Below are 70,656 nucleotides of genomic sequence, written 5' to 3'. Positions count from 1 at the left end.
TTGAATCGATTGTTGTCATTCAAAGAAGTGAATGAAAGCGTTGTACACGTTAGGTGTATGTAATGCGTAAACCATCATCAGTTTCCTTGCAAGAAAAGGCAAGCAGATTCTTCATACTCCTTGTTTTCCCACCTTTTGTTCTCTGAAGGTTCAAAGAAGCTTATTTTTACAAAAGTAGTAGACTACTTTGTTATTTTATTTTTAACAACACACGCTCTTTGAGAAGGAGAATACATGTTGATGATGACATGGCAGTTTATTATTGGTTGAAATACGTGGAAACGTAGAGGTGACACCCGGTCAATTCTATCAAAAAGATAAATTATAACTTAACCTATACGTAATACTTGTACAATTGGTTCTTCTAGTTTCTTCTGAACCCAACGACTCAGTATTTCCCTTAATTGCCCCTGTGTTTAAAAATTAAATTAAATTACTACTCTCTTCCAAATTTCATTTTTCTTTCGTCAATATTAGCCATATAATTTTGTTTAGTTTGTGGAATGCTAAATATTGGATCGCTTTTAATCAATTTATGCTTGTTTTATTTTATTATAGACGATAGCATCCACTTATAATTTTATAGTATAAATATTTTTTAAAATCAATAGCAAATGACAAAAGACAATGTGGCTAGCCGATAAATTTTTTACTATCAAACGTAGACAATTAATTCACTTCTTACTAAAAAATCACTTTTTAAGATGCAATTTATCGGATTTATTTTTTAGTGTTTACAAAAGTAATATTACTTTTAATTCAATATATCCTATAGGTAATAAAAGAAAAGAAAATAGTAAACAGTGAGGGTATAAATGTAAAGTTACAAGAACTGACGCTGGAATTTTCATATTATTTCCTGTAAATTCGAGAAGCGATCAATTATCCGAATATCAACACTATATAAACGCATCTTCAACGCCTTACAGGCAGAAGACTTTCGCATATCGGTATACCAAACATAACATTGTCTACGTTCAGATAAATATCCTTTGCTCGTTTCAGTTCCAAAAACTCGAAGAAGAAGAAGAAGAGAACAATGGAAGGTTTCACATCGTTCTTCGACTCGCAATCTGCCTCTCGCAACCGCTGGAGTTATGATTCTCTCAAAAACTTCCGCCAGATCTCACCTCTCGTTCAAACTCATCTCAAGCAGGTATTTTTATTTCTTCTTTTCTGTTAATTTTTGATACAGATTTGTGATTCCTTACGGTATTATCAAATTTTTAGGTAGATATTGTGGTTTGTTTTTAGGTTATTGATATTTGAGAGTTCTTATGGTTAGATTGTTGTTTTGTTATTTGCACGGTTGAATTTGGAATGCTTTCGGTGATTTGAATCAAATTGTTTTATCCTGCGGCTACGTAACTTCTCGGATTATTTGTTGTTTGTTGAAAATTGCTCTAATTTTTAGTTTTGCTTTGGAATTTGTGGAAGCCCTAATTATCACCTTCTCCATTTTGACATTGAAAGGAGGGAAAATTGAATTGAGGTTTTGTTGTATAGTTCTTCTTTTCCACATGGTTTGAAGTTCATTCTATATTATGAGGTGCTAATTAAATAAAATTTGATAACATATTGTCGTTTTTATGGTGAAACTAAGAGATTTTGTAAATTAGAACAGATATTAACCACTGAGGTTAGCGAAAATAATAGATTTTTATAGTTTAAAATTAACTGCAACACTGTTGTGTGTATCAACAAAAACTCGTGTTTTTTAAATAACTAATTTCAGAAGATTGGTCTTTTGAAGCAGCGTTTTGATTGATTAGTTTTGTGAGTTCATGACAAATTGAAAACTTTTGCGTTGAATTGTATCAATGTGGAAGAATATGTTACACGTACGTATCCTTTTATCTTTTTCGGTATATGTTGTTTTACCATGGCTTGTGAATGTCATCTTGATCTTGATAAATTTTATGGTTACAGGTCTACCTTACGCTATGCTGTGCTTTAGTGGCATCGGCTGCAGGGGCTTACCTTCACATTCTATGGAATATCGGTGGCCTCCTCACAACAATGGCTTGCATGGGAAGCATGATGTGGCTTCTGTCAACTCCTCCTTATCAAGAGGTACACACCAACTGTACCGCCTTATAAACCTTAGCAGTTGCTTGCCATGGGCATCCTTTAGTTGTGCAATTTTGTGGTCATGTGGTTATTGGATTTGAACTTATTTTTTTGTTATTTTGGTGAAGCAGCAAAAAAGGGTTGCCCTGCTGATGGCAGCTGCACTTTTTGAAGGCGCCTCTATTGGTCCTCTGATTGAGCTGGGTATTAACTTCGATCCAAGGTGTGTCTCCTTCTTTCTTATTGTTGTTTTTTCTGTTTGAAAATATTGTTCCTGTTCTCTAGTGTGTTAGTTTTGATTGTCGTGATCTATCTATGTTAAACTGCCTGTGTGAGATCCTTTGTTGTGGGATTTTCAGCTTTTGAGTTGGAAGTGGGATAACTTTGTTGTGTGATCTCAAGGTATTATGTCGGGTCTCTAGATTTCCAGTACTCGATTTGGATTGCAGTGTCTGCTGCATTTGAATGTATCATTTCTTGTTTGCTCTTTTATTTGTTTATTTGTGTTTTCCTTTCTCTTAAATGCTAAATCATCACAAGAAAATCTCCTAGTTTACTTGGGGGAGTTGAGCCCTACTAGCAAAGGGCGTAGAATGAATGCTGTCTTTTTCAGGATCAATTCAACCTAATTCAATTGGTGACAGTCTGTTCCTTGATTTTAACTGAGTCGTTGTATGTGGTGTCTTATTAAGTGTATAAGTCAGCTGTTTAGTGCAATTCTTATATATTAGGACTGACTATATAGCAGCTTCAAGGTTATAACATCCTTGAGATCGGCTTTTCTGATACATAGTTTTCTTCCATTGCAGCATTGTGTTTGGCGCTTTTGTAGGTTGTGCTGTGGTTTTTGGTTGCTTCTCAGCTGCTGCCATGTTGGCAAGGCGCAGGGAGTACTTGTACCTCGGGGGCCTTCTTTCATCTGGCGTCTCCCTTCTCTTCTGGTTGCACTTTGCATCCTCCATTTTTGGTGGTTCCATGGCTGTTTTCAAGTTTGAGGTATATGCATTGTTTCCTGCGTGCTGCAGTTTCAACTTATAGCATCGTTTAATTTGCAAGTTGCTCTAATATTTTTCTTCCACTAACACCACACCTTTTATTTGGCAGTTGTATTTTGGACTCTTGGTGTTTGTGGGCTACATCGTCTTTGACACCCAAGAAATAATTGAGAAGGCTCACTTGGGTGATATGGACTACGTTAAGCATGCATTGACCCTCTTCACAGATTTTGTCGCTGTTTTTGTGCGGATTCTGATCATCATGGTAGGATATATTTTAATGGTTATGCTTATATTAATTTCTTGCTGAATGAAATGTCTGATATTTCAGTGTCTTGGCCATTAAAATGAACTCTTGTGTTCCTTTTTTTGCAGTTAAAGAATGCATCCGAGAAGGAAGAGAAGAAGAAGAAGAGGAGAAACTAGATTTGCTTCTCAACCTGTGGTTTTCATAACTCCTTGTATTCACCTGAAACAAGCATGTTAATAGTTTGATACTTTAGCATAGGCTGTGATGTAATGTCGTGTGACATGCCATTATGGCTGTGTGATTGAGCATCTAGCCTTTTTATCTTCTAAAGCTTTTTTCTTAACATTTGATAAGGAAAGTTCCTTGTGATAACATTTAAAGACCATTTTAAGTTATCCTTTTCTCATTCATTCTGCGTTTTCAGATATTTATTGAAGTTGTATACGACTTCAAAACAACTACAATAGGAGTTCCAAGATAAAGAAAATGGGATGGATTACGATTCCATTTTTTAACTCATAATGAAAGGGCGGGTACATAAAATTAAAGTCTAATTTAGATAGAGAAAATTGGTAACAAATAATTCAACTAGTACTGAGAAGAACTACAATTTGTAATACATCTTGCATTAATCTCTACTATATAAAAATAAAATAATTTTTTATTCATAGTACATCCGTCCGTCAAATAATTAGGCGGATTATATTTGTGGACAGCCGGGTCTGACCCGGTTAAACGATTCATATGTCGCAGTAAAACCCAGAGAGAGCGACTTGTCTTCTTCTTCTTCATCGGCTAGAGGAAAATTACTCCGACTCGAGCAATCCATTTCCTATTTTTGCTTAATTGGAGCTGTGAGGTTTGTTATAGGAAAAAAACAGTTTAAGTAAATGAAGAAGCTTATAGCGTTCGGACGAAAGGCGATGTTCTATATTAGGGTTCTGTCGGGATATGAAGAGCGTAAAATCCGATCGTATCGGTTACAGCTTCAACAGCGTCTTCAACAGGTCTTTTTCATTCTATTTATATTTACTTTGAAATGGAAGTTCAGTTGATTGGAAGATGGCACCAAAATACTATCAATTAATATGATTTTGCAGTTAAACTTTTCTTAGTTTCATGTTACTACTTGATGGTATACTAAAGCTTTGATCTTTACTTGCACTAAGCTTTATTTGAACTGGAAAAATCCAATTTTAGATTACCAGAGACAGCTTTTGGACCTTAATTTATCTGTTACCTGAGATTTGTGTCTGTTCCTTGGCAAGTTTGTATTGGGTAGATTGTAGAATCTTCAATCTTTGGGCTAAAGATTTCATTGAGGCATACTTGTATTTATCACAAGCTTCCTTTTCTCGTGAGCACCAAGGAATTTTTTTTTTATTCGTTTGGTGAGGGTGAGGATAGGAACATCTTCATGGTCGGCAGCTGAATCCCCTGTCTCCGGTTCCAATAATATTTATATTGAAAATTTCCGGAAGTATTTATGAAGTCTATACACATTCTGCACCCAAGATGTGGTTGTGCGGCCTAGTGGTCAATGAAGTGGTTGAGAACCTTAAGGTTCTCAGGGTCAAAACTTAGTGGAGACAAAAAACACCAGTTGATTCTTCTCATATGTTCTAGCCTAAGTGGATAGAGTTAGTTACTTGGTAACTGTTGTTGGTGGGAGGTGGCAAGGTATTCCGTGGAATTAGTTGAGGTGTGCGTAAGCTGGACCAGACCACGGTCATCATAAAAAATAAAAACATTGTAAACAGAAAGTAATGTGTGCACTTGTAATTTGCACAACGTCATTAAAATCCTGGATTGGCCCCCTGGTTGAAGGTCAGAGTTCTCTAGTTTGTGTAGGAAATGGGTGGCCCCTCATGATTTTAAGTTTGCTTCCAGTTCCCAGAACACTCGCCCGGAAAGTATAGAAAAAGCGCTATAGGTGCAGTGGCTGGAGACTAATTAATCCTTGATGATTATTGCAAAGAAATTTGACAAATTGCAGTCTTTGAAAAAAAGTTGATAGATTGTATATAATGCCATGCTTTTAGTTATAAACCCTTTTTCTGATTTCTGTCTCTGTATCAATGTGTTTGATCAGGCAGAAGAGAGAAAGGCAGCAGTAAGGAAGATTCCTGAGCAGATGATACTATCAGAAGTTAGACGCATGGTAGAAGAGATGCAAGCTTTAAATAAGAAGTTAGAAGATACTGTAAGCTCACAATCTTCTTGATTCTTATTTCTAGTGTTTTGTGATTGTGAAGCATGCTGTCAACTGCCTTAATCGTTACAGTGAAATTGTCAATGGCGCATTTTTTAGATTAAGATGTTTGAATAGCTTACTCTATTGAGTGTGGTCAAAAGGTGTAACTTAGCAGTAATTGCTCAATATATATAGGTGAATAACATAAGGTGATAAGATTGTCATGTCAAATTTGAAATGGTATAACATAGTGTTGGCTTATTAGTTTGAATTGCCAGTGGGAGAGAAAAAGATGTCAAGTGACAGGCTGCAGACTGAAGTAGGCTAATTCATTAGGATGGATCCCTTGCTTTCGTGTTGCTTCAATTTGCAGTAGAGAAGAGCCAAGTTCTCTGCTGATATCAATTTACTTCTCTTCAAGACTCATGTTTATTATAACTTCTTTACCATCTCTTTTAGTATTTGGTCATGGTTAATTCCAACAATGAATCCCTTGGAAAAAAAATTTACTTCCACCTACCCATAACAAAGAAGTGTGTTTGTTCTCTTTATATCTGTCTCTGCAAATCCTTCACTTATCTGGTTGTCTATTCACTCCTGGTGCCATTGTACCTTTACTATACATTCACTCCTCTCAGAAAATATGGATCCCTCGCCATCCCTTTTCTTTCTGCAGACTGGCAGTTCATGAATACTCAAGTCCAAGCTGTTATCCACCGGCAAAGTTGTCTGGAGCAGATGTTACTTATCTGCCTTGGAGTTATCCAGTTCAACTGGAAGGTTCAGAATGGGGTTAATAACATGTTCTCTAGGACTACATTCACTCTGTACACTGATACTCTGAATATTGAATGTATAGTTCCAAAGCTGGGAGAGAAAAGGAAAAGAAGGGAAAGGGGCCATGCTAGTAATAATAAGCTAAGTGGCTCATGATGTTGATCAATATTGCTCCCAATCCATACTCGTCTATCTGTTAAGTCAGAATCACTTATTGTCACCTGGTGTTAGGGGGTTTTGCTGAATGTAAAATAGGGTTTGGTTCAATCTTCTCCAACTCATGACTTTTCTGCTACTTATAGTACACCTCCTGTGTTATTGATGATTGAGTAATGGTTGAATATTTCCAGGAGACGGCCATAACTGATTATTTCAAGCCTTTAGACCAGCAGGCAGAGGAAGTAATGAAAATGCAACTTAAGGGAGATGAGAAGAGAAAAGATGAGATGATGGAGGCCATGCAGAAGCAAGCACTTCTTGAGATGGCTCAAGCAGAGAAACAGAAAAGCATGCGAATGCTAAACCCAAACAAACATGTCCAAGAGAAAACATCTACAGAGACACTCAATCAGAAGTAAGATATAATTTTGTAGAGTAGTAAGTTGTTCATGAAATTGGTACTGTGAGAGTCATACAGTTTTTCTTCTCCGAAGGGCATCATTATTTGGGAATGCAAGTAAGAGGATTCAGGTCCTGCTAAGCATAGGATGATTTGTAACAATAAGGAGTGACAAGCCCTTCCATAGGACGGAGATAGGATTTAGAGTTTATGAGTTCTGAATTCTAGAATATACAACTTATTCTTGATAAACTATTTATACATATTTGAGTGGGTGGATTTGTAACCACGAATACAAGGTTTAGGTCAAAGCTACTAGGTTCAAAACCCGTAGACAGCCTTGTAGCTCCGCCCTTTCAGGCCTCCTCCTTCAAATCAATAACACTTTCCAGTTTTGATTGTGAAATGTTTGACATTGTTCCTTGAGGAAGTTTTATGTCCCCTGCATTGAGGTCATGAAGTGTTTTATTCCTCACCAAGAATTTCAAATTATTTCAAACTTGTTGGTTAGAGTTCAAATTAATAATTTCAAAGTTGTCAAGATGTAATATTTTGAAGTTTGACTAGACTAAGGTTGCCCAAATCAAGAAGTTCCTATTTTTTGAATTGTTCCTTTGATGTTTTGACAAAGTCTAGATGGGTGGGGGGTGGGGGGGTGGGTTAAAAGATTATGATTCATGATTCCAAAAATTTAAATCTTCTACAGTTGCTTCATAATTATGACCCACATAGAGCTCCAAGAATAGTACCCTCTCTTCCCTAAACCAAAAAAAAATTGAAAAGAAGGTGCATAGAATATATCAAAAATATTAAACTAACAGCAATAACAATATATTCAATTTAATTGCATTCAGGATATGATTTACTGATTAATGAAATAGTTGAGAATCTTCAAAACTCAAATTCAAAATTCAGCAGAAATTTAAAAAAAAGCTAGGTAAATATATTTTCGATGTAATTCTAAGAATTTGGAAATCAATAATATTAAATTACTAGCAGCCAAATCACCCCCAAAAGACAGTTCAATTGTATTTGTCCACTTTTATTATTACTTATCAAACAAGGGATTTATTGGTTGTCTGCATGTCTATTATGTACCATCACTAAGATACACCCAAATGAAAGATTCTTTTTTTTTTTAAAAAAAAGGAGGAAAAAATGAAGTTCTCTGATTGGCTTTTCCTTAATCCATGTATTTTTAAAAAATAAATTTCTAACTTTGTCATTTTTTATTTTAAACAAAGCAAAATGTTATGAGTCAAACAATGTTGGATTAATTCACAAGAAAAGATAACAATTTATAATTGGTGCATCCTTATTCCCTTTATTTGTTTTTTCTTCTCTGAATTATTTCAAACTTATCTTTTAACCTTTTACGTGTCTTTATCGATCAGATAAAGAAGTTGATTTTTATTTCCTTACTATTTATTCAATATTTTAACTCTATCTTTTTTATATATATTTAGATTACATATAAATATTTTTAAGATTCTATTATTTTACTTATCAAACTTAAAAAATAAACAAAAAAATAAATCATTTATTTTTATGAAAAACAACAATATTTTTCCTCATATATATATATATACTAAACACACTCCTTAAGCATATACTTTTGGTCACATGAAAGACATACATATATATATATATATGTTGTATGTCTCATCAATATGCAATCTTTATCAGCACCCATCACATGTATATATCCTTTTGGATGTCTTTTCTTTATAAGTCTCTAATCTTATTTTGATCCTTTTCATTAACCAACTAATTAATCAAATCACTCTCTTTTACCTAATGTTGAAATATTCTCTTTTTCTTTTTCTTTTGCCTCAAAGGAAAATGATCTATATATTGTTCATTATACTTTGTTGAATGCAAATGGTCCAATAGCACTCATTTACTTTTGAATAAAAAGAAAAATAATATGATAAGCATCTGAGAGCGATATCTTTATGATGAAGAGCGTGTAAAATATACTAATTGTTACAAGTTTGATTCTTGTGCTTTATATTGTTTGCGGTTTACTATTTCTCTAAACGAAACTGGTGTAAAAATGAACGATTATCATATCTGTTGTTATGAGCCAAATAAGATGATTGTTGTTTTTTATAAATAATTTTTAAAAAAATAAATAAAAAGTGACATTTGATCAATACCCTCTCTTGTATTTGTTGTCAGATTTTTCTTTTACAAGCTTCTTTAAAATCATAAATAAAAATTCTTATTTTTACTATTTAACATTAATCTCTTTTCAATAAATTGTACTTTATATCATAGTGTGTATCATTATAAAACTTAACCCTCTCTTAGCTTTTTTTTTTAAAAAAAAAAATACAAATGTTCTTATAGTCAAGGAAAAGATTTTAATAATTGAAAAAAGACAAAGAAACACACTAGTATAGCATATCCTTCAAATGTTTGATGATAATGAAACATTAACATATAGAAAATTTTGAGAAAATAAATAATTGACTAACCCATAGGGCCATAACCTCATTTGATTAGACTAATTAAGTATAGTAAAGTTAATTAAAACATTCCAAAGTTGAAAAACAAACAAAATTGAGATGTCACTATGCCTTGATCCATGAATATCATGAGATTTTTATGTTAATTCATTAGTGGTTAATGAGTTGAATCGAAAATTATAATATTTCATATTTGAGTTTCAGAGAAGATAAAAAAATATTTAGTGATTTCTTCTTATCTGTTCAAATATTGATGAACGGAGTTATTAGATAGTTATTATATTAATGAGCGATAATATATATACATGTTAAAATTAGTTGAGATGAGCGTAAACTAGCTAATCGCCACGATCATAAAATTCCTTTTCTTAACAGACTTAAGTCGCATTGCTTATGAACAAGTTTTGAAATAATATATGCATAACATCAATGATGATTATCACAAATATTTAAATATTTTATTTTATAGCTAATATGCTCAGAAAAATATAACATGAAATATATGATTCTAAATAAAGTAATGTTATTATAGAGAAATGTTGTTATAACAAGTTTTGATCGTATAAATTAACAACTATTTATGCTTAGAAAAGAGTTGATTTTATAAAAATATTTGTTTAAGTTAGAAAAATAGTTTAACACTCCAAAATTATTTTAAGAGAAATAGAAAATATACTTTGGTCCTAAAAATTTTCTTTTGTAGATATCTCAATATGCTTATTCTTCTTTTTATTTTTCTTAATTTTAATGAACGAAAAAATAAAATCAAAGAGATTACTTTATGTAGAATGTAAATCCCTAAATTCATGTGCGTACTAATCATAATGAAACATATTTTATCAATTTAAGGGAATTTCAAGCCTTTCTCTCTCTTAATTTATTGATTAATTAAATAAAACACCGATTAGTATTCAATAATTTAGTTTATCTGTTGATATATTGGAGACAATGCCCATGATCCATTTATTCACCATCATAGACCACGTTAATTCATTAGGTTAAACTACTCGTTCCGTCCGTCTATTTTTATATGTTCAGTATAAAATTGTTATTTAAATAATTAATAAAATAATAATTATTTTAATATTTCAATTTTGAGGAAAGGATCAAAATAGTCCATCTTCTTTGGGCTAAGGATCAAAGTGATCGTTGAATTTTCACATAAAGCACTAATAGTCCCTCTTGTTTGCAATACTGGTACATTTTTTGTCCTCCTCTAAATTTTTACCTATTTTTTTGTATTGATTTTGTCCACAACCTATGTATGGGATGTTCAATAGTCATTTTATATATTTAGTAGAAATAATATCTCCATATCAAAGAATGAGAAGAAAAACACTTTATTTTGTTTAGTAGAAATCGTATTGCAGGTAAAGTCGAGAGGTTCATCACGATAATTTCACGTGCAATAGTACAATTTTTTCTTTTCTTGCCAATTCATATGTTAAAATATTCTTAGTTTAGCTGCAATAATATTTCTCATGAACAGAAAAAAAATGTTTTTCTTATCATTTCTCTCAGATAAGTTATTATTTCTGTTAAATATATTAAAAGACGATTGGACATTCCTTATATAAAATTTTGGACAAAATTAATGTTAAAAAATATGCAAAATTTTAGAAGAGGGCCAAAAGTGCATTAATATTGCAAACATGAGGGACTATTAGTGCTCCGTGTGAAAATTCTAAGATCACTTTAAATCTTAATCTAAAGATGAGGAACTACTTTGAATCTTTCCTCTATCAATTTTCGAATATAATAAATTTGATGATTTGAGAAATGCATTGAAAACAACTATAGTTATTATTTAATAAGGATAAATTATCACTTAACTTTTTTAATCAGAATAAGTAAAAGTAGATGGTCATTTTTAATATAATGAACAAATAAATATAAACAAAAAAAAATTACTTAATTTAATCTAATGACCTAATTTTCATGACTGGCTAGTTTGGATTTTATTATGAAAACAATGGTCAGACGTTATTAAATGTTGTGTTTTCTTTATTATTACGCAAAAATGTTTATTCAGTACAAAAATTAGGTATTTGACGAAGTCAGTATAATAAAGTGATGAGTTTAATTACTTAATCTAGTTGGGATGATCATTAAGGCAAAGTATAAGTGGTCCTTATCTTTGTCACAAACAAAAAATATCATTTTTATTAAGGATGCAATAATTGATTAATATCGAGAAATTTCTTATTTTAGTAATACTTTTCAAAGAAATAGCTTGATAATTTTAGATACGACTATTCTCTTTGACTATATAATCGTGCGATTTATGAAAATTTAAAACCTAATTTCCTCCAGATATTCTCTGATCTAATGGATTAGTAATCTCTTATGCTATGATGTTAAAATATTATTATTATACGGTGATAACACATTAATAAAAAGGACTAAGGGGGGTAAATACATACAAAAATGACATGAAATGATAAAGATGATTTTATTTTATTTTTTTGCTAAACCTTATGGTAATTTAAAATTTGAATTTTTTTTATTCGAGCAGCTTGATAATTTTGAATTACAAAAAACTATATTTGTATACGATTATTTTAGCCGATTGATCAAATATATTGCTGGTTAATTCATAATGTTTAAGAGACTATTATATTCTTTGTGATTTTCTAGTTTCACAAGATTGAAAAGAAAATTAGAAAATTATTTGTGAGTTTGTATTAATTGCATACTTCAATTATTTTCATCAAAATTGACATATTTGTACCAATGTTTTTAAAATTAAAGGTGAACGTAGATCAGGGCATTAAGCCTGTCATAGGTGAGCCTAAACTCTAGGATTTTTTAATTATTTTTTCCTCATAATCTTTTAAAAATTAAAAAAAAAATTAACATTAAAAATATAAATTAAGAAGTTTTTCATTACTTCAGTAAAAATCTATTTTTTACCACGTATTTTTTCAATGAACTAGTTCGATAGAAAATGAATTGAAAAAAGCATATTTTATAATATAAATTTCTCACCCTAATTCACGATGAAACTTGAGTAAGAAAATGACAAAAGTTTCTCACTAATTCACGATAAAAAATTGATTAAAAAGTAATTATTTTGATTACATACGTACTCCTGTTATTTTTTAAAGTATTCTGTAGAAACAAAAAATTAAACTCTAAACTTTACTTGTCAATGTTAATTATGTAAAGATTAATTAACTTAATATTTAAAAAGAAGCCCACCCAACTAATTGGTAGCTTTAGAAAAAGACACCCCTCAAAATTTTGCTTCCGAGCCCCTGTATTAACTTTTTTAAGTTAATAAAACCCCTCAATTTACTATCAATGTTAATATTTTACCTAATTTATAATACCTTGAATTTGTACACAATTAGGTGGCATTTGATGATTGCCTATCAAGTATCAACATTATTGAAAGATATAATTATTCTAAAAATTATTTACTTTTTTTTAAAAATATTTTTTTCATTTTATTTGAAAGTTCGTGTTTGATTATTAAAATCTTAAGCTTGTTTCAAATTTGAAAACAAGTTTTTAGTTTCTTTTTTTGAGTTGCATTCAAACATATTTAAAATATTATTTATAGAAAGTATAATTAAGAATAACTCAAATTTCAATTTTACTCCACAAACTTAAAATAAAATGGAAAATATTCGAAATCTAGAGCCAAACACACCTATTAAGATACATAGTATATAATATTTTTTAAAAAACAAAGTCATTTTTTTTTTCCAATTTTGACTTGTCTAATCTATAAAATAATTTTTTTTAAGAAAAAAAAATATATTTACAATTTAATTGAATTTATTTACAACTTCAATGTGAGAGTGACAAATCCAATGTTACCTTCCAAAATAGACCGAATTGAAAAGAAAGAAAAAGTAGATATGTTTTGATTCCTATATATATACATGTCCATAAATTCAATCTACAAGTAAATACTCATAGTAAATACTTTTTTTCGTTCACTTTTATTTATCCGTTATATCAAAAATAGATTTTTATATTTACTTATTTAAATTTTAAAAAATTAAAAGATTAACAATATATTATCATAATTCACCTTATACATAATTAGTACTATAATTATTTTCTATTCATTTGACAATTAGTTGTGATATAATAACATTATCATTTTATTTATTGTTTCTTAAGAAATTTTTTAAACTAAACATGAATAAATAAATATGTTTTGATTCCTACATATATACATGTCTATAAATTCAATCTACAAGTAAATACTCATAGTAAAAATATTCTTTCGTTCACGTCCGTTATACCAAAAATAAATATTTACATTTACTTATTTAAATTTAATAAAATTAAAAGATCAATAATATATTATCATAATTCACCTTATACATAATTAGTACTATAATTATTTTCTATTCATTTTCAACATATGACAATTAGTCGTGATATAATAAAATTATCATTTTATTTATTATTTTTTAAAAAAATTATTAAATTAAAAATGAATAAGTAAATATGAACGACGGGAATAGTGTTCTTTCACATTGGGTAGTACTAAAGGGGATCCGGCTCCTCTCTAATTTACCCAAGTTCTTATTTGGATTAGTGATACATGACATAGGTTAAAATAAATGGTTAAAATTTAATTTCCAAAGTAAATTTCTAACTGTGATTTAATTAATAAATACATTATATATTAATTATTAAAAATTATTAATAATATAGCTATCTTAGAAACATATTATCTTGTCCATAAATATAGGGGGGGAAATTCTCTTCCAACGTAAGATTTTTTTAAATTTTCTTTTAAATAATCTTTTCATCTAATCAACTAAATAGAAGTATAGAAACTATAATTAACTACCGTATATACTGGTATCACCGTATTTATAATCTTATTATGAAATTGAAATTAGTTTGTTAAAATGGTTTGATTATTGTTAGGTAATTTATTAATCACGGATCAATATGCTTTTAACAAAAGATTATAATAAAAATAATATATAAACGGAAAAAAAAAAAGATCCTATGATGAAAAAAAAGAAAGAAAACTTTTTTTCTATATTTATGGACAAGATAATATGTTGCTAGGATTGTGAGATTATAATAATTTTAATACTTGATATATAATGTATTTATTAACTAAATCATGGTTAGAGGCTAACTTTGAAAAATAAAATCTTAACCATTTATTTTAACCTATGACACGTGTCATTAATCCAAATAGGAACTTGGAGAAAATGAAGAGAAAGAAATGGAAAGAAACCGAATTCGTACTAAAGGGAGGTACATAGATTAATAGCTATATGGTGATATTTTCTTTTTTTAATAACTATAACATATATGTATGTTAAAAAAAATGAAAATATGTGAATAATCTTTTGGAAGCCTAATAAATAAATAATAATGGACAAAATAACAGACAAATATATGATAAGAAAAGGATGAAAAAGAATAACACTACATGCAAAGTAGAAAATGGTACTATAAGACATTAAGACCAAAACATTGTGTGGAATCAACTAATTAATTGTGACAGCAATATGTATTATCTTACTAATATAATATTTTTAATTAAATAATATATAAAACATATTACCTTTGAAAAAAAGAAAAAAAAAAGTGGCATGTAATGAACAAACTTAAGTGGACCAAGTTGGCTAGATTCTTCAATATTTTGCAATGTATCAAAACATGTGATGTATTAAAAAAAAAAATTAAAAAATGTAGTGCAAGTTATCTTACCTGCTAATTAGACTTTAATTAGTTATATTGATTAACTTATTAATTAAGTAAATAAATATAGTATATATATTTTTTTAACTTGCTAAAAATGGAGAAAAAGAATAAAATAATGAATAAGTGAAACCAACTCAAAGGTAAATGCCTTAGCCGACCAAGTTAGATACCTAATCTTTCATTTTCTTAAGTCCTTTTTCACTTTTTTTTTCTTTTTTCTTTTTTTAAAAAGTGGTGATTTTGTGAATTATAAAGTGTGAATAACAAGGGGAGATTTGCACATGTATTTGCTATCAACGAGAAATTCGTAGCTTATTTAAATTTTTTTTCTGTTAAAAAAAGGTTATTCAATATAAATAAGATTTTTGAAAAGAATTTTCATTTCAAGTGAATTTTTGAAAAAAAGGTTATTCAATATAATGAATGAATTTTCGATATAAATATATAGTTCAAATAAAAAATTATTTGATTTTCGAAAACTCCATCAGAGAACCTGAATCCACCCATCTTATCAACAACTCTATGAAGTTTGTATAGATGGAAATAAATATTTACCATATTTTGCTTATGGGGGCGGGTATTGAATTGAAAATTTCATAACTCACAACCACTTCGTTGATTATTGGGTCATATCTTTGGATGTTGCTCATGCTGGTGCAAAATAAAGAAATTGTTTTCGGTGAAGATAATTTTTCAAATAACAAATAAATATTTCAATTCAATTTTTTTTCAAAATTTAATAAATCTATAGCCCAATATTCATATATAATTTAGATAAACATTATCAATAAAAGTGAGTGATGGTGGTGGTCTGGCCAAGGCAGGACGAGTGAAGCAGCGAAGAACATAAATGACTAGTGAAATTTGTTTGAAGGTGGAAACAGACGATCAATATGAGACATCATTTATATCTTTATTTTAATTATTTAAAGCTAATTTTTATATTTAATAATTTTTTGTAAAGATTAAACATGTACACTTGTGGGGTGAACTCATGGCTAATAAGTTGTAATTTTAATATATTATCTTTCTACTTTTCCTCTTTTATTTATATATATATATATATATATATATATCATTTTATTTTATTTTATTTTTTGGAATAAATTACATAAAATTGCATTTGAACAACCCAACAGGGAGGGCAAAGCAAGTGTTTTATTCAAATAAATCGTTGAATAAATAAGTCCTATTTAGTGTGGTAAAGAGACTACTCACAAGTACAAATAGAGGGAGGTGAATGGTACTTTACATGTTTGACAATAATTTTTATTTTTTATCTAATATTCGATATGTTGAAATTTGTCTAAATTTAAATTTTTATTTTTTATCTAATATTCGATATATTGAAATTTGTCTAAACTTAAATTTATATTGAAAATTATACGATAAGTTACTCAATTCTCAAGATGATTTAATATCTAAAAAAACTTAAAAATGAAATCTCTAATTAAAAGTGAAAAATACTTATCACTCTATCATAAATTTAATCGTAATAATCAAACAATTATCTTCTTTTCCACCCTCTCACCAATATAATATATATGTTAAATTAAACATTTTTTGCAGTGTATACAGTATACCTAAATGAAGGGATGTAACAGCTCATAGTTTTTCTTAATTCTTAAGCATCATAGTGGATACGTCACAGTTTATTATTTTCTAATTTTCTCATGTTCGATAGTTAAAATTTTTGTAAAGTACTTTTTTTAATGAGTTTATGAAAAACAATAAAAATAACTTTCTCATGAAAGTAGAAAAAACAAGTTTCACAAGTGACATTCTACGTCTCGTATTCAAACTCACCATGTTGCCCATTTCCATCAACTGACACCTCAAAACTCTATCACTCATAATATTTATCTAAATAATATACAATTATTTTAAGATGATATTTTTCTATCACCGATCTTAACTGGGTTTCTCATGAGTTCTTCCCCCCTAATTAGGCCATTAAGTACGTACCAAACACTATAAAATAAATAAATAAATTCGCTTATTTTTCTAAAACATTTTCAAAAAATATATTTGATGAAACGTACGCACACCCTTATTGTACCCTAATTAATTGATACTATGAATTTTATGTTTAGGCACATTTAAGAAAGTTTAGTTTTCTAATACATACACTGTATTAGATTTTACTTAAACGGTTAATTACTTAATTATATTTATTTGAATATCACTTGAAAATATGTTAATTGAAGCATCAAGATGTTTTCGAAATTTATATATTTTAAAACCTCTTCTTAAATCAAAATGTCGATGTGAAAATTAATTTCATTTTTTTAGTACAACATCAGTCCATTTTAGTAAAATTAACCCCTTAAAAAAAGAAAAAAAATTATTAAGTTGGTTTCTATGAGTATATTACACGCATTTTAATTTTTGATGATTCAAAAATGTAAAAATATTATAATGATTCGAACTGATTATTGTTAGAAATTGAATTTGATTCTTTAAGAAAATTGTACATATTTTATTTTATGGTAGGCGCCGTGCAATAATGCTAATTACTAGCCCGATAATATATGTACTTTACTCCAGAAAAAAAAAATTATTCGATAGCTAGTAAAAAAGTAAGTTATTTTATAGTTATTTAGAAAATATATTATTTACATATAAAATTAATATGGTATTCGATTTGTAATGTATACATTATTTTATGTAGAATAGAAAATAAATAATTAATACCTCCATAATTAAATTTTCGCCTGCTACAAAACCATCCAGACTTTTTATTGCCAAATTTTATTCATTTTGCTCCATAATTAAGGTGATAATAATATGATTTTTAGTTCAATGAAATATTAAAATAATAATTGAAAATGTAGTTTCCTAGATGAAACATTTCACCAAATTACTATTAATTAAATAGTTAAATAAAGCCCTAACTTATCAATGAGCTTGGGATTTTCACAAATGGATAAACACAATTTTGATAATCGTATCAGATTAAGGCAAACCACGAACATCAAACATAGCCTCAAAATAACATATGCAAGGTCAGCTAGTGAGACGATAGAGGATAAGTTTCGTCATCGAGAGAAAAAGAATCTAAGACGTTTCATTATAATTGTCTATATAGATAATCAATACTAACTTTAACGGATTATGTATATAAAGTCCCTTAGAATGTTCAATCATACACGTATAATAAAAATATTCATTAAATCAATCAACTTTAAATCTTAAATTCACTTACGCTCTACATCAATTTTACAAAAACACTCCCTCTTGCAACCTAATTATAATCCAATATTACTCTTTCTGTCTCAATTTATACGACACGATAATCATTTCACCTATTTTGTACTGTAACTTTAATTCAGAAATCAGAAATAGTGATTAGTGACAAGCCATTTTTGGTAGAAAAAGTTAAAAGAGTTAAAAAATGAGAACCCTAGTCAGTGCATACCATGTCATAGTGGGACCCACCAGCCCCAAAATAAGATCATGGAATAGATCAATGGTCAGAATTCAGTTTTATTTTCCAATAAGAGTGACACACATTGCACCAAATCAAACTCCTTCAAAGAAAAAGACCTACTAATTTATATTAATATTAAACTATATATAAATAATACACTTATCCTATACCTTGAAAAATATAAATTTAAATAAATATACTAGGAAAAAAAAAGATTGTGAAAAAGGTTGAAACAAACTCTCTTTTGTTTCTTTCTCTCTTTTGTTGTTTTCTTGCCTTGCTTTTCAATTCCATTTAATTTATGATAATATTATGTCATTTAAAGCAAAAAAAAAAAAATTAAATTCTTTCTAAACTCAACCTCTTTTCTTTTCGAATTTAAATTATATATTGTAATTTTTTTTATATAACTAAATTATCCAAAAAAATATTTTTGCTTTGTAATCTAAAGTTTATGAATTTTTATAATAATTTTTAAGTTACTATAGGACAATAATAAAATATAGGATTATTTAATACGTATATAAAATTTGAACAAAATTAAATTCATGATGTACTGAAACCGATCATTTCTAAAGGTAAATCATTTAATAAATAAAAATAACTTAGACAATATTTTTTACACTCACAATATATAACTTAAACAAACCAATATCAATTTTTTTTCCCTCAAGAAATGATCAATTATTTTTTTATAGAGAAATTAAATTTTTAAGAAGTGAGCAAATAGTGATACAAGAAAAATTGCACATGTAAAGGGGCTATCAATAAAGTCTATAGTCAACAAGGACATTAGCAATAATATTCTTCAAAAATCACAAAATTTATAGTGGTAATAAATTTTTCAACAAAAAGGAATTGGAACATTACAAGTAGATTACCAATAAGGGTTACGTTGGAGTGATAAGTACTCTGTCATTCTTAATCAATAGATCTTGGATTTGAGTCCCCTTAGATATAGAGTTATCGCCTTCTAACGCATATCTGAATTTAATTGAACATTAGATATCGAGTGAAAAAAAATTAGAAGTAAATCTCTTTTATTTATAAAAAAAAATTGAATTTTTTTTTTTGAAGAAAAGTTGAAAGAATTGCTTCAAATACAAAAAATACTAATAAATAAAAAAAGGTACACAAGAACAAAGAGAAAGAGGTCATAACATAATAAACACAACCCACCTTCTCTTCTTCCCCATTTTCACCTTCCTCTTTTCCAACCATTTATTAGATTCCTTTATAATGGACTTTTCTTTTCTTCACTCTATTATTATTCTTACCTCAAAAACAACAAACCCCATCTCAATCTTTTAATCACTTCTTCACAATTTTTTGCTATATTCAGTGGTTTTTCTGGGACTTTTTACAGACTATTTTCAGTCTTGTTTTTGGTTGTTCTTGTTGTGTTTTCTGTATAACTTTCTTTGAGTTTATTCAAGAAAAAAGAACCCATATGTATATTTGATATAAAGGGATTGAAGGAAATAATCAGAACTTCTAGATAATACAATTTTATTTTTGTATAAGAAAAAAAAATTGAAACTTTTTGCATTTTCAGTTTTGTAAAATTGTACAAGGGTGAAAAAAAAGTTATATTGGACTGATGGGAAAGCAAGGGCCTTGCTATCACTGTGGTGTTACAAGTGAGTTAATGATTCTTGATTGTGTTGAAGTTTTTGATAATAAAGTTTTGAAATTTTCAAGAAAAATTGAGTCTTTTTGGTTGTTACCAGTATAGAATTGTTGTTTGTTACTTGATATGATGTTGTTTGTTTAGATTAATTGTTGAATTATGAAAATACTGGATGTCCCATATGGTTGTTTTTTTCTGAAAAGGGGAAAAATATGAGGAATATGTGTTGTTGTTCATCTTATTTAGTTTGGTTTTTGAATTTTGTTTTGTTTGGATTATTGGGTTGTTGACAAGGTAGACTATAAATACATTTTTGGAATTCAATGTGGATTTTGAGTTGGAATTTGTTTCTGAAACTGGGATTTGTTTTGGTTCCCAAATCCCAATCTTCTTTTTATCAGTGCCCATTGACTTCTCCAGTATCTTCTGAAATCTAGCCATAAGTCTCTCTGTAACTAGGCAATTTAGAGTTCAATGTAATTACATTCAAATGGCAATGCAATTGGGAAATGTTTTAATTGTATTCAATATTCTCAGCATCATTTCTGATCTTCCTATCCCCTATTAAGTTTAGACATGAACTTTCTCTAGAGAAATGTATTATTTGGGCAGACTTGAGTTCTTGCTGAAGGTGGCATTGATATGGTTCTTTAGGGAATGAAAGCATCACAAAAATGACTTGAAAATGTTGATTGGTCTATGTCTAAATCCACGAATCTGATCCTTGATCTTTGTGATTTGTAAAAATATGACACGTGAGTCTAACTCAACCCCAAAAGCTTGTGAGCAAGATTAGCCAAGTCCATATAAGCAAACCACTGGTCGATTATCCAATCAATGTGGGCGTCTAAGACCCCCTTCACACCCGAGGCTCAATTGGAGCATGGTCACCAGGAGCCCAAACATGGTTGAATGTGGCTCTTATACCATGTAAAGATATGACATGTGGCCTAACTCAACCCCAAAAGCTAGCTAATAGGGGGAGAATTTCCCTACTCCGTATAAGCAAAGTTCAGTCCATTTGATTAAAGGATGTTCTTCCCAGGGACATTTGTGTTTCATTGCTTCAAAGTTTACATTATCAACTTTGGCTTCAGGTCCCTTGTTTTAGTAGCATGCTCTTGATGAGTGATCACTAGAAAAGGATTGAGGTTTTCGCTCCTATCAAAGTTATCCCCATGAACCGAGTTCGTTGTTTTCAACTTAATATGACCTCAGACTCTCCTCCTTCACTTTTTCTTGTTATTTGTTCATTTAAAACTTCATAATGTCTGCACTTCCGTCAGAAGTAGCAAGATCCTCCTGGAATTGGATGATATTTCCTGCATATGTTGCTCGCATTGTCATTGTAACATTTCAAGTTGTCTTGAAAAGACTTGTTACATTGGAAACCCTATTACGTTGTCATCAGCTGGTCTAGCACATTTTGTCGCGAGAATGCAAATAAACTGGTTTGAATAATAATTTGATACTTGGCTAGATATTATAGGCGATACTAAATTAGGGCACATTTCGAGGGAATGTAAATATCTTCAAGGAAATAGCCTTAGACATCTATCGTATGCCACTATGTAATTGCAAATCTGTCTCGTTTAGCTCCTCAATGTGCTGTTTGTTTTCAGCTTAATTCTTGTTTGGAGAACTTCATTTTGGCTTTCTGGACACCTCCCTCAGTTCTTGATTATTGAGTGACCTTGATTTATCTCTTTGTTCATCTCCTCGTCATACTGTGTTTTTCAGTAAAATGATTTCTGCCTCTGTGTTTCTTGCTCATGCAAATTAGGGAATGAAAATTTTATTTGTTCTTAGTTACTTTTTAGATTCTTCCTCGTCTCTCCAATTCTTTTTTGTTTTTTTGCTCCCTGAGGTCATCCATCGTCAAATTTAACTTCCCGTCGACAGCATGAACCACTGCCATGCTTATAGACTTCTGCATAGGTGTATGTCTCTTAGTTATATAGGAGCAATTTTTTAATCAAATTAAGTGAATTTGGAGGAGATGTTTTCTCTTCTAATTAACCCATAAGTTGTTTGTTGCATTCATAGTTGTTTTTGAGTTTCGGTTCATTGGATCCTCCTTTCTTTCCACGCTTGGAAATGTTGCAGTATATATCACTACTTACCTTTTCAACTCACCACTCTTGTCCTATTCCTTTGTCTCTTCATTTTCTCCGCCACAAATATTCTTGTTAAAATTATTATTACATGCTTACACTACTATTTTGTCATGGGATGAGCAAGATGTTTCTGCAATCATTCATTTCCGGATTTTTATACTTCTTAGATGCCTCTCATTCTTCCCACATTACGTAAATGGAGTAGGCTTAAATGGTGAATTCTTGCTGCAGGCACTCCTCTTTGGCGTAATGGACCACCAGAGAAGCCAATACTTTGCAATGCATGTGGATCTCGGTGGCGAACAAAAGGAACACTGGTAAACTATACTCCTCTGCATGCAAGAGCTGAACCAGATGATCTTGAAGACTACAGGGTCTCAAGATTCAAAAACTTTACTGTTAAGAACAAAGAGGTCAAGATGCTGAAACGAAAGAAAAGTCATGATAATCCTGAAATTGGAATTCTTCCTGAATATCATCAGGGTTTCCACCGTAAGGCTTTAGATGAAGATACAAGTAATAGGTCAAGTTCCGGCTCTGCCGTGTCAAACACTGAAAGCTATGGACAATTTGGTAGTGCTGAAGCAAGTGATTTGACAGGTAGATTCTTTTTCAATGCAGGCTTGCAAACGGCAACTTAAGCTGCATCCTCTCTCATTTAAACTGCCAACTTTTCGTACCTTTCAAAAAACATTACCAACTCTCTCCTGCTTCTCCCAAAAGGTCTGTGTTCAGTTTCTGTGAAGGCCATCGCTTTGATAGAAGTTAGTGACTTGTATCCTCAAGATATAGATCTGTACACGAATACAATCTTTTATATAGCTACCAGATAAATCAGACAGGTGGTCATTGTTGGTTTTACCTTCTCCTTTTTTTCTACATCTTTGATCAGTTATACCAATATATCATACTGCACCTTCTACATTGGTCAAGCAATATTTCTTCTTTCAATTGATCTCCTAAACTCAAGGAGTTAATTCTCTTCAAAGTTGTATTGGTATCTTTTGTCAATCCATCGTTCCCGACTTTGTTCGATAAACCTTTTACCGAATTCTCACTCTCGCTGCATGAAATATTTACCCCTTTATGGTGCTTTCAGGCCCTGCCCAATCAAATATATGGGATGCAACGGTGCCTTCAAGGAAGAGAACATGCGTCAATCGTCCAAAGCAATCTTCAGTTGAAAAGCTTACCAAAGACCTGTATACCATCTTACATGAACAACAATCTTCATACTTCTCTGGATCTTCTGAAGAAGATTTGCTTTTTGAAAGTGACAAGCCGATGGTATCTGTTGAAATAGGACATGGAAGTGTGCTCATTCGGCATCCAAGTTCTATAGGTAGAGAAGAAGAATCAGAAGCCAGCTCTCTGTCGGTTGACAACAAGCACCATTCTTCCAATGAAGCTTATTCACAATTGACTACCCCACCTGTAAATATTAGTAAGGGTGTCAATTCATCAAACCTGGTAATTCAGAGAACCCAGAAGCCTACTGTTCAAGGAGTGGAACATGAACAGTTTAAAAGGTACTTTCTTGATTATAGCTGGATAGCATATAGCCTTGAGAATGAAATACTGTGCCGCATGTCCCAAAAGAAGTCAAAAGGATATAGTGTTAAGATGCATAACTGTGCTACTATTGGTTGACAGGGTATGGCTAAACAAATAGACTTATATGTGGAACTGAAACTTGTGTTAACATGATATCGTCCATGTTTTCTCTGCAACATGTCATGATGCTTGTGGTGGTTTCAGATACATAGTTGAATTGTCTAAGAGCTTTGGTACTATTTTCTTTGAGATGATGTATACTTCCCATCTTTCTGATTTCATCTTGAACTGCAGGAGCAAGGACCACCTTGAAAAATTGCAGATTCTTGGACATCATAATTCGCCATTGTGCCACATAGACCTTAAGGTATTTTACTGCTCTTTTATTTGATATATCACTTTTGATTGCTTCATACCGTACAACCATATCATGCTTCATACAAGTTCCACTTGTCTGTGTAGATGGAACATTTGCCTATTCCGCACTGTTTTCCCACGTCTCAGGCTTTTGAGCTGGGTATTCTTTGCATAGAGTTATAATTATCTTTTACATTTTTGATTGTCATTATGCATAAACTTTAACTTGAAAATTCTTACATCATGGTAGTTTGCATGGATAAGCTTCTTCTATAATGGTAAAGAACCATTTTCGAGCTAGTTTTTTCACAATGTTTTTAGTTGTTAATAGTTACTTTAAGAATCTAAACATGACTCTACAGTTTACTCTTTCTTAGATAAGCAATATGCAGAAAAATGTGATTGTGGTCAATTCTTTACGCAGGATGTACTTAATTATGAAGAATTCACAAGGCATCTGTCAAGTGATGAACAACAGCAACTACTAAAGTACTTACCTCCAGTTGATTCTTTTTCACCTCCCGAGAGGTTTGTACCATCTCTGTGTACTTTGGATTACAAGAGCATTTGATTAAAAGAAAAACCTTCCAAAAATATGGAGGAATGAACTTATCTTTTGACTGAGAGGCTGCATTTCTGGGGCTTACCACTTGTTCTTTTGATTCACCTCTCTCAATTGTGCTAGTCAGGCTTTAGAAATATAATTGATGGTTATGTCGAACTTGGACCATAAAGTGCTGGTGCTTGATTGAAGAATGCATTGTTGAGCTCTGATCTTGTTCCTATTTTTAATTCTCTCGGCAGTCTCAGGAGCATGTTCGAGAGCTCTCAGTTTGAGGAGAATTTGTCTTCCTTCCAGAAACTTCTTGCACAAGGCGTTTTTGATAACTCGTTATTTGGGGTGACAGTAGAAGAATGTAGAAACCTGAAGAGGTTTATGTTGTGCTATTTAATGAAGTCAAAATGGGTGGAACAAGTTAATCTTCTTAAGGTAAGGCCTTGTTTATGATTTGTCATAATGAGCGATCCACCCTCTTATATGCAACATTTGCTAGATAGAAGTTTAAAACGAATCTACTTCTATGTCAGGACATGAAATGTAAAAATAGTAGCAGTAGTTCTGAAGTTGCTGGAGGGCGCAATGTTTTTGGCACAGGTCATTCAGTGAACATGAAGAGACCACGCGATGGGCAACATCCAAAAAATTTAGGTTCGTTGCATGTCTCTTTTTATCTCTTTTATGGAGTTTAAGAACCCTCCTCTGGTAGACTAGCTTCTTTATATAACAATTTTTTACACCCCCAAGATACTTGGGAGTTTTTCAAATTATCCTGATAGAGTGTAGTAGATATTTACATCTCGGGTCTTTATCTTCATTAAAATGGTAAGAGTACTGCGTCATGTGGGTAATATAAAAAAGTTGTAGAAGCTGGGGAAGGAGGATAAGAAAATCGTGAACACGAGAGGCATCTTGGTATCCATTGTCTTTTGATGCACTGAGGTGACTTAATTATCCAACTATTTTATTCTACACAAACGTCTTTATCTCGCTGGTAAGAACAGAATATGTTCATCATATACAACGGCCTATTCTCGTCTAAAGATGATTACTCAGTAAGCCTGGTTCGTTCATTTTGACGTTTAGGAGGAAATGCTATAATTGAGAGTTGAATATGAAATCAATATAAATAAATGGTGAACAAATAAGTATATGCCAGCATCTCTTTCTATTCTCCATTTATTTTCTTTCTAGACCACATGACCCACCCTGGTGGTTCGACTTGTTTTTAATTCAGACGGAAATAACAGTTGATTTGAATTTTGCTTCAGGGGTAAACACAACAATGAAGAGCCCCAAGAGGGTGGCGATGAAAAACAGCTATGAACAGAAGGAAATCATGGAGAATGATGGCTCTTGCTTCAGTCCTAAAAGCCTTTTCGCATTGCCATCTGAGAATTCGTTCCGTTTTACAAATGAAAGTTCTGATCAGGACTTGCTGCTGGATGTGCCATCCAACAGCTCCTTCCCTCAGGCAGAACTCCTCTTACCAACAGCAAGTTTTGCAGCTCAAGCAAGCACAAGCAGTAGCACCATATACCCGCACCTCATCCGCCCCTAGAAACACTACACCATCGCACTTGGCTTTCTTCTGTCTGTAGCGTATTCACAACCTTATTTGGCCAAACCACATTACTGTCTCTGCATATCACATACCAAATATAGAAAGTTCCGCGAAGGGATTCAGATGGTTGCCTTGTGCCTTTTTGCAGGTAACCTAATATTAAACGAAATTTTTGGATTTAGCGGATGGATGTTATGCTTGTTTTTCATCCTTTTGTATAGGTTGACAAATTGTACAATATAGCTAAAAATGCAGAGGTGGTGATGTCTAGAGATTTTTACATGCACTAAAGTTTTTTAACTTAAATTGAAGACACCCTTCTGTCTTTTAGTTTTGTTGATGATTATTGATCAATCTTTCCTTGCTTATCCTTTTGCCAAACTTGTCTGTTGTTGTGTGATGGAAATTTGTATCTAAGACACCAAAACAAGAGTCCTCTAACAAAGTGAGATTAGGCAATGACTCATCTCATCAAGGCCTAAGGATTCAAGGCCAACCTTGTCAACTTGTATGCATTTTGGCTATTCTAAAGTCGCTACCTTCTATCATGATATGTATCAAATAATTGTTCATCAAAACTTAGACAAACGGAAAGAAATCACCTAATTCTGTCATACATCACCTAATTCATAAAAGAAGGAACAATTTTCATTTTAGAAAAAGAAGAAATACATAACCTCCATAGGTGCCAATCAAAAGAAAAGGCTTTGGTGATCAAACACTTCAAACATCTCTGCATCCATAGGATTGACACACCAACAATCAAACATTATCAACAGAAAGTCTCAAAAGTTATCATATTATACATTTCATTGCATAAATAACACCATCTTGATAGCAATGTACTAGTTAGGAGCATCATCTAATGTTCTTCACAAAACTCCAGCCTAGATGATCGAGAAAGATTCAATCAATTTGAACTACTATCATTAGCAATTTCTATCCAAACCATCAACAGACAATTTTAGCTATCGAATATGCAGTTTTCAAAAAAGATGGTACTTCACTGGATAGTGAAATCAATCATCAAATCCCTCCGGTGGCCACCATCTAGGGCGAGGAAAACTCAATCCACGTCTCATGGCAGTCTCGAGGAAATCAGCACCATTTTTATCATTACTATCATCACCACTCACATCTCCGACAATCATAGAGAAGGCCTCCACTAAATCCTTAAACCTCCCTTTCGTGGTTTCACTCCTCCCAGCTTCTTCCAAGGACCCAACAGTCTCGGCACCTCCCTTCATCGATAATGGCAATTCACGCCTTCCTTTAGCCCTTCCAGCACCACCACCATTCACACCAACACTTGTTGTTATCCCATTTGAATGCATTTCCTTCGCGCTAACACCATTTGACTTTTCATTCTCTTCTAAATTCATACTCGCCGCACCTCTTTCACCAACACCATCCTTGGTTCCATCACCTCTTTCACCATTATCGCCCATTTCTCCTCCATCTTCCTCCTCCTCGCGTCTCTCAGACATTTTCACAGTAAAAGAATCTGCATTTCTTTCAATTCCACCTTCTATCACCTCCGTATCTACTTCCTGAGTTGGAGTCTGATTAATTTCAATCACAATTGGCTCTTTCTTCACTATTCTCTGAACTGAGCTCGTCACATCGAAATCCTCCTCAGAAACCTTATACCTCTTCTGCAGTTGTTCTTCAAACTCACCTGTATCCTGAACATCAACTTCTCGGCGATTTGGAAACCCTAGATCATCAGAATCATTTGCTAAATCTACAACCTCCATATTATCACGATTCACAGATTCAGTATCTCCGTTATTATTCTGCTGACGATTTACACCTGCAGTGATCGGTTTCGGATCATCGGAGCCAGAAAAGTAGGGCTGAGAGGAGTTGTTATGCTCCGGCGGGGTTTCAAACTCTTCGTTTTCGGGAGGGGAACTTTGTCCATCTGTATCAGTAGAGTGAACAGATAACATGAGTATTCCCGTGGGCTCTGACGGCGTCACTGCCACCGACGGCGACGAATGCGGAGTGTCCTCGTACTCATACACAAAAGGGCAGTTTAATAATTCCTCCTGAGCATCGGAGTGAGGTTCGCAATACTTGATGAGTTCTTCAAAGTCTTGTGCTTTCTTCATGTTTGCGAAAATGGCTTTCTCTGTGATTTTTTTTTGGGGGGGTGGGGTGGGTGAGGAAGAAAAGGTGTGGTGAAAGTATAATTTAAAGGTGTTTGGAGGTTATTTTAGTAAAGAATTTTATTTTAACTGTTAAAATATTTCCCGCCTTTTCTGTTGACGTTTTTTCTCAAATTTTTCATGTGATTTACAAAAATAATTTTCAGAGTTTTGTGATCTTGAACTTTTAATCTCGTTAATTTTATTCGTTAATTTTATTGGTATAAAATTATGTTTATAAAATTTTGGTTTTAAAGATTTATCTAAAGGAAAAATAAGAATCAAAAAGTTTTTGATATTTATTTCGATATCGTTAGATTTAGTAATTTTCGATAATTTTAGTGATTCAATTATTTCAAATTCATTTTAGAAAGAGGTTTTCATCACTATAGCTCAAATCTTAAAACTACTCATTAGTATTAGACGAACAATAATAACTATGCAGCCGATAATTATAATTTATCATTTCGTAGCTAATTTAACGCTCTATAGGTTTTTTTTCCATTCAAGTTTAGATCGTGCTTTGTAGGGTCCATGTGGGGTGATACTCCCAACAGAATTTTCTCCATACGCAGGGCTCGAACCCAAGATTTCTAGTGAAGGGTGAAACACTTTCACTAGTGCACCACAAACCTATGTTGGTCATTCTATAGTGATTTAGTATAACCGAAAGAAATGAGAAATGTGATTTTTCTTTAAAAACGAATCCTAAACCTAAATTTAAAAGTGATTCAGAAATTGTAGAAATTCATATAAAGAGACCCCACCCCCCCTGTGAACATGACTAATAATTTGAAGAATATAACAAGTTTTCTAGTGTATGATAAGATGAGAGACATAATATCGAGTAAATAATGAATTGAATATAACATAATTTTAATATCATGATAAGAAATAACTCGTAGAAGGAAAATGAAGAATAAAGATTTGATATATATATATATGTGTGTGAGAGAGAGAGAGAGAGATTTATCATGTCTTTTTTTTTTTTATCACATGTTGTATAATTATTTATTTTTATGAGACTATAGTTAGTTACTATATTTATTTTTAGGAATAATATATACATGTATTTTTTAATTTAGTTTTATTTTATATTTATATTTTCTAATTTTTGTAATGCACGAGTTGATACTTAAACTTGTATTAAATTAAATAAATAGACACATGAGCCTTACGTGTATAATACATGTAAGATGCAAAATTGTCATTTAAGTGTGTGTTTATATGTTTAACTTTGTACGAGTTTAAGCGTCTACTTGTTCATACCAAAAGTTAAAGGGCATAAGTATAAGTTAAAATCAAGTTAAATAACATATTTATGTATTATGCTTTTATTTTTGTAATTTTTTTAGGAATCACATAGTGTAAGGAGCAATTATATTCTATCCATACTCTTATCTAAATTACAAAAAAAAAAAAACTAAAATTGTTGTCATCCATATAAATCAAATTTGATACATTATACAACGAGTTTGTTAAAATTAAAAAAGAAATTAACTATGAAATTAAATATCAGTTCCCCAAATCATGCAAATCTAATTGATGTGAATCTCTCCCAAATAATAGCTCCAGATAATTCAAATTTCAAATTTTTTTCTTTCAAATCTCATTCAAATTGTAATAGATTTTTAAAAAAGTCGACAATTTAATATAGTCATGTATCATATAAAAATCATGAATATGATATACGTTGATTTATTTATAAAATAGTGTTGCAAATACTTCACATTTTATACATCGCAACATCTGATACATAACTATGTTATATACATAACAAAATTTTGTGTCATATACATAACTATGAATGTGATAAAAATAATTTTATTATAGAATATTAGTGTTTATATATCAACGATAATATTTAATAGTGTCTACAGATACATAACGTTCAACTAGTTGAATATGGCTGGGTGTATGTATTGATAGTAAAAGATAACAAAATTTGTAATAGTTGTGTATTCAATATACAACTATGATCATGATGTATACTACTTTGTGTTAAAATAAAATAGGGTTATATATCAAAACTAATATTTGAAAATGATATACTATACATGATAAAATATAATGTATCAAAAAGGTGAAACAAACAAATTACACATTAATTTTAAGAATTAAAATCAAGTAGATATATTTAAAGATCTATTGAAAGCAATAAAAAAATTAAGAATTTGATCCGCTAAAAGCATAAAAGAAAATGATAAAGAAATCCTTCCACACTTTCTCTTTTGCTCTGTGTCAACTCTCCTAGCTTTTTTCCACTTTCCATTTAAATAATATCGTCATCCATAGATCTCGACCCTTTATAATGACGTATTCGAAAAATGAGAAAAATTATAAAAAAAATACATTTTTCTAATTTTTTAAAATGTTAGGAAATATGATAAAAGTATGTTATTAAGTAATTTTTTCTTTATTTTAAATAATATAAAAAACAAAAAAGATGGACCAAAAAACTAACCTAAAAAGGGATAAAGACATTTAATAAGTTGGACAAAAATAAATACAATAATATCGAGATGGCAACTAAGAGACCAAAAAAAGGAAGAGTGTTGCACCGTTTAATATTAGCCCAAAATGGTGATTATTTGTATAATTATTTAAAGGAGCATCAAGCTAAGACTTAAGAGGCATGGATAATTAATTTGTTTCTTAAGAACATTTATGTTCCTTTTCCTAATTATTTTCTCTTAATGACAATATGAATTTAAATTATTCAAATTCAATTTATTATACATATGAAAGAAAAATTAAAATAAGCGCAAGCATATATAACACATTGCTTATAATATTTATTATTTCACTATTCAAAATAATTGTATCTAATAAAACAATGCATACAATTCTGATATTTATAATGTTTCATACAAATATTAGTTTTTATGAAGTAAAAGTCATGGTCAATATGATTTGGATTTAAGGGTGTTTCGATATGAAAGGAAAATATATTTTGAAAAGCGTTTTTTAATTTTATCATGTTTAATTCACTTAAAAAAATTTCAAATAATAACTTATCATTTAAAATTTAATATTGACAATAATGTTTTATATAAAATTAAATTATAATTTAAAATAGTCAAAGTGCAGCTTTACGACTATTTAAAAGGAATTACCGTGACTCAAATCGGAAAAGACTATTTAATAGTTATTTGACTGGTTCGAGAGAGTTCTAAATCTAGTTAACCAATAGTAAAAGGGAAAAAATATATATATATTTCTGAACTAGCGTAAATGTTATGCGAATTTTTTTCGTTATATTTTTGGGATATTAGTGCCTTTGTCGTCCAAGAACTAAAACATATTTATCTTTTATACTAATACACGTGTCATAATCTTATTCATCGACCTGATATTTATTAAATATCGGAATAACTAATGAAGCAACTTGCCCCTATTTAGTCTTCCATTAGTGTGAAGGAAATATATGCTCTAGTTTTGGGACGTTAGGGGCATCAATATCCAAAAAATATGACGAATGATATCTGTATTTTATTTATAATACTCGGGATGTATTTGTCCTTTTTTCCATGATACAAACATTTCAGGAAAAAACGTAACTGAAAAATAAATCTGACATATTTTGACTTTCTAATCCAGTCAATTACCAATAAAATCATTTTTAGAAAAAACATAACGAATAATATCTTCGAATATTTTGAATAATATATGAATATTTTTAACTCTCTCTCTAACCTAATATTTGCAATAGTCTTGATGCCATGCTCTTGCCCTATAAAAGGGGCATAACAACTATAGCTTAGCCAAAAAGCATAGAAAAGCAATTCTTGTCTCTCAACAAATCAGGTATGTGATGGTTTTATTTTGTAATTTATTTTCTAGTTGAAGATTGACATTTGATTGTGGTGTCTTGTGAAGTAGATTAAGGGTCCAACTAGATATATGTACACAACTTCTTAATGATAATTAACTATGGTGATGATTATAGTTAAGAATGATAACTGTAATTGATAGAGCGCGATAGTTGATAATGACTAATAACAGTTTTGGGTGACAATTAGTAGTGAAAGTGGATAGAGTGTATGAATTGCAAATCATATTTGTAGTCATATAACAAAATATTTTTATAAATCTTAATTACATATTACATACCGAATATAGAAACTGTAAAGTTTTACGGAAGGAATTCATGAATTTTGAATGGACATATGGAAGAAGTCCTTTTCATTAAAATTCTTGACGGAATTGAAATATATAATTTTATTAATGAATTATTCCCAATCTATAAATCGCTGAGATCTGTAACTTTCGTCGACTTTTTGAAGCTAGGTAATGTCGAGAATTTGAATTTCTAAAAGTTTAAACTATTTGTACATGGTTATAATATTTATTTTTATGTTTATATTAAATATTTTTTTTATGTTTTTTTTTTTTATATGTAAATTTCTTTAGCAAATAATTGAGCACCACTGTGCATTCTCGAAAATAATGACAGCTACCGGTCTTCGAAAATAAACATAAAAATAGCTAAAAATCATTTTTTTCAACTTATGAATATCAACTTCCCAAAAGACGGAAAAAAAAATAATTCAAACATATAATTTCAGCGTTTTCCATTTAGGGAACATTTTTTTTTTCATTCATTTTTTTTCTCAACATTTAAGAAGTTAACATTTATATAAATTTCATTAATTTGTCCAATTATTTTGGTCCTTCATTTAAAACATTTCTGAATATTATCTTAGTGTAAAGTTAGTTAATAAATTAAACTAATAAATGCATGATAAAGACAATTTTACGCTTTATATTACAAAAAATTTTCTTATAAAAATCATACGGTTTAGTAACCTTTTAGATTTTCTTATTGGTAAATTTGGAACTAATCCTTTATCATAAATAACACATGATAAATTTCTAATTAGTTGAATTTTACATTTTTTTTTGTTGTTTGTAAATATTCACATTTATCATAACTATATAATTAACCATTTCATAACTTAATCACTCATGCTCATGTGAAATTGTTATTGCATATTTTATAGTTTCATAGTTTTATAAAATAATTAAATATAACGTATTTTTTAAATAGATTGAAATTTAAATATATCATATCATAATTTATAAGATTCAAAATCAAAACTTATCAATAACTTGAAGATTAAAAGCATTTTTTTTCTTCTTAAAATCAATGTCATAACCACGCTGTGCTTAGTATAAAGGAAAATATTTTTTCGTTTTTTATTGATCAAAATTACGAAAATAAATTTCTTAAGAACAAATAAAATTATCTTCTTGGTGAAAATGACTTTACACATTTCATTTCCTACGCCTACATATTCCTCCCACCTCTCCGTCACAATATAATACTCTATGTTAAAAATAAGTGACAAATAAAATTAAACAGATTGAAAGTGACGCTTATCTAAATTATATATAAATACATCTGATTACTTTGTGATGGTCTTCAAAATTAGCTATCTGAATTTAATTAAACTTTAATTTTAATGTTAGTGAACAAAAAATATAATTAAACTTTAATTACAGTACGGCAATCTCCTTTTTTCGGATATTATTTCCAAGAAAAAAATACAGTTACAGTGACCAAAAAAGATGTCAGGAAGATGAAGAAACTCCATTTTCCATTTTCATCCATGGCATGAACCTCCTTAAATCGTCGTCCCCACTCAAAATCTCAACAAACCCACGTTCACAATTCTCTGTTGATCACATGCTTATTCCATTTTTTGAAAATCGGTAGCTCAATCAGTTGATTACTTCTTCCTTTGTTTTTACACCTTTTTCAGGCAATTTTTTTGCTTGAAGAAACCCCATTTTGTGTTTTTGTGCTTGTTTTTATGAGTTTGTGCAAATATGATCTGTGAAACTTTGTGGGGTTCTGGTTTTTTTTGTTCTTCGTTCTTAGCTGGGACTGTGAGTTCCATTTTTGCCTTTTGCTAAAAGTTGAACTTTTTTTTTTTCACCCGTGATTCCCTGAATAGAGTACAGAATCAAAAGCATAACAAACCCACGTTCAGATTCTTTGTTAATCAAATGCTTGTTTGAGTTTCAGCTTATTTTTTGCTTCCTTCCTCTGGTAATTTTTGCGTTTGCTTGGAACACCCATTTGCTTGTATTGTTGTTTCAGTGTGAAAGTTTGTGGATTTTACTGGGTTTTTTTTGTTCTTCATGATGAGCTTTTTTTTTTCTTATCCATGAACCCCTAAATTGTAGCTCACACTCAAAAATCATAACAAACCCACGTTCAGATTCTTGCAAATCAAATACGTTTTCAGTTTTCTACTCGTTATACATGATTTGGTAGCTGACTCATTGTTGTAGTAATTTTTGTTTTTGCTTGCAACTCCCATTTGGGTTCTTCTTTTTTCTCCCCCAGTTTTTTGGGTTTTTATGTCTTCTTCATGTCATCTCTGCTTTTTTTACTGAACTAGTTTTCATGATTTTGCATTTCTATCTTTTGCAGCAAAAGCGGCTAGTTGTGTGGTGAAGGATCAACTATTATCTAGTTCTTTGAAGTGGGAAGCGTGAAGTTCATTCACAAATCGGTATGATTTACTTCCTTATTTTCTGTTTGTTTCCAGCATGTAAAACCCTAACATCCTTTTACATTCTTCATCAGTTTTTGCTACATTTTGTTTACACCAAAATCAACAACATATCCACTGTAGTCCCCACAGAGGGGGGTTTGGGAGGGTAGAGAGACTGTTTTCAATAGACCTTCGGTTCAGTTTTTGCTTCGTTTTGTTTGCTGAAATGTTTTTAATTCTGGGTTATTTGGGAGTCTCTTGATAATAGGTTGTGAATATGTTAAGGGTTAGCTAGAATTTGAGCCCTGTTCGGCTGACATTTACTGCTTGTTGTTGGTATAGTTGTGGTGCTATTTGTAAAAAAGAAAAAAAGGATGCAAAGCTTATTTTTTACTCTTGGAGAAAATGGAAGTTTCAGTCATTATCAGAATTTTGTTAGGAAAATGTCCATCAAGGTCATTAACAGAATTTGGTTAGGAAAAAGGTCACATGACCAGTGTGACATTTTGTTTTTTAATACCCATATGTGATGGTCAAAATGTTGTCTCACTTCTGATTTGCCCCATAAAAGCAAATTATAGTAGGATATACTTAACCAAAGAGATTTTAACAGTGTAAGTACCTAACACAACTCACGCTTAAAAATGGTAGAGGATGATACTGATCTTTTAAATTATCATAGTATTTCACATCAAGCTTTTGATTCTTCATTGTTGGTATATTTGACATATCGTGTTTGTCGTTTCAGCATTTTGACTTGTCTAAACAAGGATTTATTCATTTGGTTGAGAATGGTGTCATTCTCAAATGACAGTTTATCTGATCAATGTGTGAAGAAGCGGTCATCAGTAAATGGTTATCATTTGCTGGATTCTGGAACTATGCCAAAACATAAAGTTCGGAATGTCTGCGGAGAGCGGGATTTACCCCCAGGTTGTAGTAGAAATGCTCCAAAAGTTGACTTGAACAGCAAGGAAAATGATGTGGTCTCCATCAGTGAAAATATGGCTGACACTCTGGTGGCCCATGGTGACAATGGTCCTAACACTGGGGTTGAGTTCTGTTCTGTTGAAGTTGCGTCAGCCAGAACCACTAATGTGATAGAAAACGGATTGGAAGAATCTACAAGCCATGACAAATCGCTTAGAATTGAGTTGTCTAAAGATCATAAAAATAGTGAAATGTCATTGCTCAAGAAAGCAAAAGTCATTAGGTATGATGAATTAGGGATGGAAGTTGATGTTGCGAGACACTTTTTTTTGGTTGAAAATGTAGTCGGTGTGTACAAAGATCATGTGCTGCATCCTGGCAGTATGACTGATAGGGCGATTCCTGTTTGTGATTCAAAAACATTGTCACTGCCTCAGTGTCAAATAAAGAATGGAAGTGTTGAGGATAATATTTCCCCCTTACCAAAGAAAAAGTACTGCCGAAGAGGAGTTTTTGCTGTTCGTGACTTCCCTCCATTTTGTGGAAGAAATGCTCCTAAGCCGACTAAACTGGATCTTTTGGGTGGTAGTGAAGCAAGCAAGCGAGCGATTGTGTTAAATAAGGGAGTGACAGAAAATGAAGTGATTGAGTCTTCGAAAAATGTTATGGATACTGGGACACTGTCCCTGGGGTTGACCGCAAGTCGGGAAGCTGATTCGTGGAGTAAGACAGAGGTTACTGGTTCCAAATGCAGTTTAATTGAAGGAGCAACAGTTCGCGTTGAAGACCCAGAAGATGTCCAAGATAACTATGTTAGAAGGAGCCAACTTGAAAGAACTGTAATGTTGCCAGAGACAATGACGAAAAAGGAGAGGGATGATACAGGGAAATTTTTGCGGAAGGAGAGTATTGTGTATTCACGGAATGAACGTGAAAAGGCGACTACTGCTAGACATGGTTTTGGTTCTGGAGATAAAATTACTAAGCCAGTTGTGCATGGATTGATGGATGAGCGTTTTTCTCCATGGAGGCAGAAGAAGCAAACTCCTAGGCAAATTGTGCAAGGTCTGATGGCTGAGACAAACAAGGACTGGAGGCAGAAGGAGCAAACTTGTTTAGATGGCCTGATGAGTAGAAACCAAGTTCAAAAGCCTAGCATGTATAGACAGAGGATGTCCGTAGTTGTTGCCAGAAAAAGTATTCCTAAACCAAAATTTCCAGAGACTCTGTTTGGCAGGAGTAGATCAGGTTTTGTTGGTGAAGCTGTGCCAGAATATCCAAGTTCAGCGGTTTCCAGAAATGATGGAATTCGTAATTTGAATTGTGAAGCACAACCTGAAGATTCTCCTATTGGGCAGAAGAAGTGTGAGTTTGATGAGACTCGACCACCTTTTGGTCCAAAAAGTTCCAGTCGCTGTGATGCTCGTAGTAAAGTTTTAGAGACTCTTCGTCTGTTTCAGTCTCACTTTAGAAAAATCTTACAGGGAGAAGAATCAATGTCAAGATCTGCAGGAGTAAACGCTAAGCAAAAAGATAAAATTAGAAGGATTGATCTTCAAGCAGCAAAACTTGTCAAAGACAAAGGGAAGCAAGTTAATACAGAAACGCAGATACTGGGAGAAGTTCCAGGAGTTGAAGTAGGAGATGCATTCCAATACAGGGTTGAACTTTCTCTTGTGGGAGTTCATCGCTTGTATCAGGCTGGTATTGATTCCATGTACATTAAGGGAGGACTGCTGGTTGCAACTAGTATTGTTGCCTCTGGAGCCTATGATGATGATTTGGGAGATGCTGATGAGCTAATTTATTCTGGTCAAGGTGGAAATGTGGTTGGCAAGGTCAAAATTCCTGAAGACCAGAAACTTGTGAAAGGAAATTTAGCCTTGAAGAATAGCATACGTGAAAGGAATTCTGTTCGGGTGATTCGTGGATCTAAGGAGATCAGGACTCCTGAATCAGGTGGAAGACCTAATGTGGTGACTACTTATGTCTATGATGGCTTATACACTGTTGAGAATTATTGGAAAGAAAAAGGGCCACATGGTAAGATGGTTTTTATGTTTAAGTTGGTAAGAATTCCTGGACAACCAGAGCTTACTTGGAAAGAAGTACAGTCTTCAAAAAATTCCAAAGCGCGGCATGGTGTATGTGTTCCTGATATTACAGAAGGGAAGGAGTCACTACCTATAGCAGCTGTGAACACTATTGATGGTGAGAAACCCCCACCATTCAAGTACATCAAGAACATGATGTATCCAGTTGGTTTCCGCCCTGCTCCACCTAGAGGCTGTGATTGTATTGGTAGATGTTCTGATGCCGAGAGGTGCTCATGTGCAGTTAAAAATGGAGGTGAGATCCCTTACAATCGTAATGGGGCTATTGTTGAAGTGAAGCCTCTTGTATATGAGTGTGGTCCTCATTGTAAGTGCCCTCCTTCGTGCTATAATAGAGTGAGCCAACATGGTATTAAAATTCCACTGGAGATCTTCAAGACAGATACAAGGGGCTGGGGTGTGAGAGCTCTAACTTCCATCTCTTCAGGAACCTTTATCTGTGAGTATACAGGACAACTTCTTGAGGACACAGAAGCGGAACGAAGGATTGGCATGGATGAATATCTTTTTGATATTGGCCAGAACTATGGTGGTTATACTGCCAACTCTTCTGGACTAGCAAACCAAAATGAGTTAGTAGAAGAGGGTGGTTATACCATTGATGCAGCTCACTATGGAAATGTAGGACGATTCATCAACCACAGTTGTTCCCCCAATTTGTATGCACAGAACGTTGTCTATGATCATAAGGATAAGAGAGTGCCCCATATCATGCTTTTTGCGGCTGACAATATTCCTCCCTTGAAGGAGCTTTCTTACCATTACAACTATGTTGTTGATCAGGTTTATGACTCTGGTGGCAAGATCAAGGTGAAGAGGTGCTTTTGTGGATCTTCAGATTGTTCTGGTAGGATGTACTAGGATTTTATAAAATTTAGCTGTTGAAGTTGAATAGAGAGTTACTCTTGACTCATTGTCTTTCTTTTGTCCGCACCTGGAAATAGTAGTGCTTCATTTTGTTTAGTCTGATATCCTATATAGTATATAGGGTGTATGTTCATGGAGAAATAAGCTTGTACGGGCTGACTCGTAAGATCCTATAATCAGAACTGGCAAATTTTTGCATCAGTTCTCAGCCTTCTTGTGTGATCTTAGATGTGCCTGGACAAGTTAATTTGCTTTCCTATCTCCTTGCATGAGTCTGGTTGCGTTACTTTCTCTTTTCAGTTGCAAATAATAGCACGATGGCTGATTCAAATGCCCTCTGAACAGCTTTTGGCTCGAACGATATATATGTACACATACTTGAAATCCTTGATTTGATCTGCTCATATGCCCTATTGATCAACATACCTTTGTGCATCTTACTATATGTTCTCTAGACTTGTATTTTTTTATGTTGAAGTGGACAAATGTATATAGTTAAACTTTTTTTTCTCTCTAGTGGTTTGTATGGATACAAATTACAATCTTATGTCGCAGAAGAGTATGTAGGTGTGTGTCAATGAGACTTCCAGCCCTCCAATCACTTGGAATTAGTTTGAGAGGCTGCACCCACACCACTCCTGCACTGCCATTCACTTGAAACCTGAATTTCACTGCACCCTTGGGTGGAATATGAAATGGCCCATACTGCACCAAATATCCTTACCATTGCTTGTGGGATTCCTGTTTTTGTACAAATTCACAAGTTTAAGTCTTTTTAGCATTGCCATAGGGGTGTGGAGAGGGTAGAATGTACTCGGACCTTATCCCTACCTTTGCTAGGTAGGAATGTTGTTTCTGATAGACCCTCGTCTCAATCCAACTGATAAGTAGTCTAGATATAATAGGCAGAGTGCATGATTCTGATCAGAGAGTATGTGCACTATGGTGTGATGAAATAAGGGAACAAAACACAATAATTATTTTTTTAAAAATATGATTTATACCCACAAGTTCTAAAAATTATTAAAATTCTACATATATTTATATATCATTTTACAATAAATGTGTTCCATTAAAAAATAACCTTACAATATAATGGGCAATCAACAATATAGATTTAATAATACATCAATGACATACTCAAACTTGTTATTAATTCAGTTATAATTATAAACATTGAATACAAATTGTTCTTTTTATCTTAAATTTATCACTCAAACTTTTTTGAAAAAGAGAAAAACAAAATACTCGGTTATTAATAGATAATGGATAATTTTATAAAATACAAAAAATTGAGGTAATTTTTTATTTATTTTAAATTTTCAAATATTAGAACTTTGATCCAAATACTAAATTTTTTCCCCGGTATTTGGAAACTTGAAATATTGAACAAATATATTTACCAGAATTATGACCAAACACCACTTTGGAAATTTTTTCAAAGTATTCTTAGGGTCAAACGGGTCGTTAATTTTGGGTTTGGATGAGTTTTGTCCTCCGTTTGTAGGTCGCAAGCATCTATTCTCTTTCCTTTTTTTCCCCTTTGTTAAATTAGTCCACTACCTTTACATCAACCATTTCTGCAATTCTAAGGATCTATACAATGGCTCTTCAGATTGCGAAAAGACTCCTCCGATGCCGCGCTGATTCAGTTGCATCCTCTGTTAGGTTTTTCGATCGGACCTTCACTTCCCAATCCAATTCCAACTTGATCCGCGCTACACTTTTCCCCGGCGATGGTATTGGACCTGAGATCGCCGAGTCCGTCAGGCAGGTCTGCTTCTTCGCCCAATACTTGTTATCCTTTCTCTTGTTATTTCCATACCTATAGTTAGATGCCGATTATTAGAGGTTTGTAATTATACCGTTGTTTGCTTCATATTGTTACTGTTCATCAATTATCTGTATGGAAGTTGTAATAAATTTGCACATATGAATATTAGATAGTAATTGCTAGGTTGAACCTCCGGTTTGGGCTCTGGCTGTACACTCGTGAAATTCTCCCTTCTCATAATTAATAATTAACGCCGATTGCTGAAATAAGATAGACTTTGTAGTATCATCATTTGTATTTTTTTATTTATGATGCGAGTGAGGCTGAGATAATGCAGTAACCTTTCCTCATAGGGGTTGAAATTTCCATTTGTCGCCTGTTTAAAGTTTTCTTTTCTTTGTAAGACTCAACTTGTGCGAATACAGAGGTATGTTGTTGTTGTGCTTTGGGCTGAGGGGCAAGGCTGGGTGTATACTAACCTCTGCAGACTCTACTTGCGGGACTACACAGGATATGCTGTTGTTGTGATTATTTGACATCCTACTAAGTCATAGCTGCAGGAAGATTAAATGCATTTTTGGTACCATGGCTATATAGCTTTTCTTTTTTGTTTATTGGATGAATTGATAGGCTACTTTCCTTGTTCATTATGTTTCGGATGCTCTTATCAGCAAGTCGAATCATTTAGGAATGAAATGGACAAGTATATATCTTGTCCTTATTAATTGTACTAAGATGTGTGACATAGTGTTCTCCTTCTAATCCTGCCTGGAGGTTCACGGGCATTAAGGTTGGTTGGATTCTACTATTTTGCTTGACATTTTTCTTCTAGATTGTCCACAATAATGAAAGTTGATTTGCTTCCCTCAGTGACGAATCCAGGACTTAAGATTTAAGGGTTCAACTTTTAAGTTTCTTAGCATTGAGCCAACTGTATTTTAAAATCATGGGTCGTATCTACTATTTGCTGCTTTTTGTGAAGTCTTAAACATAGGGATATGCTCAGCGTCGTAAAAACGGGGTTCAAATGAACTCAGTACCAATACTCTATATACGACTCTAACTCCCTTGGAGCTAGGGTTTCTGGTACTTCATTAAGTCTGGGGTTATAAATTGGTAAGTCCCATTTAAAATTACAGATATTCAAGGTTGCTGAGGTACCAATTGAATGGGAAGAACACTATGTGGGGACGGAGATAGACCCTAGAACCAACAGCTTTCTAACATGGGAAAGTCTTGAATCAGTGAGGCGGAATAAGGTTGGTNTACCGGTCCGGTTACCGATAAAACCGGTCCTGTTGACCCGGTCCTGTCCGTTTGCCAGTCTTAGACCCAACTGTATTTTAAAATCATAGGTTCGTATCTACTATTTGCTATTTTTTGTGAAGTCATAAACATAGGTATATGCTCAGTGTCGTAAGCGCGAGTTCAAATGAACTCAAAATCGTTACTCTATATCCGCCTTTGACTCCGTTGGAGCTAGGGTTTCTTGACTTCATTAATTCTGGGGTTATAAATTGCTAAATCCTATTTAACACTACAGATATTCAAGGTTGCTGAGGTACCAATTGAATGGGAAGAACACTATGTGGGGACGGATATAGACCCTAGAACTAACAGCTTTCTAACATGGGAAAGTCTTGAATCAGTGAGGCGGAATAAGGTTGGTCTGAAAGGGCCAATGGCCACTCCTATTGGAAAAGGTCATCGTTCCTTGAACCTTACATTGAGGAAGGAGTTAAATCTATATGCCAATGTCAGACCTTGCTACAGCCTTCCTGGATATAAGACTCGCTATGATGATGTGAATCTCATCACTATTAGAGAGAACACTGAAGGAGAGTACAGTGGTCTTGAACATCAAGTAAGTATCTTTCTTTATCATTTAATAGAAAATTGCTTATTTCTTGAGTTCTTCAAATTCATTTGCATTTATTATCAGGTAGTAAGAGGTGTGGTTGAAAGTCTCAAGATCATTACCCGTCAAGCAAGTTTAAGGGTTGCAGAGTATGCATTTCACTATGCCAAGACCCATGGAAGAGAGAGAGTGTCTGCAATTCACAAAGCCAACATCATGCAAAAGACAGACGGTCTTTTTCTTAAGGTCTATCCTTATGTATGGCGTCTCAATATAATTCTATGTTTTATTAAGCAACATATGTTGTTCACTTTCTTTCTTCTTGTCCAGTGTTGCCGAGAGGTCGCAGAAAAGTACCCTGAGATAAAGTATGAGGAAGTTGTCATTGACAATTGCTGTATGATGGTATGATCAAAGACCAATCACTTCATTGCGACTTCAGTACTACACATGTTTATCTTAATGAACAACCTCGATAAGTTCAATGAAATGTCTAACAGTATTGGACCAAGCGTCATTCTAAAGTTTCAGAAATACTATCTAGAAATATGTGATGAAATAACATACTTCCTTTTCATGTGTACAGCTTGTGAAAAATCCAGCACTTTTTGATGTTCTGGTGATGCCTAACCTTTATGGTGACATAATCAGTGATCTTTGTGCTGGTTTGATAGGTGGTTTGGGCTTAACTCCAAGGTATGCCTTTTTTTTCATTTAACGTATTTGATGTCTAATTTGAGTTCATTTTCTCATTTTTTTCCCTAACGATGATTTCTCTTACAGTTGCAATATTGGCGAGGGAGGTATTGCCCTTGCTGAGGCTGTGCATGGTTCAGCACCTGATATTGCTGGAAAGGTTTGTATTCAAATAGGATATCATGTCCCATGCGATTATTGCTTTACTCTTAATTCTTATAGCTTGATGCTTCTGTGATTAGTATCAGTATCTCATTTAACCATTAACTATTACCAGGTTCAATCAATTATTGGTGGGTATCTTCTGACTTCTTGTATAACTTTTCAAATAGAAGTCAAATTTTCTTGTCATTTTGTAACGTTGATGATAGATAAAATAGTGTGTAGACATTGAAATTTTGTGGGACTCCACAAAACGTATTCAATTCGAATTGGGCCTCTAGTAGGTGTGTTCATTTTCAATTAGAATTCTTATAGGCTACTAAAGCCTAAACCCTAGTTCACGCCTATATAAAGGATGCTAAATTCCCTTGAAAGACATCTCAAAATATTCCCGTAAACTATTGGGTATTTTTAAAGATCAAAATCTTGAATATTCAACAATTTGATGGAATATTCATATAGAGGTCAAATTAAATCATCCTAGTTCGAGAAATACGTCACTAACGACCCTCGAATCATGGATAAATCTTAAGAGAGTGGAGGAACAAAATTATATCAGCAATATTTATTAATATAGTTATGTTTCTCCATATTTTATTGTAATTGTAATTTCTTTTATATCGCTTTAAAATTTGGTACGAACAGATTGGCATGCCCTGTGGGATCAAATCTGCCCTTCATCTCTTCTCTCTTAAATCAAATCTTGAAAATATGAAGTTGCACTGGTGGAAGAATGAGTACTTCAAATCTCGTCTTTCTTTGAGTTTCATCAAGTCTACACTCCGACAAGCCTTTAAGCGGGGGAGGTTGGGGGAGGGGGCAGTTGTAGACATTGAAATTTTTGTGGGACTCAACAAGTCGTATTCAATTTGAATTGGGACTTTAGTAGGTGTGTTCAGTTTCAATTGGAATTCTTAGAGGCTACTCAATCCTAAACCCTAGTTTATGCCCATATAAAAGGTATTAAATTCTCTTAAAATGCATCTCGGAAATTTCATAAAGAGATCAAGATCAAGATCTCAAATACTCCGCAAATTGATATAGAGAGGCACACATTTTCAGATTTGATTTAAGAGAGAAGAGATTAAGGGTAGATTTGTACCTACTGGGTGTGCCATTTTGTTCGCAACAAATTTTAAACATATGAAAAATAAATAAACCACACAAATAAAATATGAAGATTCATGATTTTATTAATCAAGATTGTGAGTACAAATATGTTTCTCCCTTGATTCTCTTCTCAAAAGATTTTTCCATGATTTGAGGGCCTTTAGTGGCGTATTTCTCGAACTAGGATGATTTAGATTTGACCTCTATATGAATATTCCATGAGACCATGACTTTTGTGGAATATTTCGAGATTTTGATCTCTTTATGGAATTTTTGAGATGCCTTAGTACCCTTTATATAGGCATAAACTAGGGTTTGAGATTGAGTAGCCTCCAAAAATCCTAATTTGAGTTGAACACAGTTTGTAGAGTACCAACTCGAATTGAACATATCTTGTAGAGTTCCACAAAATTTCAATGTTTACTTAGTGATTCAAAGATTTTCAGACAGTTCTATTTCACTCATTCAACTTTTATTTATATTTAACTCGGTTCAACTTACACACTCTCACATACATATATATATATATATCTATATATATATGCATATATATATATATGTATATGTATATACATATACATATATATATATATATATACATATACATATACATATATATATACATATACATATACATATACATATATATATATATACACATATATATATATACATATATATATATATATACATATACATATATATATGTATATATATATACACGCACACATATATATATATATATATACATATATATATATATATGTATATATATATATATATATATATATGTATGTATGTATATGTATGTGACTATGTGTATGCATATGTTTTGTGTTTTTTATCTTTATCTTAAAAACGTAACTTTATGTTTCCGCGTTATATTGTTCAAGCTGCAGCTGCTATTATTTACTTTTTTTTTTTTTGATGTAATGTTGCACTCACATCGGGTGTGCTAAATCAGCTTGCTGTCTATTAATGTGGGACTATACGAAGAGTATTTTCTTTTTCATTTGGATGTCCTTCAATTTTTAGCAATAATTAATGCACAATGAATACATAGTGATGCTTAGTCTACTTCGGTACTGATGAGGCAAACACACTATAAAAGAAGCTGTAGTGCGTCAAAGATAGTATAGAAAAATATTGTCTCCCAAGGGATTGGATCAAACAATGTTCAAATAATTCTTGGCTTAATGCTATTTAGGAGGATACATTATTTTAGATTGGGATGGCTTAAGAAGTATTGAGGATAGGTGATTAGATAGAACATAACACATTTGTAGCTTACCAGGACTTAACCCTATAGGAAAATTTAGAGGTTGATGACTAGGATAGAATGTTTGTAGGAAGTTGAGTGGTGTATAGTATTTATCATTATTGTTTTTACTACACTCGTACTATCTTATTCTTCAATTACTGCCTCCCTTAAGTTATTTTATGATTTGTTGTTGCTACTGGTCTCTTCTCCATTGTTTTCCTTGTGGATTCTTCACTAATCACTAATATATTTGTTTTACCTACTTGATTTTTGTTATGCTTCACTTGAGCCGAGGGTGTATCGAAAACCACCTCTCTACCTTCTCAGGGTGGGGGTAAGGCTGCATACACACCACACTCCCAGGCCTCACTTGTGGGATTATTCTTGGTATGTTGTTGTATAGAGTTGGATTAAAATCTGTCAATAGATGGTGATTTAGTTTGTGGAAAGTTGGAAACTGACGAGGACACCTAACATACTAACCTATTTTAAGAAAAGACAGCCACTTTCTGTTTACCAGGGATGGCAATGAGGCGGGGCAGGGCAATCCTTGACTCACCTTGCCCTGCCTCATGTAGTTATTTTTTTTATTTTTTTGTGATACACATCTGTATCAGTACTGTTTTGCTAATTTGTACTGTAGCTGAATAGTGAAAAATCTGAACTCTTATAACATTTTTTAAAGCAATGTTTTTCCAGAAGCTTTGTAAAAACAATTTATGTTTGTGTATATTTTCTAAAAGGTTGGTATAGTCCAGTCCTATTTGAACCCCCCAACAAAATTCCACCCCTACTGTTTACTACTATGTCAAGATGAAGTGAAATGGGCAGCCATAAAACCTTTTACTAATATCTGTGGTACCTAATTAACACATGTACATCCTTGCATGTGTGCTTCTACTGAAGTAGCAAAGCATATCCGCGACATAGGAAATAAGGGGAGATGTTACTGTATTATCATGCTTTCCTTACACACCAAGAATAAGAATACTAATATTATACAGCTATCCTTTCTCTTGGAACAAAGGGAGTTCTGAGCGATATTAAAGTTGCCTCTGTGTGACCTATCGGTCATAGGAAATGAGTTGAAGTGTTACTGTATTATCATGTGCTTTGCTTTCCCTACACACCAAGAATAGAGAATACTAATATTTTACCTTGGAACAAAGGGAGTTCTGAGCAACAGTAAAGTTGCCTCTGTGTGACCTATAGGTCATGCCGTGGAATCAGCCACTGATGCTCTTGTTGGTGTAGGCTGCCTGCGTTACACCCTCTTGGGTGCGACTGTTCTCAAGACCCTACGTTAACACGGGATGTTTCTTGTACTAAGCTGCCCCTTTTTAAAAAAAGATCTTTTTCCTTTTCCGTATCGGTGTATCCTAGGTCCCTATTTTTTCCCTTTACAAGACTGAATATTGATTGAGAAGCAACTGAGAAGTATATTCTGGTCTTAATTAGAAGATCCTTTATCTGAAATTTTTTTGGTGTCTATGATGAAGACCACACTTTAAATTGGAATATGAAATAAGGATGTAAACAGTGTATGCTCGACACACATCTATTTTTTTAAATGTAGTGCACTTTCTTGTTCATCTGCCATTCATTAGGCATTTCCCCCCTGTTTTATCGGTATTTGTTGATCCAAAAAGAAAATTATGTGTGCAGAATTTGGCGAATCCAACTGCTTTGCTTTTGAGTTCTGTCTCTATGCTTCGTCATCTAGAGCTTCATGATAAAGCTGATCGCATCCAAGATGCCATCCTAAAAACAATTGCAGAGGGAAAGTACCGAACAGGCGATCTTGGAGGCACTGCCACAACAACTGAGTTCACCAATGCCATCTGCGATCATCTTTGAACATGTGTATATACATATAGTCGTTTTGATGTCAATTTTGATAGTTTTAAATTATACAATAGTTAAAAATAACGGTAAGGCGGCAATTGAAGATCGTGGCCCCTTGCACCATACCGTCTATTCATGTAGTTACAGAAGCCGGTATCACAAAAGGCAAAATATTCACGCAGCCCGTGTTGGTGGCTGTCATCTTGATTTTCTTAATCACCATTTTGATTTTGTGACGTTGTGACTTGACAAAATATCTGTTGATGCTTCCTATTGAAGTTAGAGAAATTGTTTGGCTGATTATGTTGTTTACATTTTTTTTTTAAAAAAAAAAAGCGTTGGGGCTCTCTTCCTGGGAAAATTACCAATTTTATCAGGTAAATTTCTAATATTTGTCATTATGATTTATTTGTAATTACCTTATAATTAACCCGTATATGACTCTACTAATTATCAATGATAAAGGGACCAAAGATTTTCTATTTATAATTTATAACACCCTCTATATGTTAATTAAAGATGTACCTGAATCGTTACATCATATAGTTTTAAACATAGTTCAAGGTACAAAACATATTACTACATAAAAGAATCACAATAACATTTATGATTAAATGTACCGAGTCATATATCACAAATGTTAAAATTAAATTTACAAATATAGAATGCAATATGATAATAAATAGACATGGACATTCATATGTACATTAAACACTTGTAGTTTATTTATTTTTACACGAATTTAATTTGGTCAGCCTTATTAACACAAACATTTGGTAAATAAAACTACAATGGCTGCTGATAACCCTAGACAAATTTTTAACTTTATTCGACTCCAAACCACAGTATATATAAATTGACAAATTTTTTTATTTTTTTTTTGTATTTGTTCAAGGAATCTGAACATCAGTTTCATAAATAGAGCCAGGTTTCCAATAATCTGGAATCACAGTTTTGTCTGAGTTAATCCATTTGGTCTTTTCACCTTCTTTTATTTGAATCCTCAATTTAAGATCTCCCTTTGGTGGATTTGCCAAATCAAAAACTGCTCCATATGACCTCCTCATCGGTATCCATTTGTAGGTTTTTACCTGTATATATCAGTTACGTGTTTAGATAAAAGTGTTTTGAAAAATAATTTTAAAAAATAAGAGGATACGTATACATACGTCGTAGATTTCAATTGCTATGATATCAGCATAACCGCCATTGTTAAATAGGTATATAGCAAGGTAACCATGATAGTTGCTATGTTCATTAATTTTGATTTTGAGATTGCCATATTTGCAAGAAACTCTTTTGTAGTCAACATCAACCACTCCCTTTGGGAACAACATGTGAGCTAGCTTTGGATGCTTAGCCATTTTAGCAAATGCATCTGAGCTGAGAATAAAGTCAGTTCCAGGCCCCTCACCACTGTCAGTCACTAACACCTTAACACCCTCGTTGCTACATAATGCCTCGTCCTTGCACCTCACCTGTAATATATCGTTGATAATAAATAGTTCATATACGCGATAATTATAAGGTAATTTACAAGTAAATCGTAATGATAAATATTAGAAATTGTTTTACCTGATAAAATTGGTAATTCCCAACTATATATATATAACTTATATCGATTCGAATTTAATTGAAGTTGTGTAGACAATTCATGTTTACAACTTGCTTTTTAAACTAGCCATATGTACATATTAGATCCGTCAATATGAGCTAGGTCTGTTTGGTCGGCCTGGTCTAACCCGGGATTTAATAGGGCTGGGCTATGATTTTTGAAGCCAATATGTGAAAAGGATTTTTTAGCCCGGCCTGTATAAGTCTGCTGATTTGTGGGGTTTGAGAAATATCGATAGGGCCGGCCCTTGGGCCAGTAAAAATTAATCAAAAAATATAATATAATATTAAAAATTAAAATCAAAGAGAGTCCGAACTCAAAACAATTAGGTTAATATTACTTTTACTTGAAAAAAAAAACTTAATAAATATTATAAAAGATAATTTTATTTGTGGATTGATTAAAAAGCAGTAACATTAACATCATATAATGTTGTTTTGTCAATATTTATGATAATATTTTTAAATTATAATTTATAATTTAATAATTCTACAAATAATATATGTTTTAAAAAATTGGGCTGGCCCGACAAGCCTGTAGCCCACGTACTTGTGGGTTGGGCCGGTCATTTTCTGCCCCCCACAAAACAAAAATGGGCTAGCCCGGCCTGACCCGTAAAATGTCGAAACCTGTATGTGTTAGCTCGGATGAAGTGGGCTAGCCCATAGTATATATGTTATTGATTCATTTATATGTATAAATAATATATATATTCAACGTATGTAATCTAGTAAACCAAATGGAGTACTACTATTATAACATCCTACGCTCGAATCTATAAAGTTCAAATTCTGAATCCGTTTCTGTATACCTGATAACATGCACCACATCCAACTCCATTCTTATAGAGCTTCCATGACGCGGCGGTAACGAGACCATCATTGACATATCTTCCATGCTCTCCATAACCACAAGCTCCAGCTGATCAAATATATGTTGCAAATTAATCAAATGTTACTTAAATTAATAACTAAAATTAAATGTGACTTACTAGGTGTTCCTTTGCCATCAGAGGTCTTATAAAATGTAGCTTTAGAATAATAATTTTCAGTACCAAAAGAAAATGTAGGCAAAAGTAAAATTACACATATCATAAAAGTGGAACAATTATTGAAAGAGAGAGCCATTTTTTTTTAGCTAAAAATGTAAAGAAGTGTTACTTTGGATTATGAGAAATGTAGAGATAATAAAGTTCTTTATTTATAGCTGTGTGATACAAGGGGCAGGTATTGACTATATGGCCAACTTTGTATTAGTCTTAATTTAATTTTAATTATTTTATTTGAAAAAGAAATATTCAAAGTTTTTGACCAAATTTGTATAAACTATGGATAACATCATGAAAAAGAAAAAGAAAATTTCTTTTTTCTGATTTTAAGATAAGTTTAGAATTGGATTAGCATCTTCTTTGAAGCAACAACAGCTAATTAATGATGATTATTTAAATCACATTTTAATTTAACTATACTTTGTGCTAGAAATTGTCATTATTTCAAAATCAATGGATGTTATTATCTTCTTTTGCCGCGTCCGCACACTATTTAATAAAATACTCGCTCCGTTTTATATTAGTTATCAATTTTTTCTCGTACCCACCTTTTGAAAAAATATCACAAACAAGAAGTGTACTCTTTAATTTACATTTTTACCTAATATTTTTTTAAGTAATTAAGGTGAACAATTAATATGTAATGAAAAGAGCAGTGTTTAAGATTGTATACGAATTTGTTTAAAAAATAATGAAGATTTTTGACGTTTAAAATGTCAATGTTATCCTTCTAAATGAGTGGTGATAAGAATTTTACATGCCTTTTGATTTAAACGAATGATGAATGAACATTCTGATAAAATTTATTTTTAGGAATATAATAATTAAATCGTTTTCAAAGAAAAAATGTCATTTTATTCCAAACAAATTAAATAGAAAATTTATCGATCACATAATCAATATTAGAGAAAATAATACTATATGTTATCTTAAAACCTTGTCGACAGCTCATTGTTTGTGAATTTAAATTATGTCACACAGGAATGTTATCAATTAATTATTTGATCGTTAGACTTTTAATTTATCTACTTCTATAATTTCTTAAAATATATTTTGTATTTACCGATCCAACACTATAATTTTTTTTTAAAAAAAATATTTTTTTTCATTAATCAAACATGAAAAAATAAACTATAAAATTCATTTATTTTCCGAGAACACATTATTTTTTGAAAATATGATTCATTCCATACCGAACACAACATAAATGAGATAATTAAGAACAAATAACTATTAATAGATAAATTCTCTTATGATTAAAATATTATGGCCATCTAATTGGAATTTATATTTAACCCATATGGGTTAAAAATAAATTCCAATTAGATGGTAAGTTCAGACCAATTCAACTAGAAATTGGAACACGTCTCCATATAATTAAAAAAAAATTTAAGTACCATGTAAAAGTAAAAGACGTAATATATAGGCTAATATCTATAATAACTCTTCAATTTTTTTTTTTAATCCCATAAACTCGAAGAAAAGAATAATCAAAGTTAGTTTAGATTCCAAAAGAATATAAATATAAATTAGTCAGACATTTCAATAGCAATATTTTTATATTAACTTATCCTTTTATAATATCAAATGTTCTTTACTAGTATAGAATTTCTAACATGTTTTGATACTTTAATATACTATATTAGAAGACAAGATATACACACGTATGAAATTTATGTGGTTATATATATATAATATAAAGCTTCTAATTGAGTGTAAAAAGAAGAAATAAAAACAAAATTCTTTATATATATATATAAAACTTCTAATCTAAGTGTAAAAAGAAGAAATAAAAACAAAATTCTTTCTAAAATATAAAAGCCTGTCATTCTTTCTACAACTTACAAAAAATAACGCGTCACATATATTAACACTCATTCTAAACTTAGCTAGTAACACCAAACCCTACAACAACAATACATTCAGTGAAAATTTATCGGAAAATCTGAAAAAATAGAATATACGTAGATTTTATACCTCGTAAAATTTCGACAATATGGATATCACACTATAACAAAAATGATTTTTAGTGGCATTAAATATTGACATTAGTAAAGAGTGTTAAAGCCTTTACCGGCATTAGTTAAGTGCCATTAGAATCAATATCGCTAAAGGCTTTAGGAACATATACAAAGAGTGACAATTGCCGCTAAAAATATATACTTAACGAAAATTGAAAATTAATTGCCGTTAATGGTCATTTTTATTGTAGTAGATCAGTTGCACCACCTTGGTTCAATACAACAATAGCAAGATAATTAGCATACTTGCTATGTTCATGAATTTTAACCATAAGATTTCCACCATAACCACAAGAAACTCTTTCCACATAAATGAGTTGCCAAACCTGTAATCACATCAAAATTAATTGAAAAAAAGTATACTTGTAACATATTAATACTACTCCTAATTACTTGATATATTCAAAAAGCATTTTTGAATTTAGTTAGTCAAACATAAATTATTTTTCATGATTTCTTTTTCAAACTAAGCTAATTTTAGAAACTTGATCAAACATACTAATTTGAGCTTATATATACCAGGTAACTTATTACTATAATACCATCAATTATTATTGGTTCTCAATTTGAGTTACATCTCATTGTGTTTCATATCGTTAGTGAAATAAAACTTTAAACTTTGATTGAAATATTAAAGGGGCTGAATTTCAATAGACACCGCGACAATGCATGTAATATATCATGTCACCTAAAAGATAACACGCTACTGATATAATTATATTGTCGATAAAAATGAAATAAGTAGGTACGTACCTGGTAATATGCACCACAACCAGCTCCATTTATGTAGAGAAGCCTAGAGGCTGTGCACACTTTCACCATTGTTCACATCTTTACCATAGTCTCCATAACCACATGCACACATACATCAAAATTAATGTTAAAACAATTATTAAAGTAATAATCGATGAAAATTTTGCGTTTAATTAATATGTGATATTCATATTTATTTATTTTTTTTTAATTTGAAAAAATATATACGGAAAAGGGTCAAAAATGCTCCTGAACTATATCATAATGTGATATTCAAGTGTTCAACGTTAGTCATGAGTATTTTTTATTAAATAGGTAAATGAAGGATATATTTAAATCTTTTACGATAGTTCAAAGGCATTTTTGACTTTTTTACGAAAAAAGTATAGAAGTAGTTAATTAGCTAGGTAACATACATGGTGTTCCATGCCATCAGAAGTACTATGATGCCTTGGAAACTAAGGTTTGGCTATAGGAAAATGCTGGAATAAGCATAATATTCATGCACATAAAAATGCAAGAATATTTAAGTGAATGATCCATTTTTTATTTCGTTCACAAATTAATTACCAATTAATTGAAGACTTTAATCTGTATGATAAAAATTAAGTGAAAAAAAGTCTCACATTTATAGTGAAATTTGTAAGGAGTGGACATTCATGTATGATACGTTCAATCTGTTTAAATAACTTTTGGGCGAGTTAAACAAATATATTCAGTGTAATTACATAAGTGAGATATGAAGAGGGTAAAGTGTATGTTGACTTTATTATTACCTTAAGGTAAGATTAAGAGATTATTCTCGATAGACCCTATGTGATTAAAGGAAATAGATATATTCCCAACTTATTATTAGGACCAACTTGACGCAACTTATATCCAACCCTCAAACCTCTGACCCGCTCATTTATTAATTCAGTCGATTCTATTTTTCCGCTCTGAACAAATTACTTCGTTCTAACTTATTTGATTTTAATTTTGAAGAGCATCCACCTTAACATTTTAGCAATCACCATCAATTTGGAAGATATAAAGCCATGTGTAATTTAGGCAAAGAGTTAAAAGTGGTTAATGCGCTACATGTGTAATAGATATATGAAAAATTTACGATCAAAGATAGATTTATTTAATCTCAAAATTTAGAATATGTCACATAAATTGAGACAAAGAGAGTAATCGTTTATGATTTCTTGTTATCTTGACTTGTGTATAATAGAGAAACACATGCAAATTTTGCATATGACTAATTTATTTATATCAAACACACAATATAATTCACCATAATGCATGCATACCCTACAACATTACAAATTTTACTTAATCTTTGTATGATTTTTTTTATTTGATAAATTTCTAAATAAAGCACTTTTGCACACCACATGACATTATACAGCATAGTAATTATTTAGTCTAGCATAAGGTATGTGTCATAAGCAATGCCAGCCTTCCATTGATCAGGTAAAACATCAGCCAATTGTACCCATTTAGTTGCTTCCCCATTAACACTAACTTGAACTCTGAAAGTGAGTGATCCTTTTGGTGGATTTGGCATGTCCCATACTGCTCCATATGCCTTTCTCATACCCTTCCATTCCTTACAATCAGCCTACACATACATACATACATACGATCATCGTCTTATTTTTCACGTTACTAAATTTCACTTTATATGCAATGTTTGTACGTTACATGCAGATATATATAATCTTTTAGGAATAGATTTGAGAAATCGTTACTCAACTTATAGTTGTTATCTCAGAAGTTCACTCATCTTGATCCTAATAGATTTTTTTGAAATAATAACTATTAGTTAAGTAATCAACTTAGAAACCAACTTTATAGTTTAGATAATACTTTAGCAATCGTACTAGTTAAACAAATAATGAGAGAGAATTACCAATATATACTTATATATAGGTGGATGACTGGATCTAAATATTTTTTTCGCTCTTTGGCATATAATGAAATTAAACAAAATTCATCGAAAAATTATATTATATATTTATAAAATAAGATAAGATTTGTTTTCCTTCTATATATATATATGTAATAGACGGTATATCTTTATGAACTACTTCATCTGTTTATTTCTTTGTATTTTAAAGGGAAAAAAGATAAATATACCGTCAAACTATCGTAAATGGTATGCAGTTACCATCCGTCATGCTTTTGGACATTGGTACCCTCGCTATTCAAAAACTCAAGCATATATGCCCTTCACTCTAAATGAAGACTAAATAGGGACACATGACGTAATCCTATTCATCGATCCAATATTTAATAAATGTCGGTCGATGGATAAGATTATGACACGTGTATATCCGTTAGTATAAAGGATATATATATACTCTAGTTTTTGAACGACAGGGGCATGAATTCCAAAAAGTACGACTAAGGGTATATATGCATACCATTTACAATGTAACATATAATATCACATAGTTTATATATACCAAGTGGAGGTATTTATTTCAACAAAATTCATTTTATGACTCAGAATAATAAAATTTAAATTTTGAATTTGCCTCTGACTAAACGTACCTGCCAAACCTCAACAGCTTCAATGTCAAATGCACCACTTTGATATATTGGTACGATAGCCAAATAGTTACAAAATCTGCTATGTTCATGAACTTTAATCATTAAATTATAACCATAGTATGTACAAGGTACTCTTCGATATTCAACGTCAACAACTCCATAAGCCAACAAATAATTAGCCATTCCTGAGGTAGCCATGTCTGAATAGGCACGTACACTTAGTATAAAATCTGTATGGTCACCTTCACCATGATCTGTTACTACTATTTTTGTACCTTCATCTGTGCAATGACCTGGTACCTTGCACCTAACCTGTTGTACGTTTGCAAAAAAAAAAATTAGGAAGCGCGAGAATCTGTTTTTTAACATGTGTTTTTCGAGAAAAATGAATAGAAAAATCGTGTTTTTGGTTCAAATTTTTCAAAAAGATAAATAAAGATTCCGAAAAAAAAAACCTTTTTAAAGATATACTGTTGGATCGGTGCAGATTATAATGTTGCAGTGGGCTTGAATCTTCTTAAAGAGAGTGAGATATCCATGCATTAGTCTAAATTATTATTTACTCATTTTTGTCATTTTATTTTCAACTGTAATTATTTACCGTAGGAAAACACTTAAATATGTCGTCGAACTTCGAGAAAAGGCTCTGATCCGTTAAAAGTTCGGCTCATCTGTGTCATTTCTCTCTGAAAAAAGGCTCATCCATGTCATTAGTTGTTAACAAAAAATAATTCTGATTTTGTAAAATTATTTTTGACATGTGGTAAATTATGATTCGATCACGTCATTAATTGAATTATTTTTCAAAAAGAAAATATTCAAATATGTCATCAAACTTTGAGAAAAGTTTCATCTACTATTAAAAATTTGGCTCATCTATGCCATTTTAATTAACAGATAATAACATAAATGAGTCTTTTTTGGTAAGGTTATTGGTACACTTGTATATGGTTATGTGAATGTCATTTTCATTGCTTTTTAGTTTTTGAAGTTGAAACTAGTTAAATGGATTATTATGTTTAGTAAAGTTACTACCTATTCTTTTTGTTTCAATTAGAATATTTTATTTTAATTTGATATAAAATTTAAGAAAATATTTTTGAACGTTGTAATCTTAAACAAATTAAAATGACGAAAGTATATAGTATTATAATATAATGAATATACCTGATAGCAAGCACCACATCCAGTTCCATTCCTGTAGAGCCTAGAGACTCCACTCACTTTGCCATCATAAATTTTCCTTCCATATTCACCAAATCCACATGCTCCACCTGTTTTATTTTTGTTACAACAATAATAATAAGGTTAATTAATAACCTTAATTATAATATTTCATAACATAATTACCATAAAATATTGCTTAAGATCGATATCTATTAGCAAACGAGATTGTATAACATTATAATTAATATGAGCATGTTGGTTAATTACTTGGTTATGTAACATAACATTTCAACCTATTTTTAACCTGTTCAAATTCAATCTAGACAATTTCATTTGCCACGACTATACACGTATAAGTATATATATCTATCGCGCGTAGACACGTAAAAAAAATGAAAATATTGAGGGGAAAATTGTACATACTAGGGGTTCCATAGCAATCAGGGCTGCCATAATAAGTAGCTCTACTATAAAGGGAATTTGCTTCTTGGCCATAACAAATTGAAGGATAAATTATAATTGTCACAAGTAGAAAAATTATACAATGGCTATTATTGAAAACCATATCTTATGATAAAATTTTCAAAATTACTAAGAAATTATTCAAAAGGAATATTAAGATTCCAAGAAGTGGATGAGAAATGATGAAATGTAAAGGCTATATATATAGTTGAATTTTTGTACTATAGAAAGCAGCCATTAAGGGAAATATAAAAATATTCTTATTCTTCTATACATATAAAATAATTTTTTTTCTAAAAATTTCTACATGATTTGTTCCACTAAGGAGTAGGGGGATTAAGCAAGTGGAAGATGGGGTTAAGTACTAATTAAATTTGATAAGTACATTGTTTTTGGCACTTTATAATATAATTCAATCACGCGTTACTCCAATTAATGACACTTTAAGATTTAATTAAGAAGGAATGAAAAGCTTAATAAATAATTATTTTCTACTAATAATTAAATATTTTTAATTTCCACTATCGACAACAATAAATATCTTTGCTTACTCTTTCTTATGTAAAAATATTTTAATCACTTTCATGTTGAGTATTATAAATAAGTTGTGTTCAATACCATTGTACCAATTTAATTTCGTAATCCGATCTCTGGTCTAATAGTAAATTTTAGAGGTATATTCTTTATTAATTTAGCAATCGATAAATCAAAAATCAAAGAGCAAAAAATCGTTAGGTCTAATGTGTGTATCATACGAAAATTCTCCACGATACTTTTATTCTTTTTTATGAATCATCTGGTATCTAAAATGTACTTATTTTATCTATTTAGATTAAAGCAATATATATACGATCAATTTGAGAGAGGCGTAGTCAAAATTTCTAATAAGGGGGTTCAAAATCTGTAGAAATAGATAGCCGAAGGGGGTTCGACATCCACTATATATACATATAAACTTATTTTAACCATATGTAAATAATATAATTTTCCGTCGAAGATGAACCCCCTTCAATTAAGGTAGCTATGCCCCTGGTATAAGGCATTGTTATATATTACGAATATGATAAAGAAGTTACAATTATCCTATCGCACTTTTTTATAATCCCAAATATGGTATAAAATGTGTATTGCAAACTTATATAACATAAGTCCATACGATTTTTACTATATATTGAATTTGATTAGTTAGGAAAATATAGGAGTTCGGAGCTTAAAGGGTATAAAATATTAACAAAAATTTTAAAACGGTACATAAAACTTTATATTAACTAAAACGACAAAATCGCTCAAACAATAGCGATTTCCTCCATCGGAAAAAGCAAAATCTGCAGCTTTGCAAAATATGATTTAAAAAAAAAAAACAGAAATTCCAAGAAAATCGTTTCCTTTTCAGTTTTAAAAAAAAAATAATTTTTTTTAAGAAAATCGCTGCGGCAGGGATTTTCATTTTTTTAAAAAAAAGAAAATCTCAAATGAAGATGTGTGCCGTCGATTTTCATGAAATTTTTTTTAAAAAAAATAAAAATCGCTGCCCAACGATTTTCTTGAAATTTTTTTTTTTAAAAAAAGAAAATCACATTTTGCAAAATCGCTGCAGTAGCAGCGATTTTGCTTTTTCCGGCTAGATAAATCGCTGTTATTCCAGTGATTTTTACCATTTTGATTAATATAAAATTTAATATATCGTTTTAAAATTTTTATTAATTTTTTATACCCTTTAAACTTTGAACTCGAAAATATAGAGTGGCCACTATATATGTAGAATAGTCCCTTAATTGTGGTTCCTCTTTATCCTCTTATGTGTCTTAAAAACAGTAGTGTGGATAAAAAGCATAAAAAGGAAAATTGGAAAAGAAGTCGAACTATCGGTACGCACAAAGTACTCGCTTGAAAGACAGAGATGATAATCGAGATTATAGCGACTTATAAATTATTCTAGATTAAAAAAAGAGTTACGATTAGACTTTGTATAACATAAGATAATATATTGTTGTTTTGTAAATTTAATTCATAATACTTGATTATGTCATATAATTTTGTACTATTAATTAACATTTTATGAAAAAAACGTAATCATGACGATTGCTCCCCAAATTCTTTCACTCATAACTAGCCAATATTTGTTTAAAACTTGCCAAAGTCATGTAATTAAATAATTCAAAGTGGATTATATACTTTATTAGAACATCAAGGTGAAAATACAAAAATCTTTAAGGTGGTGAATTTGGGTGAAGTATTCCTTTCATGTAGAAGAAAAAAGATCAAATTTTGCCTTTATATTATTTGAAATTGCTCGATTTTATCGTATGTTATATATAGTGGTTCATTCATATCGTTGTCGTTAGTTGTTAACTTGTCATGTATTACTCCACTTCTGACATTCTACATCGATTGTGTCTTCCTGGCCTCCAATGCACCTTATCTTCACTGTAACCCACCGCATCCACATCCCTACCCCTCCTCTCATCTCCCGTGGTATCCGCATAAATCATATATAACTACATTAAATCGACTTATTTTTCATGAAAAATATTTTCTTCCGCGGCGAACACACCCTTGATGGAATCCAAACACCTCTCAAGATTTTGTTTACTAATACAAGATTGGATAAAGTTGCCAGGTCAAAAATATATCATTGAAATACTAACCAATAAAAGCAATTTGGATTAATAGATAACTTGGAATATCCCTATGTTTGGTTCAAACGCACTAAGAAGTTATCAAATAAAGTAAATGCTCTAAGTCATATCCAGTGACTATACGTAGAATCTGATAACAAATCATGAAACCAGGGGAAAAGCACTCAACCACCTAATTAATTTATTTTGTTAAAATAAAAATACTTTTTTCAAAGAGCCCTAGTTGAATACATGTACTATATCAAGAGTAATTGGTAGGTGACTTCCAATATTTGTTACCCACTTGGAGTTTATAAATACTTTATTATTTGATTGGTGTATCATCTAATCAAATGCATTGTCAATAGTACAATGGTATTTGAAATTGGAGATGACCATGTATAAATTATAATGATATACTAAAGCAAATAATTGAGTTGAACGTTCGAATGGTCACTCAACTTATACTAATGTTATTAGAGTCGATTAACTTTATTTTGTATCTGGTAGACACTATTTCATTTTGGCGCCTTTAAAAGTGACAATTAATGCCTCGTCAAAGGTATTTTTCCATGTCGTGATTTCTAAAATTAGTTATTTCATAATATTTGTCGTTAAAGAGTATTTTCTATTCATTTTACCCTAGTAGTAATTGTTCTTGAAGACTACATACACCTCAATTATAAAAAGACACATAAATAAAGTAAACATTCAATGAAAAAAATATATATTTTGAGACATAACAAGGGTAAAATAGTTTCTTTTTTTTCTTTTAAATTTTTTTAAAAAAATTCTTTTTAAGGAATGTGCTTATATTGAAAACAAATAAATAGCAAAGGTTAACTAAGCTAACAAACAAATTCCCTACCATCATAAAATTGAACAAAGCCATTCAATGATAAATCTTATTAAGTTTGTTCTGCAATATTTTGCCAAGCACCTAGCATTGCCCATATGATAGTAAAAGGCATGTTTAACAATCACATTACCCACCCTCTCAAAAAACGCAAAAAAATCACAACATACCCAGTGTAGTCCCTTACCCTTATCTCATAGAGATAAGAGAAGAATGTTTCAGATCGACCATTGGATTAAATCACAGTTAACATAAGAAGTTCGCAACTGACGTATCTGTATTTTCAAACCATATATGAAAAAATGAAACATAAAAATAGATCAAGAAGCTTATAGCAAACACCAAACTGAATAACAGAAATGCTGGACAGTGACCCTAATGGACTTTAACTGTTGAGCAAAACTGCACTTTCCATTAATGGCTACATTCCACTATGAAAAATAATCTACACACTTGTAGAGCTAGAGATATCAGTTGTTAAAATTCAAACTCAACCTGTCATCACTTAATATCTGCTTCATACACATGTCTTTTTAGGATAAAAATGGAGATGATCAGCTGTAATGAATTTACAAGCTTAAACAGGAAAAAGTCAAGAGAGAAAAGTTGTAATCATGAAACTACTATCAACCAGAAAAAAAGGAACAATAAAAATCTGTAGTTGCAAGTTGTAAAGCATAAAATCCCCCACCAAGTTAAACTAGCAACTCCCCTCTTTCCAGATGTCTCACTTCCCAAGTTCTGCACCAGAAGAGAGACAATAATTGAAATGGTGGGGCGCCTACGAAAGGAACAACCAATTTCAGTTCTAGAATATGTGATTGCTCAAGCTAAATGTGCATCATTCAGTTATACAAACTACGGGAACCATCAGCACTCAAGTAAAGTGGTGGAGAGGAATGAAGATTTTTGCAGATGCGAACATCTGTCTGATTGAGGATGTGAACTTCGTGGAGTGATGAAAAGGTCTAGAGTGAAGGTCACAGTTTCTTCACTAACAAAACTATTGCTACTCTAAAAAAGAAAAATGAACTAAGTAGTTGTGATGCTTCATCATTCAATAAACAAATATTGGGTCGAATTGTTTCACCTTTCTGAGATCTCCACTTAACAAATTGGTGTAAAGACTTGCAGTTAGAATATTTTACTGAATATTGGAACATCTTAAGAACATAACATTCTAAAATAGTGCAAACTTCACACGTGTTCTATAAGCTACTTCGTTGAGCCAACACAGAATGCAGAATCTAAGTGACTAGGACCTGTATAAAACAAGTATAATAGCTGTCCCAACTGGTGGCCTCTAATATAGTTCGAGGCAATCTGTAGATGAAAAGGAGCGTTCATGATGGGAAATAGCCTTGTTGATGAATTGCCGGTGAAAGGTAGATGCCAAACGCCACCCCCGGGCCTAGAAATGAATTTTTATGTTTGAGAATCGGTTACTTTGCAAAGCAAAACTAATATTAGCTAAGTGAAGCTTACCTCAATCCCTGTGGTTTCGTGGCTGATGGGACTTTTGACTCCTTTCAGATAAGTTGGGCCTTCTTCAGATCAGATACAACTCCTCTATCTTTATTTCCCCTCTCATTGTATATAACCTTTAGACATTTAAGTTACAATGTGAACTGCAGGTCCTTTAATATCAGGAAGCAAGTTGAAAAGTTTTTAGTTACTTCATAGAGATACCTTATCAATAATTCCATATTCTACTGCTTCACTAGGACTAAAGTATTTTGGACGTTTTATGTCTTCTTCAATCTCCTCAGGTGATTTTCCAGTATTTTCTGAATACAATTTGACCTTAAAAATAAATGTATGAAGTCAGAAAATCAGGCTATTTATATAATGCTCATCTTTGATCCTTCAGAAATGTGTATCGCAAAGCAGAAAATGAACATCCTTAAAAGCAAATTTGTCCCTTGAACTTTTGTCACGGTAAGCAAGCACTAAGCTTAACAGAAATTTTAAGGATTACCAATTCCGCTTTGACATTATTTACTTCTTTCCGCATGATCTCAACATCTGTTGCTTGACCCTGAAACTGAGAAATTGGCTGCAAAGATATATATGCATTAGCAATTCTATCTTTAATATCATGGTTACGTGTATAAAAGATTGGAATTTTTGAGACAAACTCAGGGACAGGTTATAGAGAATATATATATATATATATATATATATATGATAAGTGAAACCCGCAGCCACTATCCTTTGGGTGCGCTCTGTATCTTTAATATCATGGTTATGTGTTCGCAAGATTGGAATTTTTTAGAGCAACTCAGGGACAGGTTACAGAGAATATTTTTTTATTTTATTTTTATGATAAGGGAAACCAGCAACCACTACCCTTTAGGTGCGCACAGGGTAAAACCTCGCTCCTATGCAATAACTCACAAACCACACATACCCCGCACTAGGCAAGCCCGGTGCGACGAGCTCGACTCAGGTTACAGAGAATATTTTAGATGATATAATCAAGAAATGGGAGCGAACAGGGAGAAAGGAAGACAGAAACACAGAAGACCTCCAAATGACCTGCTTAATCATAATTGTAGATGAGGGCAGTGCAGCACGATTTCCTTTTGAACCAGCTGCTAAAAGCAAGGCAGCTTCTCCCCATGCATTCCCAACACACAGAGTAAATATAGGTGGCTTGACGTAACTGCAGCAAAAAGTAAAGGTGTCTGTTGCAGATTACTAAAAGAAACAAAGGAGTCGCAGAAGAACAATCATATCATTAAGTTCCTCAATGTAGCAGAAACAAGGGCATGAGAGCAGAAATGTCAGAAAGTATTGATACTGAGAACACCTATAATCTACATAAGTAAGTCTTTATATTAGCCATTGTTGTAATTTAAAAGCCTATTTTTTTAATTTTTACACAATATTACTTAGTATTAACTATATGAAAATTATTACATGATCGAGAAAAACAATATTACTTATTAAACTGCTGAGAAACTTCTATACAAAATGTTGAATTGTGGGCACCGCTGCATCTATAAGCTTAATATGTTAGAGATTGGACACTTCATATATTTTAGGTCTGTCATGCCCTCTCACACACAGCATGGTTCTTTTTCATAGGTTAAGCAAGTAAAAAAAAAAATTGATGGATGGGGAGACTTGAACCAAGGACCATTTGCTTGTTTTAATACTATGTTGAACTGTGTGAACCACCTCATCTAAAAAACTTAAACTGTTACAGAACTGACAACTTTATTCATTCATTTTAGATCCTTAATACAAACCTTAGCTGGATAAAAGGATTTCAGTAATGGCTAATACAAATTATAAGTTCAGATAACAAATGGTTTAGTATGAACAGAAGAGTCTAAGGTTACATTTTGGTGCAAGCAAGGAACACTCAAACATCTAGTGAATTGTGAAGCAGCCAAATAAGAAACACAGGCAGGCAATTACTCATATCAACTGGAGACCTACATTTTGTATTGCAACACACTGCTAACATACGACAAAACTTGAGTTTAAACCATCCACACTCTTGTTACGAATATCCAAATTTTGATGAGCGGAATTATGCTGCACTCCTATTTACTTGTATAAATTATCCGGTTTCTAATCCTACAAATTCAGCTGCCAAAATAACTTAACATTGCGTTCTCTAGTTGCGTCTTGTCATGTAATTTATTAGAAAAGCTAGAATATGGAATGAAAGCGAGCACAATGGCTCCGTTCCTCTGTCCCAATATAATTCTGAGTAATTTTCGTTCTGAACAAACAAACAGAACCATACTTCTCCGCAGATCAACCTATCACAGCTTTGTCATTTCCGGCGCACCTTCATCACATCAACTAATAACTTGAGAGGGGCTCACCAAGTTCGAAACACTTTTACATCTTTTTTTTCTGGTAAAGATATATTAGGAATGACTAAAGATTCCAAAATAACAACCAAACACAAGGATCTATTCTGAATCTATCTTGTTGAAGAACCAAATTCTATCTACACAAAACTCTTATCATTCAGGTCTTTTATCAGAGAATCGCTACCAGAAAAACAAATTAGTAAGTTAAAAGAAAACAAAAAACAACACTAAACAGGCATCTTCAAAATATTACTTAAATGAGCAAATGAAACGATCGAAAAAGAAATGTGAGTTAATATATGCTCTAAGGTTGAAAAATGGATAGATAAGCAATATGTAACCTCATAACGTCATATACAGCAAACGCCTCTGTCTCATAACCCAACTTTTCACCACCCTGTAAAATAGAAAATTATCTAGAAGTATGATAAAAACATGTCTGTGTTATATGTAATGAAAAGTAAACAAGGTTCAAACTAAGCCTAGTAGAAACTCAAACTGAGCTTACAACAGCTAAAATGTTAAGATCTCAAAATTTGCTTCCAAAGAAACAAAGGAGACCGCAACTCACTTTCATAGAACTGCCCGTATAGTGCATTTCTGAAACTAGAAATGCATCAAGAGTGGCTTTCAGAATTGTCAATATCATAATCAACTTACTTCAAATTGGAAGAATATAAGGGTAAAATTGGTAAAACAAAGGGGTTTTAGTTGTTTCTAAACATGATCATAACGTATATCACATTCAGCTAAGTTGTGCGGACTCTTCACTGTCGATGCCACAGCCGCACGGATTCTCCAAAAATAAACTACTTTTGGAGATTCCGACACGCACCCGCTGACATTTATGAAGAGTCCGAGCAACATAGACGCACAGCGCCTGTAGCAATAAATTTTAATCCGTTCGAGTTTATCCTCTAGCAAGCAATACCTACCGAAGAACCTCAGAGTAGCACCTATTAAATGAAATGAAAATTAAAAACAACTCATTTGCTACATTTAGACCAAACTTCAACCTTTTTTATAAAGCTTATTTATTAAAAAAAGTAGTGATTAGAAAATAGTGAAGAAAAAACGCCCATACAATCAGCTGAACATTTGACCAGGAAATGAAGGACATGAGATGATAAAAAAATACAAGACAAATAGAAAGAAAGCAACCAATTTTAACCTTGGTAGTCCCAGTAGAATTTATATAAAAATAGATTGGCTTATCCTCATCCTCATACTGAAGGTAAAGAAATTCAGCTAGAATCAATTCTGTCACTGATGGAACTAGAGACATTCCCAAGTAGACGATTCGATTCTTAAACAAGTAAGATGCTAAATCTGGAGGATGATCCTGCGATGGGTCCCCTCCGAAAGGAATAACCTGGCACCAATAATGTGGACATGGTTAGAGCATTAAAGTCAGAGTAGAAAATACTGATACTACTTCCCATTCACATTCCATCACTTTAACGAGGATAAAAAGGAACATACAGAAGTGTTCATTTTTTCTTTTTGATCTTTAGGCATACATACAAAAGTTTGTGATAATAATGTATCAACTGATAACACTTGAAAGAATACTTCCTCCAAGCTCGCTGCCTCCACTACTTCCTCTCCTGATGACCCAAAATCTTTATGTGAACAGAGACTATATCATCATCAGTTTATGAAAACAGCCTTTTTCTCCAAAATCATCAGACTTTCCATCTAACAAATTTCCAGCGGTCAGAAATAACCCGTGAACTGCAGATCATTTTTCCAAGACATCATACAGTTTGAAGAGAGTTCCTAAATCAGCAATGGCAGTCACATAAAACTGTTCCAAGTTTTGTTCTGCTTTATTCTAGTCCTATCTGTTTTTTCTCCTGTACGTCCTCTATCATCAAACTCATCTGTTATGTCTTTTATTCAGGCCTTACAGCTACTTAAAACTCTGAAGCAGCCCAAAATAAAACTCTTCATCAAATGGACTAGACCTGACTCCTGAGTCTGATTATGTTAATATTTTTTGTACTCTTATTTATGGATGAAAATGTAAGAATTTCATTAAATAGAAGTACTGCAAATTTACAACTACAAATACAGCATCCTTCTATAGATTTAAGAACTGCATAAAATGTAACAGTGAGTTCAATCAGAAACACTACTCTTCTTAGTCCACATATAGACTTTAAACATCTGGCCTTTACAATTGAAATGTTGTCCCTCCCTATCACTAAAGCACCTATTATTTCTCTCATTCCTAGCATTCCAAAATATGCAATTAAGGACAGAAGAGCAAGATTGATATATATGTGGACTATTATTTCTTAGTCCACATATAGACTTTAAACATCTGGCCTTTACAATTGAAATGTTGTCCCTCCCTATCACTAAAGCACCTATTATTTCTCTCATTGCTAGCATTCCAAAATATGCAATTAAGGACAGAAGAGCAAGATTGATACTTCCCAGCATGACCATTTGGTCCATCTTTCTTGACCATTTTAATCTTTGAACTGCCTAAAGTTATATAAAGCTGCTGAACCATAACTGCAAAGTTTGGAGTTAAGTTTTGCAATAACAGTTACCAGTTGGAAGAGTTGTCACACAACAATTGGATGTTTTCTAAATGTTTATGTCTCAGATGATGGGAACTCCCATCACCTACTATCATCTTCTAAACCTGATTTAGAATGACTTCTGATTATCCCTTCTTCATCCAAAAAGAACCACATGATTGAATCCATATAGAAGGTAGCATAATATAGTTTTGGAGCTTAACCACTCATACATGATATCCAGATTCCAAATCTCTCAAAAGAAAGAACTGACCATTAACTTCTCCTTTTATATATGGACTATTGATTTAATTTAAGCAACTAAACTCCCTCTTCATAACCCATAAAACTCTGACATATTCTTGGGTGTTTACAGATTCATTTGGCGGCTTAGCATCTAAATTCAATTATTTAAACAATACCATCCTATTTATTTCCAAAAAAAAAAAAAAGGAAAAAACAAAGCCGTAGCTCTAGTCATCATGTATGACGATTTCAGTTTCCTAGTTGACTAGTTCATGTTTTGGATACTTTGACATATGCAAAAATACTTGTATATGTATTGTGAAGTTAGCTCAGTTACCATTTTCTTACAATGTTTAGTTTACTTCTTCGATGTCTTAAAATGGTTGGACTCTTTTGATATTTCTACACAATCCACTTTAGCCTTCTCAGGTTAAATCCCATGATTTATTATAGTTTCGATTCAACAGTTTCTACAAAACCAACCAAGCAATATACTTTTGGTTTGAATTATGAGTTTCTATATTGTTCTAATTTTCCTATAATATTGATTCCCAGTCAGTGTCCAGTCAGCTAGTGCTCACCTCGGGTACATGCTACCTCCCACCAGAACAACTACACTAGTACCAAGTAATTCTACTCAGTCAGACTTGAATAGCTTGGACCACCTACAAAATCCTCAATTTCACCCGAATATCCTAAGTCCTAATTCTGTCTCTTCTTTTATTTCTCTACTAACACATAATTACATGGTGTAATTCCTGCATTATGATAGGCATACCATTATTCAAACCCTCCTTACTATGTAGCATCAACTAATGTGTGATACCCATAAACCTATCATCACAGCAGAGCTTTCCCATAAGCAACATATATGCTAAAGTTATCATCTTTAACTATCTAAAACACATACTTATCTATGCCTCAACCACTAATTTGAGTTTAAAGTAGTAACAGCAGAACAAAATTAGAAGTCAAAATAAGTCGTTACCATAGTAACAACGGCACGTTTGGGGATAAAGCCAGTTGAGGAAGAAGGGTAAAGAGAATCGGGTCGAATTCTCTGACCCGATAAGTCCGAGAATAGACTGCTGCCGACGAATGGGGAGATGAAGGTCGTCGATAGAGAAGATTTCGTAGAAGGAGAAAATCTGAGAGTCCGTTTGGGAGCTGAGGCACGGCAAATCGCCGTAGATGATAGCCGTATTCCGGTAGCCGGCGAGAAATGGGAAGCAATAGTGACAGCTTCCATTGTGTTTGAAACTCAAAGAGAGTGAAGAGTGAAGGATTGGATTAGGGAGTGGGGATTGAATTGATGAAGACTTGGGTTAACCCGATCCGTTTTTAAAGCCCATATAACCCGACCCGTTTTTAAAGCCCATGATCATGTATATGATGGGCCGATCCAATTATTACACTCTATGACCAAAATAGATGTTCTTGAACTTTTAACCTCCGTTTATTTCAATTTATTAAGATAGAAAATTTAAAAAATATTGCATGTGAAGTAAAAATAATAAACTTAAAATTTATCTATAAGAAAAATAAAATAAAAAGTTTAATATCATTATTTTCAAGGTATTTTTATAAATCACACAACTAATTTTGTGTTTACAGTCTAGACAATCTATAAATCATATTTTAGACGTTTAAGGGTTAAATTACAATACTATTTATATTTTTGGTCTTTATGTACGGACAAGTATTTGACTTAAAATATTTTTTGTTCTTACAAAAATGATATACACGGTTAACAATTTCGATTCGATTTTTTCTTGATTTCAAATCATAAGTTAATTTCTTCCATAGGCTTGATAAGATTTTAATTTTATTTGACTTTTTGGAGTTTACTTAAACACCTCTAGTCGTATACATTGATATTTCACGTAATACCCTTATATCCACCAGAGGCATTTATATACCCTTTTATTGGGTTGTAAATTATAGTTGATAAACCAAAGAAAAATTAAAAGTCAAATTTAAATTACTTTAGGTCAAAAAATAAAAAGTAAGGAAGGTTTACTTTTGGTTTGATTCTATTTTAAGTCGTTTTAAATTTATTTTAAGTTCTTTTTAACCTTATCAAATACTTCTTAACTTATTTTAAGCTTTTGATTTATTTATTTTAAGTTATTTTAATATTGGCATAATACATATATTGGACCCTAAACTTGGTTTCAAATTTTAACTTTGACCTCCAACTTTCATAATGCACAAATAGGCATTTTAACTATCTAACTTTTAAATAAATAAACACATGAGTCCTACATGACACAATACACGTAGTGCACCACGTAGGACAAAAAATGACATGTAGGACATGTGTGTTTATTTTTTCAACTTTATACAAATTTAAGTGTCTATTTATGCAAATCCAAAGTTGAAGGGCATAAATGTGATTTGAAGCCAAGTTAAAGGGCACATTTATGTATCATGTCTTTAATATTTGTCAAATACTTTCAGAAGTAAAAAACTGACTTAAAAGTAGGTTTGATTAACTTTTAAGTTCATCCAAACACCCTCTAAATCAAATTATAAGTTAATTTCTTTCATAGATTTAATATGATTTTAATTTAATTTGACTTTTAATTTTACTTGAACACCTCTAATCACACAAAGAGTCAGTTATACACTTATAATATAAATATTCACCGCAAAGAGTCATTTATACACATTTTTATTAAGTTGTAAATTGAAACCGATAACAAAAAGAAAAATGATATTATATCATACCAAATTTTAATTAATTTGATCTTAATATGACCTTTTTTAAAACCAAACACAATTTATTGAACTATTTATTTGTCTTATTGAGAGATGAAAACCCCTATGAATCAAAATGGCATTGACAATAGCACAATTAATAGGAAACTTATATAAATATATTATAATAAAAAAATATTTGTCATTTATAGTAATAATATTTTTTTTATTTGATCACTTTTAATTTATTTATAATACAAGTTTAATACATATTACAAAAAACAATTTATTATTCACATATTATACAAGTTTTAATGATGGATAATACATTTATCACACATTTTAATACACTTATAATACAATGTGACAATTTTTTACCAAACAAACAATATATTTCAAAAACAATTATAATTCAAATATATTGAATACATACTTCACTTTTAATACGTATTACAAATTTATTACAATATTATTATAAATGGTAATAAATAAAAAATATTGCTAAAATTAATAATTATTTTTTAAAGTATATTAATTTATGTAATTTTTCCTCAATTAAACTAGGGTGCCATGTAATCTAGTTGGGCCAATGGGGTAAAGTTGGGCTAAACCAACACTGGCCTACCATATCTCAAACCTTACCTCTTTTTTTTTTTTGGGCCCAACTTTTGTTGAAACAAATAGCATTGTGTGGTCCAAATTTGAAAAAAAAAAATCTAATTCATCCTTAAGCCTAATCTAGCTAGGTTAATTAGATTGCTGACAGGTATATAT

The 70,656-nt window shown here is 31.8% G+C and overlaps 9 protein-coding genes across 13 annotated transcripts in view; 6 read left to right on the top strand and 3 right to left on the bottom strand.

Moving 5' to 3' along the window:
• The window catches only part of LOC107026764 (probable serine/threonine-protein kinase cdc7), a 6,723-nt gene extending 6,657 nt beyond the window's left edge, over positions 1–66 (top strand). Inside the window, exon 15 of the mRNA XM_015227845.2 lies at positions 1–66. This exon is cut by the window's left edge and continues 449 nt beyond it. The gene's annotated coding sequence lies outside the window, so the exon portion shown is untranslated.
• An 819-nt stretch (positions 67–885) lies between these two features.
• Positions 886–3,725, top strand: LOC107028971 (bax inhibitor 1-like). 2 transcript variants are annotated; one of them, XM_015230230.2, is made up of 6 exons: positions 886–1,156; positions 1,930–2,073; positions 2,202–2,293; positions 2,880–3,066; positions 3,175–3,330; positions 3,441–3,725. In XM_015230230.2, exons 1-6 carry the CDS (start codon positions 1,040–1,042, stop codon positions 3,489–3,491), a joined length of 747 nt encoding a protein of 248 aa, XP_015085716.1. In that variant the 5' UTR covers positions 886–1,039; the 3' UTR covers positions 3,492–3,725. The 2 variants fall into 2 exon arrangements, with proteins under 2 accessions (XP_015085716.1, XP_015085714.1); XM_015230228.2 differs by having other exon boundaries at positions 910–1,156; positions 2,199–2,293; positions 3,441–3,723.
• Positions 3,726–3,845: 120 nt separating this feature from the next.
• Positions 3,846–7,299, top strand: LOC107027168. Of its 2 annotated transcripts, XM_015228348.2 has the most exons (4): positions 3,846–4,322; positions 5,408–5,518; positions 6,637–6,860; positions 6,940–7,299. In XM_015228348.2, exons 1-4 carry the CDS (start codon positions 4,206–4,208, stop codon positions 6,995–6,997), a joined length of 510 nt encoding a protein of 169 aa, XP_015083834.1. In that variant the 5' UTR covers positions 3,846–4,205; the 3' UTR covers positions 6,998–7,299. The 2 variants fall into 2 exon arrangements, with proteins under 2 accessions (XP_015083834.1, XP_015083835.1); XM_015228349.2 differs by having other exon boundaries at positions 6,637–7,290.
• A 12,282-nt stretch (positions 7,300–19,581) lies between these two features.
• LOC107029107 (GATA transcription factor 26-like) lies at positions 19,582–26,586 on the top strand. Its single transcript, XM_015230428.2, has 8 exons — positions 19,582–20,077; positions 22,416–22,784; positions 23,284–23,713; positions 24,033–24,105; positions 24,520–24,623; positions 24,900–25,086; positions 25,185–25,305; positions 25,926–26,586. The coding sequence occupies exons 1-8, from the start codon at positions 20,038–20,040 to the stop codon at positions 26,213–26,215; spliced, it is 1,614 nt and encodes a 537-aa protein (XP_015085914.1). The 5' UTR covers positions 19,582–20,037; the 3' UTR covers positions 26,216–26,586.
• Positions 26,587–33,955: 7,369 nt separating this feature from the next.
• On the top strand, positions 33,956–39,141 carry LOC107027330 (histone-lysine N-methyltransferase, H3 lysine-9 specific SUVH8-like). The gene is made up of 3 exons (XM_015228508.2): positions 33,956–34,083; positions 34,811–34,892; positions 35,623–39,141. The coding sequence occupies exon 3, from the start codon at positions 35,666–35,668 to the stop codon at positions 38,777–38,779; it is 3,114 nt and encodes a 1,037-aa protein (XP_015083994.1). The 5' UTR covers positions 33,956–34,083; positions 34,811–34,892; positions 35,623–35,665; the 3' UTR covers positions 38,780–39,141.
• Positions 39,142–40,248: 1,107 nt separating this feature from the next.
• Positions 40,249–47,791, top strand: LOC107028739 (3-isopropylmalate dehydrogenase, chloroplastic). 2 transcript variants are annotated; one of them, XM_015229918.2, is made up of 8 exons: positions 40,256–40,559; positions 41,699–41,818; positions 42,223–42,423; positions 42,502–42,663; positions 42,748–42,822; positions 43,004–43,113; positions 43,201–43,273; positions 47,312–47,791. In XM_015229918.2, the coding sequence occupies exons 1-8, from the start codon at positions 40,389–40,391 to the stop codon at positions 47,501–47,503; spliced, it is 1,104 nt and encodes a 367-aa protein (XP_015085404.1). In that variant the 5' UTR covers positions 40,256–40,388; the 3' UTR covers positions 47,504–47,791. The 2 variants fall into 2 exon arrangements, with proteins under 2 accessions (XP_015085405.1, XP_015085404.1); XM_015229919.2 differs by lacking the exon at positions 41,699–41,818 and having other exon boundaries at positions 40,249–40,559; positions 42,103–42,423.
• A 373-nt stretch (positions 47,792–48,164) lies between these two features.
• On the bottom strand, positions 48,165–50,276 carry LOC107028740 (expansin-like B1). Its single transcript, XM_015229920.1, has 4 exons — positions 50,098–50,276; positions 49,918–50,027; positions 48,661–48,969; positions 48,165–48,582 (listed from the first exon to the last, which is right to left on the bottom strand). The coding sequence occupies exons 1-4, from the start codon at positions 50,231–50,233 to the stop codon at positions 48,382–48,384; spliced, it is 756 nt and encodes a 251-aa protein (XP_015085406.1). The 5' UTR covers positions 50,234–50,276; the 3' UTR covers positions 48,165–48,381.
• Positions 50,277–54,131: 3,855 nt separating this feature from the next.
• LOC107027964 (expansin-like B1) lies at positions 54,132–57,272 on the bottom strand. The gene is made up of 4 exons (XM_015229016.1): positions 57,060–57,272; positions 56,637–56,743; positions 55,470–55,781; positions 54,132–54,534 (listed from the first exon to the last, which is right to left on the bottom strand). The coding sequence occupies exons 1-4, from the start codon at positions 57,199–57,201 to the stop codon at positions 54,334–54,336; spliced, it is 762 nt and encodes a 253-aa protein (XP_015084502.1). The 5' UTR covers positions 57,202–57,272; the 3' UTR covers positions 54,132–54,333.
• A 3,892-nt stretch (positions 57,273–61,164) lies between these two features.
• Positions 61,165–68,479, bottom strand: LOC107028561 (ATP-dependent Clp protease proteolytic subunit-related protein 4, chloroplastic). Of its 2 annotated transcripts, none has more exons than XM_027919012.1 (8): positions 68,171–68,479; positions 65,577–65,777; positions 64,747–64,802; positions 63,111–63,237; positions 62,551–62,628; positions 62,262–62,375; positions 62,058–62,173; positions 61,165–61,313 (listed from the first exon to the last, which is right to left on the bottom strand). In XM_027919012.1, exons 1-7 carry the CDS (start codon positions 68,429–68,431, stop codon positions 62,102–62,104), a joined length of 909 nt encoding a protein of 302 aa, XP_027774813.1. In that variant the 5' UTR covers positions 68,432–68,479; the 3' UTR covers positions 61,165–61,313; positions 62,058–62,101. The 2 variants fall into 2 exon arrangements, with proteins under 2 accessions (XP_027774813.1, XP_015085152.1); XM_015229666.2 differs by lacking the exon at positions 61,165–61,313 and adding an exon at positions 61,613–61,983 and having other exon boundaries at positions 68,171–68,478.
• Positions 68,480–70,656: the final 2,177 nt, after the last annotated feature.

Source organism: Solanum pennellii, chromosome 8 (genome assembly GCF_001406875.1).
Source record: "Solanum pennellii chromosome 8, SPENNV200".
Lineage (NCBI taxonomy): Eukaryota > Viridiplantae > Streptophyta > Magnoliopsida > Solanales > Solanaceae > Solanum > Solanum pennellii.
Note: the sequence above shows the minus strand (reverse complement) of the source record. Positions and strands in the feature narration are given on the sequence as shown.

Coding starts and splice junctions, on each gene's coding strand:
- LOC107028971 (XM_015230228.2), top strand. CDS start 1,040: ATGGAAGGTTTCACATCGTTCTTCGACTCGCAATCTGCCTCTCGCAAC. Junction 2,074..2,198: donor CAACTCCTCCTTATCAAGAG/GTACACACCAAC, acceptor ATTTTGGTGAAG/CAGCAAAAAAGGGTTGCCCT. Junction 3,331..3,440: donor TGCGGATTCTGATCATCATG/GTAGGATATATT, acceptor CTTTTTTTGCAG/TTAAAGAATGCATCCGAGAA.
- LOC107027168 (XM_015228348.2), top strand. CDS start 4,206: ATGAAGAAGCTTATAGCGTTCGGACGAAAGGCGATGTTCTATATTAGG. Junction 4,323..5,407: donor TTCAACAGCGTCTTCAACAG/GTCTTTTTCATT, acceptor GTGTTTGATCAG/GCAGAAGAGAGAAAGGCAGC. Junction 5,519..6,636: donor ATAAGAAGTTAGAAGATACT/GTAAGCTCACAA, acceptor GAATATTTCCAG/GAGACGGCCATAACTGATTA.
- LOC107029107 (XM_015230428.2), top strand. CDS start 20,038: ATGGGAAAGCAAGGGCCTTGCTATCACTGTGGTGTTACAA. Junction 20,078..22,415: donor CTATCACTGTGGTGTTACAA/GTGAGTTAATGA, acceptor TTCTTGCTGCAG/GCACTCCTCTTTGGCGTAAT. Junction 22,785..23,283: donor TGAAGCAAGTGATTTGACAG/GTAGATTCTTTT, acceptor TGGTGCTTTCAG/GCCCTGCCCAATCAAATATA.
- LOC107027330 (XM_015228508.2), top strand. CDS start 35,666: ATGGTGTCATTCTCAAATGACAGTTTATCTGATCAATGTGTGAAGAAG.
- LOC107028739 (XM_015229919.2), top strand. CDS start 40,389: ATGGCTCTTCAGATTGCGAAAAGACTCCTCCGATGCCGCGCTGATTCA. Junction 42,424..42,501: donor ACAGTGGTCTTGAACATCAA/GTAAGTATCTTT, acceptor ATTTATTATCAG/GTAGTAAGAGGTGTGGTTGA. Junction 43,114..43,200: donor GGTTTGGGCTTAACTCCAAG/GTATGCCTTTTT, acceptor TTTCTCTTACAG/TTGCAATATTGGCGAGGGAG.
- LOC107028740 (XM_015229920.1), bottom strand. CDS start 50,233: ATGGCTCTCTCTTTCAATAATTGTTCCACTTTTATGATATGTGTAATT. Junction 50,028..50,097: donor TGATGGCAAAGGAACACCTA/GTAAGTCACATT, acceptor ATATTTGATCAG/CTGGAGCTTGTGGTTATGGA. Junction 48,583..48,660: donor TAGCAATTGAAATCTACGAC/GTATGTATACGT, acceptor TGATATATACAG/GTAAAAACCTACAAATGGAT.
- LOC107027964 (XM_015229016.1), bottom strand. CDS start 57,201: ATGGTTTTCAATAATAGCCATTGTATAATTTTTCTACTTGTGACAATT. Junction 56,744..57,059: donor TGATTGCTATGGAACCCCTA/GTATGTACAATT, acceptor AAAATAAAACAG/GTGGAGCATGTGGATTTGGT. Junction 55,782..56,636: donor GATGTGGTGCTTGCTATCAG/GTATATTCATTA, acceptor AACGTACAACAG/GTTAGGTGCAAGGTACCAGG.
- LOC107028561 (XM_027919012.1), bottom strand. CDS start 68,431: ATGGAAGCTGTCACTATTGCTTCCCATTTCTCGCCGGCTACCGGAATA. Junction 64,803..65,576: donor ATTCTACTGGGACTACCAAG/GTTAAAATTGGT, acceptor TCTATTTTACAG/GGTGGTGAAAAGTTGGGTTA. Junction 62,629..63,110: donor CTACAATTATGATTAAGCAG/GTCATTTGGAGG, acceptor ATATCTTTGCAG/CCAATTTCTCAGTTTCAGGG.